Source organism: Pteropus medius, unplaced genomic scaffold (genome assembly GCF_902729225.1).
Source record: "Pteropus medius unplaced genomic scaffold, Ma_sr-lr_union100, whole genome shotgun sequence".
NCBI classification, from domain to species: Eukaryota; Metazoa; Chordata; class Mammalia; order Chiroptera; family Pteropodidae; genus Pteropus; species Pteropus medius.
Genome location: NW_024354499.1, coordinates 16103461 through 16175549, shown reverse-complemented (window position 1 = coordinate 16175549; position 72089 = coordinate 16103461). Strand labels below are relative to the sequence as shown.

General features: G+C 42.1%; 1 protein-coding gene and 1 pseudogene across 1 annotated transcript; both read left to right on the top strand.

Annotated features, from left to right (window-relative positions):
* The first annotated feature begins 3646 nt into the window (after positions 1 to 3646).
* Positions 3647 to 4796, top strand: LOC120594524 (ethanolaminephosphotransferase 1-like; annotated as a pseudogene).
* A 34414-nt stretch (positions 4797 to 39210) lies between these two features.
* On the top strand, positions 39211 to 71824 carry RPIA (ribose 5-phosphate isomerase A). Its single transcript, XM_039852774.1, has 9 exons — positions 39211 to 39533; positions 45325 to 45385; positions 46832 to 46887; positions 56546 to 56605; positions 58716 to 58780; positions 59950 to 60018; positions 60719 to 60860; positions 66799 to 66898; positions 70904 to 71824. Exons 1-9 carry the CDS (start codon positions 39249 to 39251, stop codon positions 70999 to 71001), a joined length of 936 nt encoding a protein of 311 aa, XP_039708708.1. The 5' UTR covers positions 39211 to 39248; the 3' UTR covers positions 71002 to 71824.
* The last annotated feature ends 265 nt before the right edge of the window (positions 71825 to 72089 follow it).

Genomic DNA, 72089 nt, shown 5'->3' with positions numbered 1-72089 from the left:
ACACATATTTAGTGCTTATGGGGTAGATGAAATGAAAAATAAAATAGGGCCCAAGGCACACCCTAAACAGAAGGACCCCTCAAGGTTTTCACTCCTTGGGTAACTTTTGTTACCAACAATCTGAAGATGAAGTGGGGCTCCTCTAAAGACCACAGCATGAGATCCAGGCCTTCCCCCTCTTGCCTTTCCAGGGACCCTGCCTCTTTGTGGGGCATTGATTTCAGAATAGCAGTAGGTCTACATTTTCAGGCACTTGTCACCAAGCATGGCATTCCAAGACAGCACAGTATACAAGGGATTGATCTCCCTCCAACCTGGCACAAGTTAGCACATTTTTAAAAAGGTGTTTATATTTATTTTCAGTGTCCTTTCTTCATTCACTCTAATTTTCTACAACGAATCTATGTTACCTGTATATTTTTTTACATTAAAAATGAAATACAGTCCTTATGGTGCCTCCTACAAGAAGTCTTCCTTGACTCCTTCCCCACCTCCTCTAGGTAGTTTTGGTTCCCTTCTTTTAGTTTCCATAAAACCCACACTCACCTCTAGCACAGTACTTACCATAAGGCATTTTAATCACTTTTTAAATTACCTGCCTCCCCCTTAGAATGTAATTTCCTTAGGGCAGGTGCTGTGCCTTTCATAACTGGGTCCCTAGGGTCTTGCATAGGGCTCAGTATGCAGAAGGAGCTTTCCTCTTTCCACCATCCCTAAGTGTCCTGCCTTTAACACCCAACTCATTCAACAACTAACTCCACACCTGTTCTCAGTACCCAAAGAAGACTTCTCTTCAATCAACCAACATGTCTTACTAAGCCCTGAGTACCAAACACTATGCAGTGAACATGAGAGAATGAGAATTCCAGAGGGACTTGATTTATACACCCATCTCAGGAATGCCGAAAGTCAAGGAAGTTTCTCAGGCATATGATTTAGATGACAACTATAGTACTCTGGAATAAAAGGTAAAGGGGAGGCAGGTAGAGAGTTAGGGACTGGATCTAGATCTTGAGACAAGATATAAATTGAGAGATGAAAAGGCAGTTAAAGCATGAGTCTCTGCTTTGGAAAACAAACCAATGGAGGAAGGACAGAGCATCATGCAAACACTGAATTACATATATTCGATTATATATATTTGGCAGAAAGGAAGGAAGAAGAGGGAAAGAAACAACAGTGGGACAAAGTGGAAAAAGATGAAGAGAAATAACCATTTAAATAATACAGGTTGTTATATTTTATTAATGTATAGGTGATGCTACCCAACATTCCATTCAGTATTGTTCCTGAAGAGCTTGAGGAGGGAGCAGTGGAATCTACTTTGCCTTTGGTGTGCTGGGATTCTGCTCTAACTGCACTTGGATTACCAGTGGAGCCAAAAAAAAAAAAAAGTACAGATGCCTGGATCCCCCGCCTCAGAGTCCGACGTAATTAATGAGTCAGAGGAGCAGCCTGGGCACCATACTGGTTAAAAACTCTCAGGTAATTAAAAAAAAAATTTTTTTTGTATTGTGGCAAAATACACATAACAGAACTCTTGTCATCTTATAAACATAAACTCTATATCCATTAAATAATAACTCCCAGTGCCCCATCCCCAGCCCCTGGAGACCATCATTCTACTTTCTGTCTATTTGATTTTGATTACTCTAAGTACCTTGTACAAGTGGAATCATACAGCACTTATCTTTTTGTTGTCTGGCTTATTTCAATTAGCATAATATCCTCAAGGCGCATCCAGGTTCTAGTATATGTCAGAATTCTCCTACTTTTTAAGACTGAATAATATTCTGTTGTATGTATATAACACAATTTGTTTATCCATTCATCTGTCCATGAATACTTGGGTTGCTTTCACATTTTAGCTATTGCGAATAATGCTACATGGCTGCACAAATATCTCTTGAGACCCTGCTTTCAGTTCTTTTGTATATATACCCAGAAGTGGAATTGCTGGATCACATGGTCATTCTATTTTTAATTTTTTGAGGAACCTCCACAGTGTTTTACATTCCACAGTGTTTTACATTCCCACCAACACTGCACATGAAGCTGAGGATGCCCACTACAGTCCAAAGGTTCTAATTTCTCCCCATTCCTCTCCTACACTTGTTATTTCCTTTTTTTTTTTATGGTAGTCATTCTAATGTGTGTGAAGTGGTATCTTATCATTGTTCTGCTTTGCATTTTCCTAATGTTTAGTGATGTTGAACATCTGCTCATGTGCTTATTGGTTATTCATTTATCTTCTTTGGAGAAATATCTATTCAAGTTCTTTGATCATTTTTGAATTGAGTCATTTGGTTTTTGGTTGTTGAGTTTTAGAAAATATATAGTCAGGATATTAATCTCTTATTAGATATATGATTTATGCATATTTTTTCCATTCTGTGGGTTGAATTCTTATTTTATTGATAATGTTTTCATAGGCACAAATTTAAATTTTTTTTGTGAAGTCCAATTTGTCTATTTATTTTTCCTTTTGTTGCCTATACCTTTGGTGTCATATCCAAGAAATCATTGCTAAATCTAATGCCATGAAGATTTTGCCCTATGTTTTCTTCTAAGAGTTAGATAGTTTAAGTCTTACATCCAGGTCTTTGATCCATTTTGAATTAATTTTTGTATATGGCATAAAGTAAAGATCCAATTTCATTCTTTTGCATGTGGATATCTAGTTTTCCAGCACCATTTGTTGAAAAGACTATCCTTTTCCCCATTGAATAGTCTTGGTACCCTTGTCAGAAATCACTCGACCATATAGTTGAGAATTTATTTGGGGGGCTCTCTATTCCACTGGTCTATATGTCTGTCTTTATTCTAATGCCACATTGTTTTAATTACTGTAGCTTTTAGTAAGTTTTGAAATCAAGAAGCGCGAGTCATCTAAATTTGTACTTTTTTTTAGGGTCATTGTTTTGGCTATTCAGGGTCATTTGAGATTCCATAGGAATTTTAGGATGGGTTTTTCTATTTCTGCAAAAAAAGTCACTAGAATTTTGATAGGGATTGCATTGAATCTGTAGATCACTTTGGATAGTATTAATATCTTACCATGTTAAGTCTTCCAACATGTGAACATGATTGTGTTTCCATTTATGTACATCTTCTTTACTTTCTTTCAGCAATGCTTTGTAATTTTCATTGTGCAAGTCTCTTACCTCCTTAATTAATTTCTCAATATTGTATTCCTTTTTTTTGCTGTTATAAATGGAATTGTTTTCTTCATGTCTTTTTCAGAGTATTCATTGTAAGTGTATAGAAATGCAACTGATTTTTGTGTGTTGACTTTATATCCTGTTACTGTGATGAATTCATTTATTCATTCTAACAGAATTTTTTTTGGTAGACTCGTTAGTGTTTTCTGCATATAAGATCATAACATCTGCAAACAGAGAATTTTACATCTTCCTCAAGTGATTTTATTGTGCAGCCAGGCTAGAGAGTCTCTGCAGTTGGTCTTAATTCCTAATCATTGCTCCTAGTATTACTTCATGCTATGCTGAGTGAGATTCTAGTGTTTAAAGATAAGTATTTGTTGCTTTGCCAGCCCAGATCTTTCCATCTTTGCTCAAGGGGCTTGTGTTTCTGCACCTTGTTGGGGAGAGTTGCTGCCAAGTGGCCCCTCAGTGTTTGGCTTGTCATGTCTAGTTACCAATACGTGAGCCAAGAGCAGCTGGCTGGCTTTGATCAGTAAAGTACAGTGCTGTGGATACTAATCTACTTTCTCTATGTATCATGCATCCATTTTGAACACTATACTAAAGGTGTTTCCTACTTGGCCGGCTCCAAACCTGATAACCTTATCTGGCTTTCTGTTCATTGTATTAAATTTCTACTTACAGCATGCTTTGATCCTGACATTTATGCTTCAGCACCAGGTCACAAGCATGTACCTGATTGGGTTTGTACTGTAGTGGGCATCTTCAGCTTCATAGATTACAATCTAGATGGTATGGAAGGAGAGCAAGCCTATCGAACCAATTCCAACACTCCCTGAGGGGAGCTATTGGACCACAGCCTGAAGAGTTGGTCATGTGTTTACTTTGTTGTAACTATGTATTTCCTCTTTGGATGAGGATTGTCTGTGTCGGTGTTTTGTTCTTTATCTCCTGCCATGGATAGTTTTGTTTTCTTTCTTTCTGTACCACTGGGGAACGTATCACAGGGATTCTTTTCTTGCCATGGGGGTACGACATTAGCCAGGTGATTATTGTTTTGTCTATATAATGACTGCGATTGTGGTAGTCAAGACCTGGTATGAACAGTTCTTGTTTAATTTCTTACATAGAGACCTATTCGCTACAATGATTATTGGTTGTGCATTATCTGTGACTCTTCCAATGAGTTTATTAAGTCTCTCAGAAGTTTTAAAAATAACACCTTCAAATACAATTCAGTCTATGAAGCTATGGTTCCCTTCATTTCTCCACGTCTGCCATTCATTTTGTCTATAGTATGGATCCTCTGGTCACCTTCAGATATTTTAGAGATATGTCCTTGAGTAGTATCTTACTTTCTGGTTGGCAAACAGCCTTTGCCAACATCACATGTCAGCTGATCTGTCAAATGAGCAGAACCCAGCGCCCAGCTTTGAATTGGTTGCTGGTTCCTCTCTTCTTGGTTGTTATGGTAGCAAACTTAGGAGTAGCCTCTTACATTGAGAGCATTCTCCTGTGTACATTCTCCTGCTTTCACTCTGGCCCACACATGCTGTGGAGCACAAATGATAAAGCAGCTGAACAGATTTTCAGATTTACCCCTTCTCATTGAGAAAACCAAACTCAGATTGACTAGGAATGGAAGAAAAGAATATTGGCTTGTAATCTACAGAAATAAGTACTATAAACAAGATGCTTATAAATATTTTATCCATCCAATAGTTTAACCTTGAACTAAACTGACCTGTTTAACAGACATAGGAACTCTGTGTGTGTGGTACTAGACAGCAGGAATGATACATATGATCTAAACTTATGGAATTTGGGGACTACTAACTCCCAGATTATTTTATTTTTTTAATAAAACTGTGTGACATTCTGGTTAAGCATAATGTACATTAGATCAGTAAAGTGTTCCTGGTGATTTTAGCTTCATGGATCCATAATGTTTTGATTCATACAGAATTAAAGATGCTTTGTTTTTATTTTTAAAACCCCAAAATTGGTTTAGGAACACAGATAACATTCAGAAAACCACAATAAGTTTTAATATTTAATATTTAGTAGTAGGTCTTTAGCCATGGAAGCTACCAATAGCCCAAACCTAATATAGGGAAAAGATAAAAGCGAGTTGGCAAGAGATGCCAAATGATTACAGAACAATATACAGTTGCCAGTTACTGGTTTCTTCTTCCCATGGAAGTGCCTATGTCCTCATGTGCTAAGAGAGATAACCTATATCTTTAGATTCTCTTAGTATTCTGTCTCTCTTTGATATGGAACAGATCTTGGTAAATGCTTTTTAATTTCCTTTTAAAGAAAAACATTCTATTGACACTTGGTAGAGAATGGATTGTAATTGTAGCTCGCCCATTTGCTTAGCTAATTGTTTAAATGTGGCATTTTCCCCCCTCTTTAGCTGCAAGTTGCTGGGATTTGGTGCCTGTAAACTATGATTATATGAATGCATGCGACAGTCCCAGTCTTATAATAACTACTTGTGAGGAATGCAGGTAAACCTCTTTATTAGAGAAATTCACTTTGGAGTTAGGAATCTCATGAACGTCCCTATATAATTACTACTCTGAACCTCGCTACAAAATTAGTTTTCTGATTCAATTGGTTCTTCCTTTTTTCCTTCTGCTCCCTCTCTTTCTATCACCTTTTGTTGAGGGGAAAGTACTGTGTTTTTTATTCCACACAGGACAGAGAAGTAGAGAGAAATTCTCTCTTTCCTACCTTGCTCACTTCCTCACTTGAGGAATATTTTTGACATATATGCCTTACTGAGTACATACTCCCTGTAATGTGACTCGGAGTAATTTCTGAGATTTACTAACAAACATAAAAATCACTTGGACTTTAATGTGGTTGTTTTATAGATCACTTTTCATGAATGTGGATATTTTCTTCTATTTCTTTTTTATTTTGTCCCCATTTAGTTTGGTAGTGGTGGTGAAATTTACTTGCTGTTTTTTAAAAAATTTTTATTGAATAAAGTTTGTGTTCAAGTAAAGAGTATATCTTAAACCCTTTTTGGGATGAATTGCACTTGGATAAAATAGGCACCACTGTATTGATATGTAGTTAAATTCATAACCATATTTATGAATGTGACTATTATAAAATTTAATTATAGTCTATTCCTTTGTTGAGTTCTAATCATTGTCATCCAGGTTATTATTAATTGTCAAGGAGCTACTTCATGGCTCTGTACTTATTTTTAAAAATTGTTTGTAAAGGTATATTTGATGACTTTCTCTGAGACAAAAAAGAACAATGAAAATAGGTGAGAAATTGATGCAGAAAATTTTGTGGGTAGTGATTCCGTGTTTGTTAATAAATTTCCATCATGGAGGTCATAGAAGCAACCAATTAAGTGAAGAGTACCAATTAAGTTATTTTTGTTTATAATATCATATGTAACATTGAACTGGATATTGAACTGGATAGAGTGTTGATTTGGGCTGGGAACAAAGTTTTGTTTTAAGGTTTCTAAGTTAATAATTTTACTGTTTCTTTGTCCTTGCAATGATCTGATATATAGGTTAACTGACTACCTTTTAGGAAGATAGATTTCGACTAAATAATCTGAACTTAAGTTTGAGATTTGCACTTAGATGATTAGGTAACACCTGTTCCATTGAAAGCCTGACTTGTTTGACTTGTTTATTGTTCAGAGATGTCTGATATTTGGTTTGTGAATCCACTTTATCTCTTGTTCTCTAACATACCTATTCTTTTATTGTTTTGTCGAGTTTGAGTGTAACTAGCGACTGCGATGAGTGTTTTTCTCCCCACTTTTGAACATAATTGTTTTTTTTCTTCTTTCCTCCTCCTCCTCCTCCTCCTCCCTCCTCCTCCTCCTCCTCCCTCCTCCTCCTCCTCCTCCTCCTCCTTCCCCTTCTTTTAAATTTAAGAATAATTTGGCTTCTTAGCACTCAAAAGTCTAAATACCAATTTTCACTTGAAGGAATTAGAAATTTTTGGAGAAACAGTTCATTTCAGATTTGGGCAAGAAATGTATAAGATGATTCTGGAATAACTTGTTTTACAAGAAAGTAAGAAAACTCTCAAAGACCAGTAATGGCTACATAGGCTCCCTCTGGGAAAAGATGGAACAAAATGAGCATCAACAGGATTGAAAATCATCACATATATTTAAATCCATAATTTCAAAAGATACTCCAAAAATATGTCACCTTTGGAGAATTTTAGAGATTCTCATTAATTTAAAACTTGGGGAAAAGGTGGGGATAGTGAATCAAGCACTTTTATACAAACTATATCATTGATATGATGAGGGAAGTTTCTCTTTATAGAAGCATTCTAGTTAATGAAGAAGGAATAATAGAATTAGATTTCTGCCATTCTTTACCTTGCATGAATTAATAGATATAGAGCTTAGAACCAAGGCAGTAGCATCCCAATATAGAGACAGCCAGATGTAATATACCATGTGGTAGAAATACACGATACTACTTACCTTGATACAAAAGAAATTTTAAAAGTTAAAACTAAATTGGCTCAAGCCTATAGATAGAATTACAATTTCATGGGAAAGACAAAAAACAGAGGACCATTTCGAATAATTCTGCAGAGATAGAATAAACGAAATCCAGACTATGGGAGACAACAAATAAATTACAAGGGGAAAAAAAAAGATGGAGGGGATGCTGTAGATTAAAGGAGATTTAAGAGATATCAACCACTTAAAATATATGCACCTGTGAAGAAAGAAGTTAACACAGCAGGCCTGAGGCTGCTATTCTTAGAAAGGTCAGCTTGCAAGGTTGGCCCTTGACGGGTATCTGGAAACTTGGATTTGGATGTTTCTCACCATTCCCTAACTGATAAGAATAGCTCGCTGTGCTATACACTATAACAACAATGTGGTGTATGCTGAATACCTGCTTTCCTTCTGGGAGTCTGGAATTTTGGTATATGCTAGATAGCAGATGCCTACATGACCAGCCCCAAGTAAAAACCTTGGGCACCAAGTCTCTAATGAGTTTCCCTGGTAAACAACATTTCGCACGTGTTACCACAATTTGATGTTGGAGGGATGAAGTGCATCCTGTGTGGCTCCGTTGGTAAAGGACTCTTGGAAGCTTGCTCCTGGTTTCCTCTGGATTTCACCACATGTGTCTTTTCCCTTGGCTGATTTTGCTTTGTAGCTCTTCCTCATAATAAGTTATAGCTATGAGCACAACTGTATGCTAAATTCCACGAGTCCTATAATGAAGGACCAAACTTAGGAGTGGTCTTGGGGACCCCAGATATAATACCTTATTTGGACCTTGATAAAACAAACAAACACAAACTGGAAAAAATCAGACAATTAGAGAAATCTGAACTCATCGTAATGATCTTATGAAATTATTAATTTTTTAGATGTGATAACAATATCATGGTTCCTTTTAAGAGCCACATATATTGAACTATTTATGGATGGAATAATATGATGTTTGAGACTTGCTTCAATGTATTCTGAAAAAAGGATTGGAAGTAGGTAAGTGTATAGGTGGAAAAAAATTGGCCATGAGCTCGTGGCTGCTGAAGCTGAAAGTGTGTCTATTGGACACACCTTCATTGTCTACCTTTTGTATATGTTTGAAATTTCCCACGATGAAAAGGATTTTTTGTTTTTGTTTTTGTTTTTAAAAAAGGAATATATTTTGGGGATCTTTTAATTTCAGCTCATAGAAACCTTTTTTTTTGTCTTGGTCTTTTGTGATTTGTCTTGCCACTCTCTGTAAAACCTGACCTTCGTGTTACATGCAAGTCCACTTAGAATCGCTTCTCACCTGAACTTCTAAAGGCCTGTCCCAAATTCCCCAAAGAAATAACTATTAACCTAAAAGAGCTGCAGTATCAGTCATTTGAAAACAGAGGACATCCTACTTGAGGCAAAATGAACTAGAACAAAAATCGTTACACAGGAGACCCAGGGGTTAGAGGTAATTAGAAGTATCAGAGACTGGAGTAGAACAAATGTGAGTCAACCACACTGCCTGCCAGGGTTTCTAGGTCTTTGAGAAACTAGAGGTGAATTGTATGGCCAGAGGACAACCTGTCTGTCTTTCTAGAGTTGCCAAATTTCATGGCTTATGGTACTTGTGCTACCTGAGGATAATTGATCCTAAGGCTGTGAGAGAATATATCAGGATTCTTCTGTGGCAAGCCACAGAAATCAACTATTTTACGAGAAAAACTTTAAAGAAACATTGTTGTTGGAAGGATATTGGACAGCTCACAGGATTAAAGGAAAAACTGAACAACCGTCTTTGAAAGTAAAGGAACCAAAACCGCTTTGGGGGAATCTAGGAAGCAAGACCCAATGGACTGTCTCTTTAGACATAAAACATCAGAAGAAAACCACCTTGATCATTTTTCTTTCTTGGAGCCACACTGTTAAACTTCACCTTCTCTGGAAAGAGAGATATTCGACCTAGCTTGGTTTGAGTTCATCCTCAGCTAGAGGAGAGCAGGGCCCCTTTGGTCAACAATCCCCTGAAGACAGCACACAGTGGGTGGGGGAGGGGAGCATCCCTACAGGGAAATTAGGATTCCTCTTCTGCTGATGGGGGAGATGGTAGTGGGAAGACAAAACAAAAAGTGTCTAATACTAAGGAAAGGAAGAAGTCTGGGGTGGGACCTTAGCATGGCCAACTAGGGAGCTGGAGCTCCAGGAAGATAGGGTGGGCCTTGAGGGTCAATCTCTTGGGCTGTGACTCTCTTCATTGGTGTAGCCTGAGAAATAAGGGCTATGCTAGAAAAATAGGAGACCTATGACTTTCCTGCCTTTTCTAGTTCAACAGAAGTTTTAAAAACCCCTGTACATTAAACAAATATATTTCAAATAAATGAAAAAAAAAAGAAACATGAAATTTGCCTTGACAGGAGGCCATGCAACGACTCAAGGCAAGAGCTCTGTTACATGTTCTTGACAAAAAAAGTTTCATCCACCGATCCAGTTAAACAGGGTTGTGTTTTATGTTCTTCCCAATTCACCTGCGCCAACTCACATGAAGCTCACTGTTTGAGAGGCTCACATTGTCCATTGACAGTTGTTGCACTGTAATGCTGAATTGTGAAAATGTAAAAGAGTAACACTCCCGATCATAAAACCAGAGCATCTTAAATAAACTCAGGAAAGTAGATTTAGAAAAAGTTAAGGAAGCTATTAAACACTGGAGTGATTTATCCAGGAAGCTATGGAATTGCCTTCCTTGGATATCTTTAAATACACAATAAAATAAATTTCTCCCTAAATACCAACTTTAAGATGGCTTTTCTGGGTGCCTCCAGTTCTAAGGCTTTTTATCCTCTCAATTGCCAAAATGTAAATAAAGAAAATGTAATGTATCTTTCAAGTATAATTTTGATGCCTCTTTAAGCATGTTGCACAATACCTGGCTTTCACATTCTCAAAGTTAGTTGCTGAGATCTGGAGAATGGGTGGCTGTTATCTTTACTCATCGATTTTCAGAAAGATCTCTAACCTCTGGCACAGAGGTTATGAGAGACCCAGGAGATAGCATTATTAAATTCCAACCTTGCTTTGCTCATAATCAGACAGAGTCACCGTGGCAAGCTCCTGACTTTTTTCTTTATTTCTATTTCTTTCTCCTTCTTTTCTTCCCTAACTCTTCTCTTCCTATCACTTGTACGTTGATTTTGATAAAGCCACGACATTAATGGTATCAGGGACATTAGTTATCTTTGAATGTGTATGGTATAAAAATTAAACACTTTCCTTTCCCCCTCTATTCTATGGTTACAGAATAATTATCATTACATTCCTTAAAAATCAGTGCAAGGGGTCATAGAGAAGGCTGGCGAAAAGAGTTTGAATCAGTGCTGATTCAGAACTAGAAAAAATAATTCCATGTTTAAGCTATTGCTCATGAGTCAGTAAGTGTCATCTTTCTGGGTATAACAGAAACGTCAGCTGTCAGAAAATAAGGAAGTAGAGACATAATCTTGACAGTCCCTTCCAACTCAAAGGTCATTTGGCTCTACATTTTCATCTATTTGAATTTCTAACTCCTGCACATCAGTTCCTCCTCAATTGGCAATACCGTCCATTCTCCCGAGGCACAGTGGGTCAGGGCTGCCCAGCCGGAGTCTGGCCCCTCGGGTTAACGGCTGCCTCCTCAGCACCACGTACCAGTGGGCACAGGGTAGACCCTTCATAAATAGTGGTTAAATGACAAATGAATACATGAATAATTTGAACAAGCAGTGTTTGCCCGGACGGTTCTGGGATTAAGACTACGGGGACCAAGACTACGGGGACCTTCGCCCTTCTCTTGGTTCTGAGGTTAGAGAGCCTCCAGGAAAGGAGTTCAGCGAAGGCCAGGACCGCCCCACGCTGTAATGCCTTCCTCCGATGGCCGCATTCTGAGGGATGGCAGCCGACCTACTCATTTTGGCCCCTGGTCTGTCTTTCTCTTGTGGCTGGCTGTGCTTTAAGGTAAGATGAGTCTGTAGTCCCCTTTTCCCAGCAGTCTGCAGCAGCTCCTGAATTCCAGAAGCAGGGAGTGCAGGCTTACAACACACTCCTCCTGTTGCCTTGGTAATTGTGTTTTCAGGAGGCTGACTCTCACCTGACTTTGGAGGTGAGCCCCACTTTCACTCAGAGAGGCCAATAATGACTGATTTCCATCTGTTTTCATGAAACCCAGAAGGCAGGTGTGGCTGTGGTGACCGCTTGTGGGTGGGGCCTGGAGGATCAGTATCTTTCTTTACCAGTTTATTCTGGGGAAGCTGACAGAAGCTGGAAAATCGAGGTCAGCATCATTCACCTTCACCCCTTGGCCACCTCGCAATGACCATCTCCTTTTTTGCTACATTGAGGGAAAAAAACCTGCCATTTAATAGGGAAAACTTGAGCTTAGCTCTGGGGGAAAAAAAAAAAAAGGCAGAAAGAAAGGCAGTTTCTATATACCACGCTGGCCTCCCATATTCCTCAGAATTGTTTTTTTAAGTTAAAAGGCCAACTACTTCATGAACTTGAATGTGCACCAAGTAGCCACAAGCAGCTCAGCAGGAGGAGCAGAGAAGAACCCCAACTAAAGGTTCTTTGATGGTGGGAGAGAATCTTCTCTCTGAAAGATACCTTTTGAAGTGCAGCACAGACAGGCTGTGAATGGAATAGTGTCCGGTGCTACAAGGACCTACTGACTTCCGGGCCAGCCCTGGCCACGCCACACCACTCAGCATGCAGGCATTTGGATTTACTAAGCTTGTGGAGATACTGGAGATTATTTGTTTGCTTGCTTGCTTTTCTATGGTGGCTAAAGGAGGAAGCTATAATCGGTCCTCTGTATAACCAAAGTATGTACATAACCAAAATCATCAAAAGGGAAGCTTTCAGAAATGTCCTTTGGTTATAAACTCTAGCTCTTAAGGCTGGTTCTTAGTTCATATCAAGTTTCTCAGAGTTGTAAGGGCCTCCCAGAACCTCGTAGATCTACATATTTCTTTTTTAAACACCTAGGACAGGACCTTAAGATTTAGGTCTTTATTATCATAACGAACCCAATAAAGCCTTCTTTAGTGAATAAAAGATAGGCATGGACTTGATGGGTTCCAGAAATGGTGAATTTGGCTGCCGAAGCACATCTTTGAACAGAATTCGTGGGAAATATGGCTACAGAGGAGGAGAGCAGATAGCAAAGGGCCTCTCATGTCAGACTGAGGATTTGTTCTGTAAAAAGAACAGAAAGCTGGGGGGCATGGGAAGGTGGGGGTAGGAAATATAATTATTTCTTATGTTCCGTAAAACACTAATCGCAAGAGGTGCTTCTTGAAAAAAGGGTCCCATAGAAAAATAATTTTCCGAAACCCAGCCCACTCTAGTCCTGCAATCTCCTGGTGATTTAGAAGTACATTTATTTTAAAGTCTTTGAGAAGTCTCAAGAAATGGACTTTACTCTGCTTAACCCAGGGGGAGAGAAAAAAGGAGAGTATATTGCTGAGAAACTGATTCCATTTTTTTAGTCAACCTCGCAACAAAAGAATTACCCCTCTTCAATGATGTAGGTTATTTTAAAGTGAATTTGTAAGTAGCTTCTTTATTTGTACCAGAATATTGTCCAATCAATTTAGTATCAGGCAAACATAACTCACATGTCTAAACCAAAAGTCTTGTGTTTCTAGAGATTCTCTACTGCAAATATTCCTGAGATGCTCACAGGTATAGTCTCAGCGCCCACCTGGCTTGGCCAATTTGTGGTTCCAGTTAAGTTCCTTTGCCTCTCTAGTTTGGAGAACAAAAGGTCTAAAGGGACAGTTCCCTGCTGTGTTCAGACCTGCACCCAGCTGACACGGTCCCGCTCCACAGGCTGCTGCTGCTTCTTGCTGTCCACTCGCTTACTGCCTTTCCTCATTCATGGAGGCCTTCTAGAAGCCTCTCTGCCACATTTGTCTCCTCTCTGGCCAGTAGGAAATTTCATTTCAGTTCTGGCCCACAGCTCACACTGAATTAACAAGGTCCCAGGGTGGGATAAGATTTCCAGTGGGAGTAAAGCCAGGGTGAAATGTGGCCACGGACAATGGATCCTGTAGATCGCACCCCTCCACATCAGCTCCAGCCTCTTCCACTGTGTCTTCTGTGTTGTACAGGCAAGAAACTACATTTCCCATTGTATCTAGGGCTCTGAATTTGATTCCTATCCACCAACCATAAGCACTCAGGTAACATTTGAATTCAGAACTGAGTTAGGTCAGGGAGGTGACAAGATAAGAGGCACCCATCTTGCTCTGACATTATAGCAAAAGTTCTAGAGTGGGGTGGGATGGGGTGGCAGCCTCCCAACAAAGCAGAGCCCCTGGTGGCTTATTTCCTCAGTGAGGATTTGGGAGTTGTTCCTGAACTCTCAATTTTCTAGATTCTATGTCTTTAAGCCTTCCAATAATGCTGTAAGCTTTAAGATATTCTGAATTAAATCTTTTCTGTGTAAGCTGGCTAGGGGGAGTTGTTCTTTGAAACTGAACCTTGGCCAATACATCAAATGTTATAATGAGAGATAGTAACATCGAATGGGCCAAGGGTAACATCTGGAACACAGGCAAAGCTGAGGTCAAAACAGATGCAGCTGACAAGGAGACATGTGGGAGGGCCAGAGGATTCTCATGGACATGCTTGATAACACCCAGGATTCTTTGAAGGACATGGAACTCTCCCATATGTGAAAGTCTCCCACCTCTTGTTTTATTTTTTATTAGACAAAGTCAAAGGCCTTTGAATTGGCATCTAGTCCCTAAGACCAACTGGAGTTATCAAAAGTTTCTCTGAGGGATCCTGAAGGAAAAGCATTCTAGAATGGGTGGGGAGCTCAGAGCTGGTATTGGAGAAGGAAGAGTTAAGAGATTAAGAAGGCAAAGCTCTCTTATTTTCCTGGGCTCTTAATAAATGAGGGGGTCTCCTGAGTTTGTAGTCAAGCTGTATCTTATAGCCAGGCTACCTTCTCTTTCTTAGAATGTTGCATCACAACCTCAGGGACCAAGGAATCATTGTCAGGCTTCTGAAAACCCACACAATCACCAAGCCTTTAGCTGTAGGCTGAATAAACAACAGATCACACACATGTATATGATAATCCAATAAACGTAGAAATGGCATGATTCATTTTAAATATATATATATTTAAAATCAGAGTTTATAGTAGATTTTTCATTATGAGTTTTGTTAAGTCAACAAATACTAGGGGGGAAAAAACTAACAAGTAAAGATCTGCTACTTTTTTCATAATTAAAAAAAAAAAAAGCCCTGATCCTTAAAGTATCATTGCCCAGTCCTTCTTGAAGCAGGAATTGTATGTTCCAGCTGTCTTACTGTGATACAAGGTATAAGAGGAAGAATTTCTTCACAGCTGGACAGGCAGAGGAAAAAGACTAAGGGCCTGAACAAAAGTGTAATGTCACGGCCCAGCTATCTAGATCTCACGAGGAGATTCTCAGTTTACTGTCCAGTTTGAAAGTTCTGGGTTTTGTTTTTATTAAGAAGTCTCCATCCTGTCTCTAATTTGGAGTCAAGGTAGGAGGAAAGCCCCACTTGGAAGCAGTCTGTGGTAGCAGCCTGAAGGTAGGACCACAGAGAAAATCCTGGATCAGACTATCATATCAATTATATACCAGGTAGAGTGCCAGGCTTTGGGGGTGTCCAATACCACCCTTGCCCTCAGGAAGCTCACAATTGAGTCAGGGAGACATATTGATATATCGATGACTGAATACAGTGGTAAAAGTATCAGGATGGGGTGTTTCAACGAGACCCATGTTTACAGTGACAGTGGCCTATAAATAAAAAGATTCAGTCACTTATCCTTCATTTCTTATACAAACCACCTCAGGCTGACCAAAGAGTAGACAAGGGAAGGCTTATCTTTATAGACATCGTTATCCTTTTCCTCAGGGCCAAAGTATTTCACATGAAATGACTGTACCCCACTGAGGTCGGAGGAGAATGCTGGCCAACAATGCCTTGTGATTAGCCAGACGAGATTTAGGTTCTCTCAGAGGTGGTTGGATGGCAGGTCGTCCACCCTCCCCAGCTGCTGCAATTCTCAGGTGCCACCACTCTCAGGCACTGTCAATAACACAGCTGTGAGTCATGATCATGGGATGCCTGTTGCTGCTACCGCCCTGGTCCTGCCAGAGCAAATGTTCTGGCCACAGAGGCAACTGGCCATGGAGCCATGTGCCTTGTTTACCTTGAGATTTGGCACAGTCGCTGCAGCATATTCATTATTGATTTATAGGCCGTGTGTGGACTCAACTTGCTGGTCTCCATACTGGGGTCTGGTTTCCTGTTCCTCTGTTTCATTGTCCCTCTGTTCCTAGCATTACTCATCCAGGTGACAGACAGCTTTCTTGGCCCCAGTGATCCACCTTTGCACAATCTTCCTAACTTATTTTAAGCATTTATTTGGTGGCTGTTCTTAAGCATGCTTAACCAAATGCTCTTTATAACAGAATTCAGAGCTGTGTAGTTCACATACTTCTTGGTCTTAGTGGGGTGGGGTTAGGGGTATTTCTGAGGACTAACAATGTGTGGTTGTTTTCATTAGCACTGCAAATTCATTGCTTCTGTTTTCCCCAAGTTTTATTCCTGAATCACTGTCTGTATGCTCATGCCGGGCCCAAAGGTGAAATGGAGTTCCCAGAAGAGCAGGCAGCATGACCATTTGGGGAACCTAAGAAAGCTCACTCTCTCTGTCAGAGCTCTTGCCTTTGCCACCAAGAATCTCACTAACGCCCTGCAGCTGGGGATGCAGCACAGGCTCCACCACCTGGAGAACCTGACCGCCCCAGTGACCTGGCACACGGGAGATGCACACATGCCATGCTGGGAGGCTGTTTGTCCCACATTCACACTCCCATTCACTTTGAGGAGTACAGCGGCTGTACCCAGAGATTCTGCAGGAAACCTGCAACAGTTTTCTACTTGGTTCCAGCACTGGGCTGGACAGAAGGGGAAAAGTGAGTGAGATTGGGCAGTGAGTGTGCTTTTCAGGGCTAAGAACCCTAAAATCATTCTTTGTTTTACTGTTTCTCTCATTTTTCTGGCACATCTCGTCATTTCTCTCTCCTTGTTCTGCCTGCTTTGAGGGTGAAACAGTGGACAGTAGTGTCCTAAATGCTGGGCGTCATTCTTTGCAGCAGTCATCCTGGTTCCATACCACGGACTCTTTGTGAGGTCTGAAGCTAAGTGAAAGAGCTGCTTCTTAGCTACAAAGTGGGACATGGGAAACGGGTGAGATCCTGGTTGCAGATGTGTCCTGTGGCAGCCTTCTTTCTTTGTGCAATGCTTCGTACCTTCAGATGGTAGCATCGGTGTCTTACACTTACATCAGTCTGACACTATGAGTTTGATTCAAACAGCGGGCACTTACTGAATGGTTTATCTGCTTCCATTCTAGCTCTCTTACAGTCCATCCCGCCCCCGTCCACCCTCCCCCCCGTCTTCTCTCTCTCCGCCTCCCCAAAGAGGCTAGGGTGGTCTTTTCAGCATACAGACTGGATCACATCCTTCCTCCTCTTAAGGTTCTTCGACGCCTTCTCTTTACTGAGAACAAATTGCAAACTCCTTACCAAAGCCCATAAGGCCAGACCCGATCTGGCCCCTGCCTACCCTAACGAACTCACCACCTACATTTCTTCCCCTTTTACTCTGCTCCAGCCACACTGAACATGTTTTGGTTTCACTAACATTTTAAATTTCTCCCTGTCTCAGGGCCTAGACACTTTCCATTCCCTCTGTCTGCAGTGCTTTCCTCCAGAACTTTGAATAGCTGTCTCCTTCTCTTCATTTGGGCTCAGCTCAAATTCCTCATCCTCAGAGTGGACGTCCTCTACTTTACTGCATTTTCCCAGGCTTTTTCTCTCTCAGACCTGCTTGTGGACACTGTCCCAGGTAGCTTTAGGTCTACCTGAGAGCTAGATATGGTGCCCTGGTTGGCAGGCCCCATGACAAGACAGGCTTAGTGACTACCCACAAGAAGGTCATTCTGAAATCCCCTCAGACCGGGAGGAAGAAAAAGACCATCCCCAGGTAGAGGGACCAACCATCCCAGTTTGCCTGAGGCTGAGGGGTTTCACTGAATGTGGGATTTTTAAATCTAAAACTGGTGAAGTCCCAGGAAAACTGGAACAAGTTGGTTACCCTGTGACCTCAGATTGTCTAGAGAAGGTGCAACAGTTGGCTTAAAATCCAACTTAATCACTTTTGTCTATCCAGTATTATTAGTATCGTTATCATTATTATTATTATTACTACTATTATTATTAGCTTTGCCCAAGTTAGGTAGCAAAGAAGGATATTTTTTGCGATACCTTGTATTGCAGTACCTTGTATGACTTTACATAGGAGGATGTGATAGGAAAACGCCTTGCAATAAACACACACATAACCTAAATGCCATACATCTTGAATACTTAGCAAGGCCTTCTCTGGTCGCCTACCCTTTTCACAGTATCTGTCAGATGAGCTTGATAAATATTTGATAAACTTTTGACCGAGTTTAACTGAGTAAATTATTGGCTCATATTCAAAACCTCAGGGCCAGAAAATCTGGAGAACTGTACTGTTCCAGAAATTCCTCACAGCAGAAAACAGAGAACGACTTCAAAATCAAAACAGCTGGTTATCATCGCCTTTGTGACCGAATCGGTCCTTCAATAGAGAGGATGGCCTGCCACCTGGTGGTAACTCTTAGCATTGCTCCCTGGTAAACCGCAATTCCTGTGTTGGGGGAATTTATGGGGCATAGAATCATCAAAGGTAAGGGCGGAGAGAGTCCCCACGCTATATTTCTAACCACTAAAATAAAGAAAACTGACAAAGAATATTTTTAAATGATCTGCGAATTCTTTTATATGACAAATCTCATAACAGGGTAAGGGAAAGGAAAAAGAGAAGTAATATCCGCGGAATACTTACGTGAACTAGACATTCTCTATAGATTTTCTCCTCACAACAACCTTGTAATACAGATAATATTATATCTATTTTACAGATCATGAAATGGCTACTCAGAGAGGTTAAAACATTTCTCTGCGATTAAACGAGAAAATAAAAGGGTATGGTATAATTCTTTCTGGCTCCGAAGCCTAAACTCAGGCTATTACACTGTTATTTTATCGAACATTTAATAAGTCACTTTAAAAAATTAACTTTATTGCAGTTGTTGACCAAAGAACGTTCAGCCTAAGAAAAAGTCTGATAAGAGTTTATTTGAATCAAACCGATGACAATTGCTGGGAAATAAAATCTCAACGGATTGAGAAAATGCTCCAGAGAATGGCAGTTTTACAGCTTATTTTATACACTAGAATCAAAGGAGGAGAAGTAAGGGGGTTACATGAAATTCATTGGTGGTAGATTAAGGGGGCAGGAGAAAGCAAAGTGGGGAAATCTCTGAGATTGTACAGAAAGTAAAACAGAAGGACACATACCTCTTTTACATTGTTGAGTACAGGATAGTAATAATTAACAGCACATAGAGATGGTATGCGGGGAACTGCATAACCATAATGGGTTCTGTGGTCTTGTGCTCTGGCGCAGGGGGTTGTGCCCTGAGGGGTCTGGAAGAAGGGATTACTCTGACATTCCAAGGGTATGTTATCTATCTTTTTATGCAAAAATTCAATAAACAGGCTTGCTTAATGTAAAGATTGATCTTTGTCAAGACAGCTACAGGCCCAGGATGTGACTACTCACCATGACCTGCTTTTAGTTAGGAATTTTTATGTTCAGACCATCCTACATAGTTACTTTCAGTCTCTGAGTTTGTAGGGACTGCCATGCGGGCCTCCCTGAGCTTGCCAGGTTTAGTATGTGGCCTTTTTTTTTTTGTCCACAAAATAAATTTCCTTATTCCGAACTCCATATTTGAAATTTGGCTTTTTGAAGTGTTGGGCTCATGAACTTTTGAGCCGGTAACAATAAGTTTCAATTTTTCTGGACTAAATTTCCAGTAGTACAATTGCTGGGTCATATTGAAGTTGCATGTTTAGTTTTTAACTAGATTACCAAAGTTCTTTCCAGAGTGGTGAATGATTTTACATTCCCACTAGCAATGTAAGAAAGATCCACTTTCTCCACATCCTTCCCAGTGTTGGTAATTTCACCCATTTTTATTTTAGTTGTTTTAATAGGTATGAAGTGATATCTCAATGTGGTCTCAATTTGCATTTCCTTAATGGCTTTCTGAAATAAAGTTAATGAATTTTTGTGTGTGTGTGCTTATTTGACTTCAGTATATCCTCTTTATTTAAATGACTTTTCATGTCTTTTGCCCATTTTCTAATTGGATAGTTTCAACTTTGTTTTTTTTACTGTTAAGTTTTGAGCATTCTGTTCTTCATTTTTAATTTTTTGAGCATTCGTTATATATCCTAGATATGTGTCCTTCTGTTACCAAACAAGAGTTTGCTGCCCAATGAACATAGAAGCCAAGACTGTGACATCAGTTTTTTAGAAAAGAGCGATTTATTTAATGCTGAGTTGGCTTGCAGAAGACAAGAGGCACCACAAATCTGTCTTTCTGACCCAGGGTTTGGGGTGGTGGTGGGGGGTTAAGGGGCGAGGAGGAACATGTATGCAGAAGCGCTGGTGGGGTGAATCTTAATTGGAGGAACTTCAAAGTTGGCCATTTATCGTAAGGGGGTGTCAGCACCAAGTCTTCCTGGACAATGGATCTTTAGCTTCTGAAAGGGTTCCAAAGTTCTGGTTACGTCTTGGTCCTTTGGTTCTGTGGCAAGGGGCAAGACTTTGGTTCTGGGTGCAGCTGGAGGTCAAAATTCTCTCTTCCACTCATGCCTAGGCTTGCAGTTTTGGTTTGTTGACTCTGAAAAGCAACTCAGTGTCTTGTAAGAAACTGGATAGGGCCAATTTGAGCAGTTCTGTAGTTATACTTCTTCAGATGTGTGGTTTGCAAATATTTTCTCCTATCTGTAGTTTGTCTTTTCATCCTTGTCATCATTAACAGGGTCTTCAACAGAGCAAAAGTTTTAAATTTTGATGAAATCCAATTTATCAAGTTTTCTTTTATGAATCATGTTTTAGGTGTCATAATTAAGAACTCTTCACCAAGGCCTAGATCCTGAAATTTTTTTCCTATGTAAATGTAGTATTGTGATATAATAAGAAACATATTTTGGTCTTCGTCATGATTCCTCCTGGCACACAGCTCCTAAAAAACCTTTGTATTTTCCTAAGTGATAAGAGCTAAGGAGTATTTTTTGCTATAATATTTAGTTTTTGTTCCCAACTCTTAAAATAGCTCCCTAGCACAAAGGTGAAAAGAGAGTCTTGTGTTATTCATTACAAGCTCCTTTCAACCACACTTGAATTTATGTTCATGAGGTGATGTTTGGAAAGCCCCTAAGGATGGAGTGGAGCTGGTTGCCAAGGGAATCAATCTCATCATTAGAGAGTTGGAACTTACAGCCCTACCCCCACCTCAGTGGAGGGGAGAGGGGCCAAAGATAAATTTAATCGCCAATGGCCAGTGATTCAATTGACCATGCCAATGTAATAAAAGCCTTCATAAAAATCCCTAAAATTAGGATTTGGAGAGCTTCCAGGTGGGTGAACACAAAGTGCTGAGAAAATGGTTCCCCCAGAGAGTGCATGGAAGCTCCAAGCCCCTTCCCACACGCCTGGCCCTGTTTAATCCCTTCTGAAGAAAGAGTGCCTAAACTCATCTGACTAAATCAGTAGCCAAGGAAGGACAAGGACTGTCTTTAACTAAAATTCTTTATTAAGGCACAACATGAAGGTAGCCACATAGACCTACAGTTACAACACCACAGATCAAGATTATAGAAAACAGTGTCCTGTTTTTTCTACATCCTGATAAAAATTCACCTTAAGTTTCAAAGCAGTTTAATTATTTCCAGACCCTAATTATTCCCAGACTCCCTGATGCCAGGGGGCATAAGACCCAACCTCATCTTTCCTACATTTCATTTGACGTAAAACTGTTGTTAATCATTGAAATGTGTGTACTCTAACAGAAGCACCAGATGTACTTTTTCCTCACACTTCAGCCTGTATAAGCACCTCTCACTTTTCTGAAGTCGGAGCACTGTTTCAAGGCATCTTAAAGCTTTGCTTTCAGGCTATAGTCCTCAGCAAGGCCTGAATAAAAATCTCCCTAAAATTTTCAGAGATCTACCTTATTTTTGTTGACACAGCTCTCCTATCTAGTTGTTCCTAAATTGTATTCTATTATAATCAACTGATAATCTTGTAAGTAAACTGTTTTTGTGAGTTCTGCGAACTGTTCTAGCAAATTATTGAACCCAAGGAGGGGGTCGTGGGAACCTCTAATTTATAGTCAGTCAGTAAGAAGCCCAGGTGACAAACTGGGACTTGTGATTGGCACACGAAGTGGAGGCAGTCTTGTGGAACTGAGCCCTTAACCTGTGGGGTCTGCACTAACTCCAGGTAGATAGTGTCAGAATCGAATTGAATTACAGGACACCTAGTTGGCGTCTGCATAGAAGCAGAAAATTGGTCAGTGTGGGGGGAAAAACCCACTCATCTGGTGTCAAAAGCAAACTATTGAGAGTACTAGAACAGAAAGAAAAAGGAGCGAACCATTTTGAATTAATTTTTATATGAAGTGTGAGGTTTAAATAGAGGTTCTTTTTTTCTTTTAATTTTTCTTTTTTGCTTGTGGTTATCTGTGGCCGAATAATGGCCCCTCAAAGATATTCATAGCCTAGTATCTGAAACTTGTGAATATTATCTTATATGGCAAGAGGAATTTTGCAGATGTGATTAAAGTTCTTGAGAGGGGCAATTATCCTGGATTGCCCACATGGGCCAAGCGTAATCACAAGGCTCTTCATAAATGGGAAGCAGGTCAGCGTGAGTAGCAGATGTGATCACAGAACCAAGATGCTGGAGTGATGAAGGAAGGAGCCATAAATCGAGAAATGCAGGCAGCCTCCATCAGTTAGTGAGAAAGACAGGACTAAAGATTGGTTCTTCTAACTCAACTCTTTATTTTTTCCATTACATCACATAATTTCTATATGATGTTATATGTTAAATCATATTTCGATAAACTGTAAGCAATTATACAACTTCTGGATTGTACTAAAATTTTAACATGCTGGTTTTGTCCATTCATCATCTATTCATCCATCCATCCATCCGCTCATTAATCCATCAAATAAACACATACTGAGTTTCTACCTTGTTCCAGTATAAAACTCTGAGGATACAAAAAGATGTAGGCTCTGAATCAAGGAGCTCGCCCTCTAGTGGGCAAAAATACATATGTGTATATAGGATGATGTACATGTGTGTGATACGTTTATTCAGTAAGTGAGGCCTGAGCTGGGTCTTAGAGGATGGGGAGGAGTTAGCCAGATGAAGGCAAAGGCTGAAGGGAGGCAGGGGTTATACAGAGGGTGTTCTAGGCTGAGGCTCCAGTTCTTGCAAAGGCGTGAAGACATGTCAGAACACAGTGCACTGGGAAAATTCGTTGATTGGCTATGATTGGTATGTAGGCAGAGAGGGAGCTAATGAGGGAGAAGGGTGCAGAAGGAATAGACAAGGATCAGCACTTGGAAACCCCCGCGTGGTTCTTTAAGAAGTTTGGAATTTATTCTGAAGACATCTGGGTATCACTGCAAGCTTTAAACAGGAATAACATGATGAGATTTGCATTTTTTAAAAAATGGTTGCTTAAATCTATCCTCTGCAAGGAAATATCAACATTTCCAATGATCTGGTGGTGTTGGTCTAGGACAGTGTTTAGCTAGAATAGCTTTGTAAATCAATTTTCCTGTGTTTTGTGTAAAACATTCAGAATAAAGTTTGGCTACAAAAATATGTTAATTCCAGCTACGTTTTTCCCCCGTTTGCCACATTTTTCACTCACAGGCTATGTCCTTGACAATAGCAGATGGTGGCTGTGTATACAGGGGATACTAATCCATTTCAATATTTTATTGATTATTTAAATATATTTACCATTCCACCTGTTTCCTAAAAGAATTTGGAACGGCCTACTATGAAAATACAAATACAATAAAGCTGAACACAATGGATACAAAACAAAAGATTGATACTCTTTGTAGACCCATGCATAAACAGCCATGTACCATTTTTCACTTCCAGCATCCATTTCTTTCTTCAACCCCGATATTTATTCTATCACTACTCACTACAGTACACAGGCTTCTGAGGAAGCTAACTCTTGCTCAAAGTAAGCAAATACAAAACCCTCCCCTAACAATAGGTTCTGAGTGGGCATTTCCCTAAATTGGTTTAATAAAAGTAAAGTGATGGGGGACACACACTTGCGGCTTCTGGAAGTCAGCTTGGGATGTAAGGGGAGCGTTCATCTGAGGCTGGGCTGACCTAGAGGAGGCTGAGCTGAGACATGGATTATAGTGACATCTTTTGAAATCAAATCAAGCCAAGCTGTACACTCTTTGGTTTTCAGAACCAATCAGTTTCTTGGTGGCTGGGGCCAGTTTGAGCTGGGTTTTCTGTCATCCAGCAGTGAAAGATTTCCTAACTTAAAGATTCCCTGGGTGGAGTTTCTTGCCCTGGGAAAGTCAAGGCCAGTACGAAGCAAAGCAGAGCCAAGTGGAAAAGAGGTTTGAAATTGACCACTGAAACCTACTTGTTTTGGGCAAAAGGTATTCTTTTCAGAGAGCACATGCACCTGTTACTCCATTAGGTTGGGGGTAGGTGGGAGGCAAGGTCCCTGGGAGTAATAAGGAAAGGCATGTTTACCTTAGGGAGAGAAAGACCCAGAGAATCAACTCTGGGTTCCTCAACAAAAAGATGTGGACATTCTTGCAGAGGCCTCTACCCTAAGTACAATTTGGTCTCAACAGTAGGTCTTGGAGAGCTGCCAAGCGTTTGGAACTTGCCAGGATGAGGCAGGCTCCTGGAGAAACCTCAATCAGACTTGCTTCCAACCAAGGCCTGCGAGGCTTTTCTTCTTCTCAACTCTGCTGTCTACTCTTACATATAATTAGCTTCACTAACTAAATCCTTCCTCTAGAGATCTCTGCCCTTCTCTGATCCTGAACTACAGAGGCCCCAAAGTTGTATGTTTTAAACTGCTTGTCTCCACCCACAAGGGGTTGTAAAATCAATTTAGCAGTTTTTTTTTTAATAGAAAATATCAGCACATTACATATAATAAAAATACTGTTTTCATGAATAATTTTTTCTGAGTTGCTATGTAGAATGTGATCCTTTCTGTGGAGTCTGGGTGAAAAGTTGAATGGGTTTGGCTGAGACTCTTCTCAGAGGACTTAGGGTAGGAGGCAGGGGTGGGATGGAAGGAAACAGAGGTGATGAAGGAGGGGAAAGAGTTTGGAGAAAACTGAGCAGCTAATTACAGCTGGTTTTGTATTCGTCTTTGTGCCCCAGGGGAGAAGACAAGTCTGTGGCTGTTTCAATGTTCATAAGATTTCTAACACTGATATTGGGTATGAGGACTGTACCCGCTGGTAGAGAGTTGCAACTGTGTAAATGAATTGGTGTTCAAATGAGAAACTTTTGCAGAAGGAGGACAGAAAACGATTGTTCTAAGATCGCTTGTGTTTTCTACAGTTTGAGGGGTTGGGCTTGCTGCTGAGGTATTCATGTGGGCCTGTGCTATTAGCTCAGCGGTTCTCAACCTGGGACAGTTTTGCTCCCTAGGGGACATTTGGCAATGTCTGGTGATACCACTGGTCATCACGACTGCAGGATGTGAAGGTGCTACTGGCATCTTGTGGGTGAAGGCCAGGGATGCTGCAGTCCTCTACGACAAAGAATTGTCTGGCTCCAAAAGTCCCTAGTGCCACATCTGAGAAATCCTGTGCCAGTTCTCTGTAGCTTTAGAGAGAGAGGGTGCATGGGAGCCTTCACGCTGGTATTTATAGGGAAAATTTTATGCTTCAGTGGAAAACTGTGACTTGTTTAGACTGTAGAGAAAACCCTTCCAGGTTTTCATTTTGATTTTATGAGAGCTATTTTTCAGGTCTGTAAGTTATAGATAACTCAAAGTAATACAAAATACTTCCTGCCTATAGACACGCAAAACCTGCTCTATCTAGTAGAGATTCAGTTGACCCCTCTGTTCCATTATGCAACAAGTTTTGTTTCGCCTCCATTGGCACATTCATTTCAACACTCCTTTCCTCCATATACATTTACAATTATTTTGACTTCTCTTTTAAACTGGTTGTAACACTTCACCAGTTTCCTTGTCAATGAGTTATATGAAATAATTAACATGTGTTCATTTTTAACCTGTATGAGAGTTGAACTTTATCTTTTTTGGAAGTTTCTCTGTTAACAGCATCATCCACCTTTCAGGTACTAAGAGAACAGAATCATTTCCATTGGAAGATGCTCTGACCTCAGCAACGGAGGCAGGAAACTGGACTTCCATGTGAGCTTCAAAAACGACAGGCGTTTGTCTCTGAGGCCCATTGCTGCATTCCTAGAGCAGCACCCAGCACATAGTAAATGCTCACTAAATATTTGTTGAGGCAGCTGAATGGAAATATTCTACTTAGGCTGAATAGATCGAGAAGAAAAAGAAAGAAAGAAGACATGTAACTCAATGGGAACAAAGAAGGGGAGATCTCTTTGAGGAGAGGGAAAAACTGACTTGATAAAGGGAAGAAATGTGTGTTAAATTTTGTAGGGCACTAGCAAATTTGGGGCTCCTTACATTGTTGGTGGCTGTATTATTTGCTGCATATTGCATAAGCCAGTCTAAGCAGTTCAGTACAATTTGAAAGAACAGATGATAACTTCTCTCCTTAGTGGACAGTGTGGCCTTGGGATAAGCTTATTTATTTCAAAGACTTCTCGGGTAAAATTAAAGGCATTCGAAATAAAATATGTATGGTTCAGTGCTCCCTATATTTTTGGTCCCAAGTGAATATATAAGGAGACAATACAAGGTAACCGCAAACATACTGCTATAATAGGAAATGTACAAAAAGTAGGAAACACCTAAGAAATCCACCACTGCATTCTACTACTGAAAGGTGGAAGTTTTGAGCTTCCAAAAAGCCTAAGTGTAGCTTTTGTTGTCTAATAGCAGGAAGTATACCTGTTAACCAGAAGGAGTAAACAGAGGTTTCTTGGGCTCTGAGCTCTTGGGGAATTTATTACCGATGGTCTGGGACAACTGGACATTCTAGACACAAATCTTACACCTGTCACAAAAATTAACTCAAAATGGACCATGGACTTAAATGTAAAATGCAAAACTATAAAACTCCAAGAAGATAACATAGGAGAAAATCTAGAGAACCTTGGGTTTGGCTATGGCTTTTTAGATGCAACACCAAAGGCACAATTCATAAAAAGAAAGAATTGATAAGCTGGGTATCATTAAAATTTTATTCTCTGTGAAAGACATTGTCAAGATAATTAGAAGAGAAGCCACAGACTGGAGAAAAATATTTGCAAAAGACATATCAGATAAAAGACTGTTATCTAAAGTATACGAAGAACTCTTAAAACTCAACAATAAGAACACAAATACTTCCCTTGAAGAAATGGGTCAAAGATCTTAACAGACACTTTGCCAAAGAAGATATTTACAGATGGAAAATAAGCACATGAAAAGACGCTTCACATCAAGTGTCAACAGAGAAATGCAAATTAAAGAGATAACACTCCACACTTATTAGAATGGCTTAAATCTAGAACGCTGACACCAAATGTTGACGAGGGAGTGCGGCAGCAAGAACTCTCACCTACTGCTGCTGGGAATGCAAAATGGTACAGCTTGGTGGTTTCTTTCAAAACTAAACCTCCTCTTACTGTATGATCCAGCTATCGTGCTCCTTATAATTTACCCAAAGGAGCTTAAAACTTATGTCCACACGAAAACCTGCACGTGGATGTTTATAGCAGCTTTATTCATAAATGCTGAGACCTGGAAGCAACTAAGATGTCCTTCAGTAGGTGAATGGATAAGTAAACCGTGGTCTATATCCATACAATAGAATACTACTCAGCACTAAAAAGAAATGGGCTATTAAACAGTGAAATACGTGGAGGAGACTTAAGTGCATATTACTAAGTGAAAGAAGCCAACCTAAAAAGGCTATATAGTATATGTTTCCAACTGTAGGACATTCGGAAAAAGGCAAAACTAGAGAGACATTAAAAAGATCATGGTTGCCATGGACTGGGGGAGGGAGGGATGAACAGACAAAGCACAGAAAATTTTTAGGGCAGTAAAACAATTCTGTATGATATTGTAATGGTGGATACATGTTATTATGCATTTGTCCAAATACATAGAATGTATGACACCAAGAGTGAACCATAATGCAAACTACAGACTCTGGGGTGATAATGATATGTCAATGTTCATATCATTTGTAGTAAACATATCACCCAGGTGGGGGTTGTCGACAGTGGGGGAAGCCATGCACGTGTGGGAGCAGGGAGTACATGGGAAATCTCTGTGCCTTCTGCTCAATTTTGTTATGAACATAAAATTACATTAAAAATAAAGTTTATTTTAAAAAAATTATAATCAAAACATCCTAGTCATAACCCAGTACATATTTAGATTATAATTCATCCCTTTTTAAGGCTGAGTACCTGGTAAATCAAGCTGAACAGAGATAGTCTCTTAGGGTTAATAGTGCAAGCATTAGGGTCAGAGCTGATCCCTCGGAAAGTGTGGAAAGGATGGACCTTCTTGTGGATATTCTCTCTCACCCCCACCTCCCCATGCCTGCCTGGCAAAGCTTGATTTCCTTCATCGTCCTCTTCCTGTGCCCACATGGATCTGAAGCCTCTTCTAAATCCATCCAGAGGAAAAAATGGATGGAAATGTGTGACAACCTTGACTAAAGAGAAGAGGTGAACTCCTGAGGTGCTGTGGGCAACAGGGAACAACCTACAGAGGTGATGGTGGTGGGAGGCAGCAAATTCTGTGGTGAGAGGATGGGAATGGAGAAGGCTGACCATCCAGGAGTTCTGGGTGTGGATGATATAGGTGAAGATGCACAGAATAGACAAGCCACCCATGAATCCCAACTCGAGGATTATTTAAGGCAGGTTTCTCAATCTCAGCACTGTTGCAGGATTCTTGAGTGGAGAGACGGGACACCAAGGCTATAAGCAGGAAGCAGCGTTTATTGATGCTGGCACCAGCTCAGCGGATTCTTATCCAAAGGCTAAGCCCCAATTGTAACATAACAGGCAGTTTTATACAGTCTTATTATCCCTACACAGCTACAGATATAAGGAAGAACATTAATTGATTGGCAAGCTATGAAAAAACTGATGTTAGCTGGAGAGTCCTTGAGGTGGGAGAAGGGCAGTCAGGAATGAACGCGTTCGTGCAGGAAATGGCCAGGCAGGGTCAGGCTACTACATTCTCCCCTGTGATGCTCAGACCCAGGACTTCTTCCAACTTTTGGGTTAGAGGCTGGTACCTCCATAGCATAAGGAGTTTTGCTGCAGTTTTTCTTTCTACTATAGCCTCTATAAGGGTGGTAGTTGACCGGATAACAAGAGGCAACAGGCATGGGAGGAGGAGGCAGGTCCCAAGGAGGAGGAGCAATATCCCAACTAAAGTCTTAAAGCCACCGAAAGTGGAGAACTAGTCACCAAAGAGTTACTAGGGTTCCATCTTTTCCAACTTTGGACAGGCACGTGAGCTATTTTCGTATTAGTAGCTGTGGCAGTCACAGCTTTGCCATTGTCATCTACTTTGAGGCAACAATTGGTTTGGTTAAACTTCCCGCACATTCCTCCTCCTCTGCTGATAGATAATCTAAGGCTAGGCGGTTTTGGTAGATAGCTGACCGCATCTGGGATTTTTGCCTGGCTAGAAGCTCTAAGGCAGTTGCAGTCTCATTGGTTATGATCTCAAGAACTGCTTGTAATCTAATGATCTAGTTAAGCATGTATATAGGGGTCCGGTAACCCCAGCTCCTATCTTGGTCCCAAGCTGTGGGCCATAGTATTGGATAATATGGTGGGGTGGCCACTTACCTCCCCTTCCATGTTTGTTGTCCCCTATTTCAAACGATCTCTTAGTTCTGGCCTTTAAATCTTGATATAGGGGAACAGCTAGCTCATTTCCTCCTTGGTCAGATAGAAGGAAGAAGCCAGGCTGAATGCTCCCAACGGTGCAACTTCCCTTCCATTTTGTCAGGGGTTGAGTATGAGACTACTTTCCACAAATCCAGAAGAGCCCATCGGGGGCTTTCCAGCTCTGGGGGCTGGTGGAATTGAGGTTTTCCCAGAATGTGCTGATAGCTGGAAGGGGTTAGGGACCATGCCATTCTTTACAGTACAGTTTGTGACAGTCGGGTTTTGGTTGAGAGAGTGACGCAAGGATGAGCTGCAGTATTATTGGCCCAATACCAGGAAGGAGTCTTGGGCCACCATTTTAGGTCTGTATGATTTAAAAATAGCATTCTTTTACATGGGGTTTCTCTAACCCGCTGGGCATATCCTGGACCTATCCGGCCAAGACATTTTTTCCCTACCACTTCCGAAGAGAGGACTCAGCTCTGGGGTCGACCCTCTTAGCGGCGAGCTATCATGTGATTCCACTGGAGAAGGTAAAAGGCATCTAGGCTAGTTCCCTTCCAAGGCCAATGTTCACTCATGAGTATTCCTCCACAAACCCAGCATTTAGTGACACCAAGTTCATGGGCTATCCTCTCAGCTAGGTCAACAAAGAGGTTCTTCCCTAGGTTTTGACCCAAGAAGGCCTTTAGCTAATGATACATTTGTGGGCTTTGGGGCCTAGGAGACAGTGTAGGCTTAGATGAGGTTGAATTACACAGCCATTGGACAGTTTCTCTGACTGCTGGGCCCTCTGCATGGTTATGGACCTTTTTCCTGCTTGAGGTCTATCGCCAACATGCCCAAGTTATTCTTAATTTTTCAGGCTCTTGGCAGGATTGGCCACTCTCAGATTTAAATTTTATGTACCCCATCCAAAATTAGAATCCTCAATGAGTGCAGAGCATGGCGTTTAGGGCACACCCTTTGGGTAGCCTGGTTACAGAAGAGAAGCCAGTGGCAATGTTGGACCCTATCCTGTACCTTTGAATATAATGGGTATAAGAGGAACAAGAAGTGGGGAGTCTGGTGCCACACATGTTGTGGAGTAGGAGGAGAAGGAAAGAGTCTTTAGGGGTGCCATCCTGACGAGATGTCGTCTTCAGGCTTCTGCTGCAAGTAGATTGGTCAGCTTCCAGTGTGACCAAAGCAGAGCTGACATCTTACCCTTGGCCTATCGGTGCAGCTGGTGTTTTCTTCCGGAGGGTTACTATGAGGGGCTCAGAAGAGTCTGGAACACATTCCCACTCTGTAGCTGCGGGTTTAAGTCTGCTGTGATGTTTCCAGGGAGATATTTCAGCATCCTTAACTGCAGTGGGGGTAGACAAAATGACAGCAAAGAGGCCCCTTCACAGGGCTTTTAGGGGCTGAATGTTCCAATCCTTTACCCAGATAGAGTCTCCTGGCTTAAAGGAATGAACTTCAGTGGTTAAACTGACAGAAAACTTTTCCCTAACCCATTGGTTGAGGGTCTGAAAGGTGGTCCCTGGGGCCTGAAGCTGTTGTCTCAGAGTCAATTCATCTGTTTCCTTGAGATCTCCTCGTAGTCCTTTGGTGAGTGGTGGTGGACACCCATGCAGGATCTCGTAGGGGGAGAACCTAGTCTCCTTGGTTGGGGTTGACCTGATTCTTAATAGTGCCATGGGGAGGACTTCGTCACAATGTAGAGGTGTCTCCTGACACAGTTTTTCCAACTGAGTCTTAAGGGTCCTGTTCATACGTTCCACTTGTCCCAAACTCTGTGGTCGATAGGGGTATGCAATTTCTATTTAATATTTAAATTCTTGGCTAGTCGCTGCAAAAACCAAGAGATACGTGAGGCCCCGTGATCGAGGCATTTCAGTGAAGTCTACTTTGAGTTCCTCAAAGGGGGTGCCACTGACACTTTGGATCCCCAGTGGGGCACACAGCCCTTGCCTGGGGCTGTTGCAGGCACAGACTTCGCACCATTCACACACTGCCCAGGAGACGCTAGTGAGCCGGCAGACGTAGAAGTACCAGCTCAGAGTGGTTTCTAGGGCAGTGAGACCAAGGTGAGTCCTTTGGTGAAACTGCTTGACAAAAGCGGGAACTAGGGTCCCAGGGACTGCAATTCATCTGTCCTTGAACTTCCACCACCCACCAGGGAGGAGCTCCCTCTTTCAGTCTTAAACCAGGCTTCTTCTTGAGGTGAGTACTTGGGGTTCCCATTTGGCTAAGGGAATGGGAAATAGGGAAGCAGTTAGAGATATAGGGCTGGCTATTTCCTCAGCCGCTGCTAGTTTGGCAACATGGTCTGCCCTGCAGTTGCTCTGGGCTGTTATGGCGTCTCCTTTTTGATGTCCTCTGAAGTGCATGACTGCTACTTTCTTGAGGCTTACGCAGCATTTAAAAGTTCTGGAATTTCCTTTCCATATTTTATGTCTTTTCCCTCAGAATTGATTAGACCCTTCTCTTTGTATAGAGCTCCATGTACATGGAGGGTGGTGAAGGCATACTTAGAGTCTGTGTATGTTAGCACACACTCCTGCTGCCAGCTGAAGGGTGCGAGTCAAGGTGATGAGTTCTGCCTTCTGTGCTGAGGTTCCCCTAGGTAGAGGTTTTGCCTCAACGGTGGAATGTAGGGTCACCACAGCATATCCTGCAAGGCATTCTCCTCCCCTCACAAAGCTGCTACCATCAGTGTAATATTCTACATCAGGGTCCTTGAGAAGCTGGTCTGTCAAGTCGGGTCAGCTGGAAAACACTTCATCCATGACTTCAATGCAGTCATGGTCTGGCTGGCAGGGCCACACCGGTAGCAAGGTGGCTGGGTTCAAGGTTCGTACTACCTCTAAGTGGATGCGTGGATTCTCAAACAGCATTCATTGGTATCTGACCATCTGGGCATTAGTTAGCCAATATTATCCCTTTTATTCTAGTAATGTTATTACTGAATGTGGTACTCAAACTGTCAATTCTTGCCATAGTCAGTTTGTCGGCCTCTGACACAAGGAGAGCCATGACTGGGAGTATTCGCAAGCAGGGTGGCCAGCCCTGAGTGACAAAGTCAAGCTGTTTGGAGAGATAAGTCACAGGATGGTGCCAAGATCCTAGCAATTGGGTTAAGACCCCTACTGCAACACCCGTGCTCTCGTGTACAGGAAGAAAGATTTGGTTAAGTCTGGGAGTCCTAGTCCGGGGGCATTAGTGAGTGCCCGTTTGATTTCTTCAAAGGCCTTCTGTTGTGTAGATTCCCAGAGTAGGGGCTCCCATTCTCCCTGCTTTGTGGTTTCATAGAGGGGTTTGGCCAGGATGGAGAAATTAGGAATCCAGATTCTGCAGAAGCCAGCTGCTCCGAGGAATTCTTGGACTTGTCATCAGGGACGGGAATTGAGCAGACTGTTTGTTTCCTTTCTGGGCCGAGTTGGCACTGTTCTTGAGACAGGTGGAAGCCGAGACCTTGTAACTCGCTTCTCAGAGGATATTGAGGAGTAAATGTGTTCCTTCCATGCATTCCTCATAGGTCTTTCCTGCTAAGAGGAGGTCATCCACATATGGAGTAATGTATAGCTGTGTTGGTTTGCCGGGAAGGCCTTTCAATCCGAGGCTAGAGCTGTCCCAAAGATAGTTGGGGAGTTCTTGAACCCCTGAGGCAGCTGCGTCTATGTCAACTGGCCCTTGTCTCCGCTCTTAGGGCTTTCCCATTGGAAGGCAAAGATCGATTAATTCTGAGGAGCCTGGCGAATGCAGAAGAAGGCAGTCTTGAGATCCAGACAGGTGAAATATGCTGCCTCAGTGCGGGTGAGGCCTAAGAGGGTATACAGGTTGGAGAGGACAAGGTGCAGGTTGGTTGCTTGTAAATCTTGGACCAGCTGGTATTCATTGGTCCCTGGCTTCTGAACCAGCAGTAGAGGTGTATTCCAGGATGACTGGCAGACCCGAAGAATTCCATTCTTCAGAAGTCTCTCTAAATGTTTTTGAATCCCTACTTGTGCTTTATGGGGGATGAAATATTGTTTTTGGTGTCTGCCTCAGCTCCTGGTTTTAACTCTTCCACCACCGGAGGAATGTGTCGGGCTAGTCCTGGAGGGTCGTCTTCAGCCCACACTCTGGGCTTCTTGAAGGGCAATCAGGTCTCTGTTGGGACCTTTCTATGAGACTATAGAGGCACTACTCTTCTCTTTGGGGAACCGTGAGTGACATGATCCTTGCTTTTGGCCTCTCCAAGGTTAGGGCTGCTTGGCCACATGTGTCAAAAGTAAGTTGAACCTGTAGTTTTCCTAAAAGATCTCATCTTTTTAGTGCCTTGGGGCAGTTGGGCAGGTATAGGAATTTGTGGACGACTTCTTGTCCTCCTAGGTTGCACCAGCAGGGCTGCAGGAAGGGGCGACGGACTTGTCTTCTGGTTGCTCCCATAATGGTAGCTTGTCTTTGAGAAAGGGGGTCCACAGGCCGAGTTACAGCTGAGTGTTCGGCTCCCAACTATCATTTGGACTATAGGCTCCCGGGGGCCTAGCAGAATGGAGCCTGGTCTATCCTAGTGCTGGCAACACAGGCCTCTTTTTTTTTCAATTGACCTTGGGAGGGTGCCAAGGCTTAGACTAAGAAGACCCTATAGTTCTCCTTTAGGCAGACTCTCCACCAAGGGATTCGGGTGCAAACTATTACCTCCTAAGAATCAATATAAGGGAATTGGTCTGGGTGGCCAGGTTGACTGGTAGTGACTTGAGATACCTTTGCAATGACTTCCTTATCAAGAGCGCCCTCTGCTGGCCACCCAATGCCAAAAGAAGGCCGGTCGATCTCACAAAGGATGTGGTTTCTGTGGGGTGAGTTTAACTCCATCATCTCCTGAATAACCCTTTTTGAAATTCTTAAGCATACAACTTAAAAGTGTCCGTTTACTCTGTTATTCACCCACCCTTCCATCCGTGGTTGGTGATGCATATGCACTCAGAGATTTGCTTCGCCCATCTCTGGCCGCTCTCCTCGCAGGGATCTTTTAGGTGCCTCTTAGCAATTGATGGGTCGGTATAAACCCCCAGCTCAGATCACTGGAGTAGACTCCTCACGGAGATCCAGTGACACCACCCTAAGCCGTATGAGGTTCGCCACAGAACCGCAGATAGGGGCTCAAATCTCGCTTTGTGGCAAGGCCATGTCTCAATCGCACGCAAACACACAGTAAACACACTCCACCCTCCGCCCTACGTACCCAAGAGGTCCTGGTTTCCTCTAACATATGTAGAGTACTTGGGTGACCTCGGGAATTGATCAGACTCCCTTTCTGTCCTCTAGCGAACAGGCTGTTTCTGGGACCCGGGTCCTTAACATTCAGTCAAGTGGTGCTCCTGGGCCGATTCCTGCACCTCTTCAGGTTCCATTGTGCTTCAGGGGTGGCCACCCAAGGTCACTGGAAGAGATGTTTCTTCTTTTACGGGCAAGGGGCCAAGCGGAGTCTGTGTCTCCCTGTGTCCTGGGGGCCAGACCCTGAAGACAAGGGAGGTGAAAAACTGCCATCTCCGGATCCCGGACGAGCCCCCAGAAATGTTGCAGGATTCTTCAATGGAGAGACGGAACTCCAAGGCTATAAGCAGGAAGTAGTGTTTATTGATGCCGGCACCAGCTCAGTGGATTCTTATCCAAAGGCTAAGCCCCGATGGTAACATAACAGGCAGTTTTATACAGTCTTGTTATCCCTACACAGCTACAGATATAGAGAAGAACATTAATTGGTTCGCAAGCTATGAAAAAACTGATATTAGCTGGAGAGTCTTTGAGGTGGGGAGGGCAGTCACAAACGAGCTTGTGTAAGCAGGAAATGGCCAGGCAGGGTTAGGCTGCTACAGCACTATTGATGCTTTGGGTGGGAAAATTCTGTGTGTGTGAAGCTGTGTGTGCACTGCAGGATGTTTAGAAGCAATCCCCGACCTCTACCCACTAGATGCCAGGAGCATCCTTGAGACGTGACAATCTTTCTAGACATTGCAAAATACCCCCTTGGCAAAACCACTCCAAGCTGACAACCACTGCTGGGAAGATTTTAAAAGGCAGCTTAATTCTTAAGCAAGAAATGGTTTCACACGGCAGTAAGGAATTGTTCACATTTTTTTTCAGGACCACGTGGTCAACTAGCAGGAAAACTTGGTTTTGGTAAATGATCCCTTTCGGTATTAAATGTATATCAGGGTAGTAACACTTACGTATTAAACATGGCTCATTTTAAGCAATAGGCTATCAGGAATAAGTTCTCATCCTCTTCCAAAGCCTTACCTGTCACTCAAAATTATTAGTAGACAATAAACCTGCTCTCATGGAAAGGGAATGAAGCAATGCAGGTCACTAGTTAAAGCTCTAAAAGACCAATCTAAGGATGTGAGAGCTAGATGCTCATTGATGTAAACTAAGGGAATGTTAGTTTAAGTACCCATTTCTAAATTAGCTTAAGTGCTAGATAAAATTAGAGTAATCCAAACTCTAGCCTGACGTGTATTTGAGCTAGCACCACTCATCTCTGGCAAGATCCTCAAATCCATTCCAGCATCTGCTTTGTAGTTCGGTACAGCCTTCCCTGGGAGTCCCGTTCCAAATGAAGACACTGAAGAAAAAGAGAGGGAGAAAGGAGAGAGAAGGGAGTACGGAAGCAGGGAGCTTTTCCTATTTCATTGAAGCCCAGGCAGGCACACAACAGTGGCTGTGCATGTCCCTGGGGAGCCTACATTCCAGGATTAAGGGAAGTGTCACAGTGCTCCATTGCCTTTGTTTTCTCTCAGACTGGACAATACTGGAGCCAACAAGGGGGTAAGCTGCCCAAGGCCCTCCCTCTCACCACCAGTAATGGTACAGGATGGTGGGCTCTGCCTCCGTGATCCCTCATTCTGGCCTTGAAATCTCTTTTCCAAGGGTATTAGGTTCCATGAAAGAGGGAAAATGAGCCACATGTATTTCTTCCCATTTTGAGTAATCTAGAAAAAAAATTAGAATTTGTCAGGTTATTAAGATTATAAAGTAGATTAATCTCACTGTGAGACCCTGAACGTCTAGTCCAGCACCCAAAAACTATACTTCCTTTTATTTAGTACTTCCTCATTTAAAGTTTTTTTCATTCTTTTCCCCTTACTAACCATGTCTCAAGGTTCATTGCCATTACTTGAGAAAAGGTAATACTTGTGTGGTTTATACCAAGTTTAGAACTATACCGGTGGTGGTGTTGGGGCAATTAATAAATTTTCAGCTAGGTGATTCTGTCAGATCAAAATTTCATCCTAGAGCCACTGAAAGTTTACATCCCAGTTTCATTTATGAGCAGTATGACCCTGGGTAAGTTGGACTTTTTTCATGCCTCATCTGTACAATGGGGATACTAGTACCCACTTCTTGGAGTTGTTAGGACTAAATGTGACGACATCTATAAAGCATTTAGTATAGTGCCTGGCACCATTGTCAATAAACATGCAAATAAAGTGTCATAGGAACACGATGCTTATGCCATTCAAAGATCAGTATAGTCTTCAGCCCCAAGAGTTGCCAGTGGGATTTTCGAATGTCCATGAGAGTTAGTTGGCATCATTGGCAGACCTAAGAAGAAGGGTTAAGGCGGGCAGGAATGAGAAATGATTGCAAAATGAAGAGAAGAAAACAGAGGCACAGGCAGGTAGAATTTTGTAGAACATTGTTCGCTCCCAGACAATGTGCATTCTAAATCTATTAAGAAAAGACTGTCTCTGACATCAAAGGACTTGTAGTCTTTTGAACGAGAGTCAAGTGAACAGAGCAAGATGGATTATGACAGAGAGGGTGCAAGTGATTGAAAGCACAGTAGAGCAGCCAACCTGCCTAGGGTTGGGGTTCAGGGTTGCAGAGTAAATAAAGTCAGAGTGGAGTCCTGAGAGTTAGAAGGGTACAGTGTGTGCAAAGACATGGAGGTAAAACATGCAAAGCAGAGAGTGAAATTCTGTATAGTTGAAGTAGAGTGTGGGGCTGAGGCACAAAATGTTATATGTGCTTTAGCTATTTGCTGTGGACCATCTATATGACAGACACAGGGAGGATGCTGTAGGGAAAAGGCAAAGTCTCTCTTCTCAGAAATATTATTTTCTAGAGGATAGATAATAAAAAAATCACAAAACTAAGTAAATGATCAAGGGATGTTCTGTGATGGAAATAAACAATGGGTAAAATGACCGAGGATGGGTGGGTGGGAACCCAATAAATTGGTGATAAGGAAGACTGAGGCGGTGGCATTTCAGCTGAGTGAAGGATAAGATGGAGCTGGCAGCGCAGAGAAGGGCAGAGGATCAGGCAGAGAGCACTTACTGTGGGAAGCCTCAGTACAAATGTCCTGAGGCTAGAGGGATAAAGCAGAGATTGTCTACTAACAGTTGCTCCTGAATGGGGAAAGACTGCCCCCAAGGGGATACAGAAAAGGTCACAAGTTTGACTTCAATGGTGCAGAGACCAACGGTAGTGGGGGTCCCAAATATTTTGTCCAGCATCTTAGCCAGAACTTTGTGCTAGTTTCCAAATTCTGTCTAAAATCTAAGATTCAAATATTACCTCAAATAACTTTCCCTCCTGAGACTAAGGTAGTGGTCCAGGGCTGACGGCCTCAGTGGGCACAGCAAAGGATGAGGGCGATAACGGCGGCCCATACTGGTGCTTTGCACACAGGAGGAAGAGGGCCCGCAGTTTGAAGATGAGTTCGTGCGCAGACAGAGGGGATTCCATAAACATGGGCAAGAAGCACAAAGGCTACATACATGCTCTTTAACGACCTCCAAGTAGTAGGGGTTAGCTGGGGTTAGCATTAGTTTCCTCACCTGTAAAACGGGGACAATAAAAATTCTCTGTTCCTTACTGTTCCTACAGCAATACACCTTACAGGTAAAGAAGACAAAGTTTTTAATTTCAGTCAAAGTCCTTGTTAGTCAACCAAGATTGTGGGGGTCTCTGCAGGTCACACTCGTATGTGCGGGATCAGGCTCGATCTGGACAAAGCACGCCATCCAATACCGCAAAGTGCCAGACAACGTCTAGGGCTGGGGGTTCTAAACTTGGAGTCCCGGACCCTCGGAAGTCTCTAGGATAGACTTCAGAGGGCGCTGAGGGCCCATGTGCGTTTCCCTTGGGAGTGAGTCTAGAGAAGTCATTTCCAAAAAGACGTCTCCAAAAGAGCCCTGAGGTCTCGTCTATTGCCACATTTCTTACTGTTGGGAGAAACAACAGGGTCAGGTATTGCCCGCCTCCGAAACACGGACAGACAGAAAGACCTCCAGAATTCAACCAGCGTCGGCTTCTCCCGTCACAGTGGCCAACGCACCAAAGCCCGTCGCGGGCGATTTGCGTACGGGTCGCGGAGCCTTGTAGGGCTGGTAGTCCACGCCGGGGCGCGGCTTCGGGCTCCCCAAGCCACAGAACTGCATTTCCCAGCGAGGCCCGCGCCGGCGCCGGCCGTGTGCGTGAACACCAGACTTCCGGAAGAACCAGGGGCGGGTCCGTGGCGGAGGCAGGAGGCAGGCGCCGGGATGCAGCGCCCTGGGCCCTTCAGCACCCTCTACGGGCGGGTCCTGGCCCCACTGCCCGGGCGGGCCGGGGGCGCGGCCTCGGGTGGAGGCGGGAACAGTTGGGGCGTCCCGGGCTCCCACGTGCAGTCTCCTGGTTGCGCTCAGTCCGGCACCCGCGGCGTCGCTGGCGGAACAAGCACCAGCGGCTGGGAAGCCAGAAGCGGCTTCCCAGCCCCCTCCGCGATGTCCAAGGCCGAGGAGGCCAAGAAGCTGGCGGGCCGCGCGGCGGTGGAGAACCACGTGAGGGTGAGCAGCTCCGGGCGTGGGGCGCCTGGACTCGGCGTGATGGGCTCGTGCCGCGCGCTCTGGACACTGCTGGGGCGCGCTTAGTTCCTGCGAGGAAGTAAGTGGCGTGAGAGAGGAGAGAGTGCGCACGTGACCCAGGTTAGAATCCCTTGTTCCTTGTCATTTAAAAGCTGTTTCGATGTTGAGATCAGTTGGGGACGAGTCCCCTAAGTTGAGCTTTCTAAATACTCCGTGTCTGGCCGGATAACAGTTTCTAAAGTGGAGCCTGGGTGGTGTCTGATGTTGAGTGGGAATGGAAGGGACTTGCCATGTGTTTTCCTTATCAACAAATGGAAACTGATGCGTTCTTGGGTTGCGGAGAGGTCTTCTCTTAACTTTCCTGGGAAACCGGTGAAGAGCTGGCTTGAAAATTGCTTTGAAATTTCACTCTAAGTAGGAATCTTGGCGCGCGCCTGCTCCTGAGTGTACTCGCCAAGGGGAAGTGGAGACAGTTGCAGGGGGAAGACTCGATCTTTCAACCTTTCTTTGACAGGGCTGGGTGGACACTTGAAGTCTGAAGGATGCTGTTCTTAAAGGTCGAGGTGCCGAGATGTTTAGCTGTTACTCGGTGAGGTTGTGGCCCCACTTGTTTGTTTAGTGGTGAGTGTGATGCTGGTAGTGTAGCCTTTTGACCTGAGTGGATTTACTGTTGCCAGTCAGGTTACTTATCTAAATGATAGTATTTTGGTAGCCAGGTGGAGTTTCTTTGGCTTTTTGTCTTTCTTTTCTGCTTCTTGGAAAATGAGATCAGAGTCCCTTTTCTCTAATGATAGTTCATTACATTTAATAATGCCTTACAAAGTTATTTTGCATAGATCGATGATGTTTGAGCTCCAAACATCCTGGTTATGTGGGAGGGGCCTGTTTGGTAAACGGTGGCTCAGCATGTTCTGGAGGACTAGCCAAGAATCCTCAGAACCCGAACCCAGTGACTCCTATCCCAGTGCCCTTCCACCAGTTTCACCGCTGCCCTGTTCTGGTGTAACTTGTTCCAGGTCTGGTTAACAGTAGGATTTTCTGTGGGAATTCACAGATAATGTAAAATGTGTAGTCTACTTCTACTTTTCGGGTTCAGTGCCTCAGCTGCAAAATTGGGACGATAAACTGAAATTTCAAAATGCTTGATTAGAGAATAGCTAATGAACAGGTTAAATGAAGTTATACAATAAGAAAAGCCCTATATTTTAGTTTTCCAATTTACCTATTTACATTAATATTTGGTGGTACATATTTCCCTGATCTTTGTTTTATAATTACGTATTTGGTTAAATAAAAATCTGAAAGCCCGCACCTCAGGCTAGAGCCCCAAAACCCTGGATTCCAGCCACAGTATTCCATGAAGTTACGAGGTGATCCCAGGGAGATCTCCACTGGTCTTTTGGAGGCACCTCACCCCAATCTGAGTTGCACCTACTTTCCCTACCCAACTTCTTTTCTAAGTTGCCAGCACTAGTTGAATTTTATATTCTTTTGCTGTTTAACATTGATTTGTTCATATCATTTGTTTGCCAGGTATTTACTGAGTGCCTGGTGGTGTCAGAGCAGTTGTTGTGATTGCCAGAAATGTGGCTAAAGAGAGGAAGAGGAGAGTTGGGTCCTGGATACTTTGCAAGCAGGATAACTCATTCACATCCACACATTTATTGCACACATTTATGTACATAATTATTAAGGCTTAGCTCGCCTTTCCAGGGGGTCTTCTTTGCCCCATCTAAGGCCACATGGTTTCCTCTAGCACATTGTGACTTAAAGTCATTTACTCACTTTTGTAAGTTTATTGAGGTAGGTTATATGCTAAGTCTTGTTGGTTCCATCTTTGGAATGTTTTTAGAGCTGACCCTTCCCTTTGACTTAACAACTTTCCCAGTTTAGGCTTTCCACAGGGCCAGAGGATAGCAGTTTCCCTTATCTTGTCCCCTCTGTTGACCCCCAAGTGATGCATTATCTTCCGAAGCTCTCATCTGCTCTTGTCACAGTGGCCCTCATGTGGCCTCATCCTAATCTCCATGTAACACATTTGAAGCATCTGTCACATCTAGGTACCAAGCTAGGTAGAGATGATACACAGAAAAGAGGCTCTAGTTCTTGTCCTGAAGCCCACAGTTTCATTTTCTTCTGTGCTTCATTCTCCCACAGGTACCAGAACATTGGAAAAGGCAGGCTACTGGCCAGTGATTTGTGTTTTAACATTACTATCTTCGACCTAGAATGCTCTTTCTTGTCTTCTGCCTTTACCTGTTAAAATCATATATGTTCTTCAGGGTTTGGTTCAAAGGCCATTTCTTTCTTTCAGTTTTTTTCCTTTGCCTCATGAAAGGAGGACAAATTTTCTTCAAGCTTGTAGTGCTTTATACCTCTTAGGCACCTTATGCAGGTGTCTTATGTTCTAGTCATCGCTGTTTTGTCTCTCCCAGCTCCCTAAAGGGTAAGCTCCAGGATAGTAGATAACTTTTATTTTCATCCAGTATTGGTCACAATAGGGCCTGCCTAGTAGATGTTCACTGAATTGTGTGGAGTGTGGATACAAGTATGGAGGTTCTGGGATTATTGGTAGGTTGAATCTCTGGGGTATATGTCCAGTTCCCTAGCGCATTGGTGCTCCAATGTGGTAACCATTTGAAGAAATATTTCCAAGGTTACCCAATGGACAAGGTAAGTTCTGATGCTGCACATGTGAAATGACCAGAAGCAGCGGCCTGCTCCTCCAGTGGAGCCTGCTTGGCAGCCTTCTGCTGTTGGGCCATCTTGTAGTCACCCGTTGGCCACCTCTCTTTGGCTTTGGCTGGGACAGTGATTCCTGGGCCAGTCATTTAATTCCAGGGCCACATGACATGGTTGAAGAACTTTGGGCCTAGCAGCTTCCTGCATTTCATGGCCTCCTCCAAAAGCCAGGGGAGTGTACTGTGCAAATAGTCACATCTATAAATTGACTTTTTCTTCTCTTTCTCCTTGATTCAAACTGGCTTGGGCTAACTTGTTTCTTTTCTTTCCTTATCTTTCTGTGTTCTGCACGACCACTCCCTTAATCGTTAAACTCTTAGGTCAGCATCAAACAAAGCCTCAGGTCTGTCGACCACAAAAACAGTTTCAGTTAAACTAAAGATAATATCTTATAGTTCTGTACCAAAGAAGGCAGAACGACCCTTGAAACCAGACACTTGAAACCAGACAGAACTACGCCATGACTGACATCAGGACCTGATGCAATGGTTAACTGCTTTCTACCCTAGTCCCGACCAATCAGTAGAGCCCACAAACCCAGCTCCCTTAGCTACCATGACTGATGAGTTTTGCCCTGTATAACTTATCCCTTAGAGGCCATCAGAGAGCCAGATCTTTGAGCTCTAGCTCACCTGTGTCTGCAAACTTGGTGCCATTTCCCTAAATAAACTTCTACTTTCTTTGCTGCAAACCCCTGTCCGTGTCTCTTTTGGCTTTGACGTGCAGGCAAAGCGAACTCCTCGACTCGAGTTCAGTAACAGGAGGAGCTTTGCACAGAGCTTGTCTGACTCATCTAGTTCATTTGTGTGACATGAATGTATAGCTGAACGTGATAATGAGGAAGCTGGCAGTTAAATTACTGTACAGCTAGAGCTCTCAGCTTCAGGTGAGATTGAGCCTACGTAGGCATAAATAAGTCAAGATATTTATTTTCTAATACTTGAAGATTTTTGCATTTTCTGATATTCAGTTATTTTGCATGTTTTGTGTTGTACCATTATGAAGACCTTGCTATTGAGGTTTGCCCAGGTAGCTAAATGACTATTGGATGCTTTGCCTTCTTGAGGGCATTGTCGCAGGTGGAATCCTGACCTAACACGAGCTCTATTTTGGAATGATGAGCTAGTAAGTTATTTATATCATGTCAGGAATACAGAGGTTGACGGTTTAAGCTTCTGTAGATAGGAGACACCCAGCTGGAAGTGGGGACATTAGCTTTTTATTTCTTTTTTGTAATTCTCTCCAACTGTTGGTCATTCTTTCCAGTCTTTTCTAGATTGATGTGTTGTCCATTTTGAGGAGGGTGGAACAGAGGCTGGATTTGGGTATTCCTCTGGCCTTTGTTTTGTGGAGAGTGAGTGGTGATGCCTCTTTGTCCTGAGGGGCTTCCAGACCTTTTTTTTCCCTCCTAGGAAGAAAGTTTCACTATGGCTTCTCTTGCCAAATGAGTTCATTGTTAATTAGTCGCTGAAACTCTTGAGACATTTGAATGAAATGATGTTTCAGCAAAATGAACTTGGGGAAGTTGCTTATTCAAAGTGAGATTCTGTAGGGAGGTGATTGATATTGTTAAAAGATGATTTTTTTGAAAGCTAAAATCATGATGCTTATACATATATAAACATGTATCAAAGATTTTATTTAATTCATTAAATTAATGAGAGAACTGGAAAAGATGTTATAACCTGTTCACAGGTAAAACCAAAGAACCATAAATTTATATGCAATCAAAAAGTGTTAAGTAAAATAAATTTACAAGATTTATAGGTTAATAATCAGATGGATCTCACAAAATATAATTAATTTGCAGTTCTGTGGACAAGAATTATTTGTATTATTAGTGGTTTTCTACAAGTTAAAGTCTGTCTTTACAGAGTTGCAAAATGGCCTAGTCAAGGCAAAGGCGCACACACCTGTAGGATCAGATAATACAGGACCTGCAGGCTCCTGCATTCCACTGAGGGAACATCCCGTAATATCTTTTGCTCATTTCTAAATTTTAAATTTTTCCGTGCAATGTTGAATTCATCTCTGAAATGGGGATAATGGGTCTTGATGTCACAAGGGCTTATTGTGAGTTTCGACTTGTATTAACATTTATAAATCTTCATGGAAGGTGCTTAATAAATGGTAGCTGCTGCTTGGGTTTTTAGCTATTTTGCCTTAGACTGACAGGAAATTGTTGCCAGGAAGTTGCTTAGACACTGAGCTCCACATTAGTTCCTGAGTATGTGTACCCTGACCTTGTTGTGCTGTTTGTGGTCTAACTGACCTTGGCTGGGCCCCTACTGTGCCCTGGTACACTCATAGGTACCTTCTCTTTTTCTTAAGAAGGCCAGCTCAGTAGTGTGATGCCTGTTTCTTGTTGTTTATACTCAGGAAGTGTTCTGCGTTTATTACAAATCCTTCCTATTGCATGCGAAAACTTTCTCATGTTCTTAACTTAGCCTTTGCTCTTTCCCCACATTCTCTGAGGCAGGCTTATGCACATGGAGACCAGTTGGCATCAGCTGGACAGATGCTGATGTAATTCCCTATTTCGTGGTTACTTCAGACTCTTATCTCTTCTTACTTTGGGGAAAGTCTAGATGGTGGGCTTCATATGTCCCTCAGGTTCCCTGCGATGCCTCCAGCATTAAGTGCATGTGGTCAGTCCCCTGCCTTCTAGATGTTAAGCTTTTATGAAAAGGCACCGAAGCCAGAAACCTCTGCTTTCTTCTCTGGGTACACCAAGGCTCTCTTTTTTTTTCCGGGGGCCTTTCCTTTCTGATCACCCTGCCCAAGAGACTTTCTGTGCTCATCTGTAGGCCATTTTTGGGAGGCCGACTTAAGTTGCTGAACGTTGTAAGTGAGCAAAGCCTTTTGTCTGATAGGATGTAGGGAGTGTAAACATTAGACAACAGGCCCAAAATGGAGTTGCTTATGCCTGATAGACCCCTGCCATCTCTTAAAGGAACGTAATCTGGTAATAACAGGCCCAAAATAGAGTTGCTTATGCTGAGTTTTGTTTCTTTCTCTCCTTTTTTGGCAGAATAACCAGGTGCTGGGAATTGGAAGCGGGTCTACAATTGTCCACGCTGTGCAGCGAATAGGTGTGTCCCTGGGCTGGCTGTCTACTGCATGTTCTGTGGGTGGTGGAGCGAGGGTGAAGAGAGGGAGGAGGTGGGGCACAGGTTGGGCAGCTATCCTGCTTGGCTCCAGCAGTGTGGAATGTGGGAGAGGGGCTGCTTGCCTGAAGTCAGTTGAATATACCTGCTCTTCTCTTAGAGGGATGCTTGGGCCTCTTCAACCACCTTTGGAGGTTGCCCTGGCTTTGTTTACTCTGCTCAGCTGTGGGGGATGGGAAGAGTAGACTTAGAGTGAGGTCTCAATAGAATTTTAATCATCATCAGTGATACTGTATATGTAGTTGCAAGGACGCTGAGGTAAGCCTTCTGAAGCTTGTGGGTTCCTTAGGCGATCACAGGCAAAGCAATCAAGGTCAGTACAGGCTTGACCCTGGAGTGAATGGGCAGTTGCCAGCTGGGCTGGTTCCTGTAGGGTTTCTCTGTGCTTAGGAAAGGCTCAGGAATCATCAGCCCCTATGGCTGCTCAACAGGTTTTATTGCCCTGCTCTTGCTTGTTAAGAACAAAGCCCAGAGAAAAGGCTTGCCTGAGTGCTAACCTCTTCTAGTTGCCAAGGGGTAGTGCTCAGCGCACAAAGCCCAGGAAAGCTTTGTCTTTAAGGGGTGGTTGTGGTGTGGTGTGTGGCGTGATGGCTTCTGAAAGCCTTCTCATTGGCCTAGCAGAGACTTTAGTGTGGCACACGTTTCTGCCTTAGCTCTGAGTGTGTGGAGGATTTTAAAGCACAGGAATTACTGCAGATTTCATAGTGACATCTAAACCTCACAATATGCATGCATACACAGTGATTAAAAAGACTTAAATTTTAGCAAGACTGTGTTTTTCTTAAGACTTTTTTTTTAAATCAAGTTTTCCTGAAAGGTAGAAGTCTAAAAGTGAATAAACTCCCTTTAACAACCCTCTGGGTTCTAAAAATGATTCTGTTTTTTTACTAAATGTAAAAGTTGAGTTCTAGCATTTCCCTGTAAACAGCAATATAGGGAAGGAGTTAAGACTGAAGATCATATTGCAGTTCTGCCACTTGTTAGCTGTGCAACTACCAGTTACTTTACCTCTCTGGGCCTCAGTTTCCTCATCTGTAAAATGGGGATAATAATTGTAACTTACCTTTGAGTTAGGATTAAAAGAGTTCATATGTACAAAGATCTTTGAATATCGCCAGGCACATAATAATAGCAAACACTGACATTGTTCTTTCTGTAGTTAGTACTTACCTCCTTGAGCTTTCTAGTGTCCCTGTATTGTGATGTGCGACGTATTTCTATCAACTTTTTCACCAAGAGTGGGGACACAGAATGAAAGCTGTCCAAGGGGGGTAGGCCTTTCCTTTGCTGTTGAGTTTGAACAAATGTGTACACGACAAGAAAAATAAAATGAGAGTGAAAATCCACCCATATGGCTTTTGTTCTCCACAGCTGAAAGAGTGAAACAAGAGAATCTGAACCTCGTCTGTATTCCAACTTCCTTCCAGGTATGTCCTGCTTTCCATTCTGTATCTTGGCAGTTGCTGCTGAATCTTCTGGGTCCCCAAGGACACAGAAGTGTGGCTCGGGGTTGTGCACCAGAGTTGTTCTAGATGAGAAGAGAGCCAGAGCAGGAGAATAATCTCTCTTTTGTTTTTAAAATTTTTTAAATAAATTTATTTATTTATTTTAATTAGTTTCAAGTATACAGTACATTGGTTAGACATTTATAAGTTCATGAAAGAAAGGATCCCCCCAATTTCTCCTTCTCTCCTCTGGTTTTCTACCTAGCCAATATATTAATGCTAACTATTTCCCTATGCCATGTTCCCCATCTCCATGACCATCCATCCATCAAGGACTAATTTGTATTCCTTTAACCCTTCACCCCATTCACCAAGCCTTCTAATCTCCCCTCTCCTCTGTCACCAAATTGTCCACTGTGTTTGTGAGTCTTTTTGATTAGTTTGTTCTTTTTGTTCCTCAGATTCCACATAGAAGTGAAATCATGTGGTATTTATCTTTGTCTGACTTATTTCACTCAGCATAATAACCTCTAGGTCTATCCATGTCGTTGCAAATGGTAGAATTTCATTTTTTAATGACTGAGTAATATTCCATTTTATATATGAACCATAATTTCTTTATCCAGTCGTCTGCTGATGGGCATTTGGGTTGCTTCCATATCTTGGCTATTGTAAATTGTGCTGCCATGAATATCGGGGTGCATAGATCTTTACGAATTATTGTTTTGGTTTACTTTGGATAAATACCTAGAAGTGCAATTGCTGGGTGAGAATATTCTCTTTACTGAGGACTACTCCTTAGACATGTGGTTTTAGATGCATTCATTTATTCACTCAGTGACTAGTTCCGTGTCTCTTGTGTTAGGCGCAATGGAATATATAGAAATGATCACATGGTCTCTAAAGAAACGTTATTTCCATTTTTAGATGAAAAAACTGAGGCAAAAGGCATTAAGTGATGTGTCAGTAATGCAGGTACAGTATTTTGAGTTCATGTGTAATGCCATTTCACCATAAAATATTAGGGGCTGTTGGAGGAAAACAGTGGAGCCAGTTAAATATAGGGAAAGCTAAGGGGAAGAGTAGACTTCAGGAAGCTAAAGGAAGAGTAGACTTCAGGAAGGGAAGGGAGAGAGGTGCTCAGATAGAGCCATCTCTGTCCCTCATCTGGCCATTGTGGGAAGGGGTATGTGTATAATCTCTCACTGAATTCATCATGGAGATATTGCAAACTGAGGTAAACGTTGGAATTGCAGGTAGTGGTGCTTCCAATCCTGGAAGCTCAGCCCTGGCAGCCTACAGATAGCTCTGGTGAGGGGAGGGAGCTGTTAAGGGGGCTGAGAGGTTTCTTTTGGGTCTGTCAGAGTAGGGAGTGGAGGAGGGATTTCAGGTAGACAAGATAGGAAATTAGGATGGTGAGAGCTTTCTTGAAGTGAAATCTCTTGTGGGTGGGCACACAGGAGACTGAAGAGAGCACCACAATTTCTGCTTCAGGTTAGAAAATGAGTGGTTTTACATTGCCTCTTTGCTTTTGAAATCCTGCTGTCCTGAGAAGATGCTTTTAAAATTGGTTTCCTTGGTCTTTCGAAAAGCTAAGTGTCTAGTTTTTCCAAGCGACTTGATCATCTAATATTTTTCTTATTTAATAAATTATTTTATATAGGTGTTTATTTTTAATTAAAGCTGTACAGTCATATGCTACATAATGTTTTGGTCAGTGATGGGCCACACACATGATGGTGGTCCCGTAAGATTATAATGGACCCAAAAACTTTCTGTCACCTAGTGATGTTGTAGCCATCATAACTTCGTAGCGCAGCACATTACTCACATGTTTGTGGTGTTGCTAGTAGTATAATAGTATAGTACACACAATCACAGTACAGGCATATCATCTAGGTTTGTGTAAATACATTCTATGTGTTCCCCAACGACGAAGTCACCTAACAGCACATTTCTCAGAATGGATCCTGTTGTTAAGTGACACATGACTATACACACACATGAATTGAAGAATCAAATAATTCAAGTCTTTTTAGGCTAAAAACTCTGCTTGGCCTTGCTTTATCATGGCACCTACACACACACACACACACACATTCCCCTTATTCCCCACCCCTGACTACCACCATTTCTTACTCTTTAGATGGACATACTTTTAAAACTGCATTAGCTGATTCGATATTTGCTCCACTATCTTAAAATGACATGCTTTTATTGTTATTTAATTTTTTTCAATTTTATGTAATAAATCTGCACTGAATGGATGAATGGAAGATAGCATTTGGTCATCTTTTACCACTTTGATCTCATGGTTCACACACACCGTTCTCTCCCAATCTTCCAGTAGTTACATTTTGGTGAGGCTTTACTCAATGTTTACAGAATTATGACCATCCAATTACAACTGAATGGCATAGTGTGCTATGATTACTCCTCTTTACCTGCCCATTATTTTGTTCTCTCAAAAGTTAAGTAAATGTTACCTTTGTTTTTTTCATTTTGCTTGGTTGGCTATATACTCCTTTTTAATTTACCCCTAAGCTCTTCTTACCTGGATTGGAAAATCTCACCTCTTTTTGACACAGTGGATATTCCACTCCGTTAATTTCATCTTCTTGGCCAAGTCTTTTCGGGTGGTTGGAGCTGGTAATGCTTTGGGAGCTGCCCTTGGCTGCTATCTTGGGGCCTCCCTTCACAGCCAGGAAGTTGCCTCTACTTCCTCCTGTTTTGGATCATCCTGTTTCTTGGCCCTGTTCCTCCTCACTCTTCCTCCACACCCTTATGTTTTCTTCAGTTTAGGTGAAGCACATCCTTTAGGTAACTACTCAAGTGCATGGAATGCAAATTTGTTGACACTTTGGATGTTTGAAAATTTCTTTAGCCTCTTTCGAAGTTGGTTATTCGATTCAATAGAGAATTCTGTGTTAAGTAATTTAGAATTTTGAACACATTTCTCTATTGTCTTCTGGTTTTCAATTTGCTGTCGAGCTTGAAGCTATTCTGATTCTTGATCCTCTGTATGAAAACTTTTTTATTTTCTCCGAACTTATTCCCTTTTGTTATCTTTTCTTTGTCTCCAGTGTTCTCAGATTTCACTGTGTTGTGTCTTGGTGTGCATTTATTTTTGTCCACTATGCTGGGTACTTGCTGGGACATTTCATTCTGCAAATTTCACTCTTCAGTTTGGGGAATTTTTTTCTATTAATTTCTTAGATTTTCTGTCTTCTGGTTTCTCTGGTCTTTCTAGGACCCTTGTTGTGTTCTTGGTACCTGTGGACTGTTCTGTCTCTTTGTCTTTTCAGCTTTTTCTTTTTCTAACCTTTCTGTTGAGTATCCTTTGCTCTCATATGTATAAATTTCAAACAAGAACTACATTTTTTCTCTGAAAGTTGTTTTTGTTGTTGTTCTCGTGGGTTCAATTTTTCGATTTCTTCTCTTATCTCTCTGAGGATGTCTTAAGATTTCTTCTTATATGTTTCCTGAAAGTTATTTTTTTATACTTTGTCAGAGGTATAATTTACATACAGTAAAATTATCCTTTTTAGCATATAATTCTGAGTTTTGACAAACAGTCATATAACAACTAGCACAGTCAAAATATTATTAGATTGCTTTGGTCTTTTAAAAATTATATTCCTACTTTTCTTATTCTGATGTTCCTTAGCTGTCTGCTCATTTTGAAGACCGATAGGCCAAGAAACTGAGTGGAAACTAGCTCTCAGGATGGGGGTGGTCTTTGCTCTAGGCCTCCCTGTGAAGCCCCTACGTTGGGAGAACTCCTGGTGTCAGATCATTTGTCTTTCCTCTGGCTGGTCAGATTTTCCAGAGAAGACTGCCCAGTTTCCTCTTGGGAGGGTATGCATGGCTGCCCATGTCCTGGGAGCCAAGCATGTAAGAAGGCTGGAAGATATCTGTCATTATTCTGGATATAAACTTGCTCTTAATTCCCCTGTTTTCAGTGTAGTAGTTGTGGTAGATGAAAAAGGAGTGTGTACAGCATTTTGCAGAATCTTTTTGACTATGATCATGTGGCTTGTTTGCCAGTGGAATGTGACCAAATGGTAGATGTGACAGCAGAGGCTTGGCTCCTCTTGCTGCTGAAACCATTCTGCCATCATGTGAACAAGCCCTGGCTATTCTCATGGCAGATGAGTGGCTGAGGCATGTGAGTGAGGCCATCTGATACCACTCAGCCCAGAAACTTCCCAGTCAGTCCAGGGAATCATGAGAATTAATAAGTGTTTGCTCTTTTAAGCCATTGAGTTTTGGGATGGCTGCTATGCAACAAAATCTTACTTATGGAGTACCACCATCTTCAGCTGTGCCTGGCAGCCTGGTCCTGAGACCTACTGTCTGTCCTTCTCCAGAGAATAAACATACTGCTCTGGGACTAGTAGAGAAGGATATGGAGATGTAACAGGTTCCCAAGTAGCCTTTCAACCAGTCTTTCTTTTTTTACTCCCACCATCATGTCCGTTTCCTGAAGTTCACGGTGCCTGAGTCTGAACCTTTTGGAAGGGTCTGTGCTGTTTATTTGGTTGCTTCTTAGCTTTCCCCAATACTGGCTTAGGATTTATCTTCCTCATTTCTGCTATTTACCATTGTGCACCAGTTTTTGCTGTTTTCTCTTTTTTTTTGGTTTATGCCTTTAAGAAAAATTCCTTTATTATAGTTTTACAGAGGTTTTGGGAAAGCTGAGTCAAATACAGGTGTTCATATTGCTCTCTTTAATTGGAAATTTGATCTTTTGTTCTTAAGATAGCGTCATCCTCTTAATCCACCTATGTTTTAAGTTGATAATTAACAAGTGTCCCCAAACTGGAAAATGCTAGTTGATTCTAATTAATTAGATGGAAGAGTCGTTCACAGTTCACAGGGCTTTTAAAAATTCACTTGTTCATTTACTTTCTTGTTTCTGTTTTTTTCCTCCTCAAACCCAAACTTTTGTGTTAAGTTGAGCCAGATGTAGTCTCCTGAAATGATTGAAAAGAAATTGAAATATTTTGTGCCCTACCTTTTACACAAGTAAACTTATAGGAATTTAAAGGATTTGTAAAAATTTTCCCTTTAAAGTTAAGCTTTTGGAAGAGGAGAATTTAAAAAACGCATTTGAAAGTAAGTCAGATCTGGTCTAAGCCAAAAATAGCTATTTTTTTGTTCACGCTGGCCTTCAGCCCCCTTGGGTTAGGTGGTAGGAAGGAAGATGTTTTCATATTTTTTTGTGGAATTGATGAAAAGCAGAAGGACCGCTAGCCTGACTGTGCCGCTGTCTTTAAGCACAGGAGGCATTTGGAGGCACCAGCTGTGGGATTGCGGGTCAGAAGACATTGCCTCCTGTCCTTTTTTATAAGCACAAGCTAATCATTAGCTTTTCTGCTCCCTGCACTTTCTAGAGCTGGAAGGGGCTGACAGGTGTTTGCTCTACTTCCTCAGGAGATGAGAACCCCCTAGCTTGTGAGCTCAGCGTGTCTGGTGCCCAGTAGATGCTGATCTCAGTCATGCATAGAGGCTACATTCGTGCTGACAGAGCCAGTGGTGGGTCGGTACTCCCATGACAGGGCCGTTGTGCTGAATTCAGTGTCATAATTTCCTAGGGCTGCTATAACAAGGCACTGCAAACTGAGTGGCTAAAAAACCAGAAATTTATCGTCTCAGTTCTGGAGGCTGGCAATCCGAGATCAAGGATTTGGCAAGGTTGATTCCTTCGAAGGCTGTGAGGGAGAATGTGTTCTGTTTCTTTGTCCTACCTTCTGGTGGTTTGCTGGCAATCTTTGGCATTGCTTGGCTTGTAGGTGCAGCGCCCTGGTTTCTGCCTTCATGTCCACATGGTCTCTTGTCCAAATTTCCCCTTATAAGTACACCAGTCCTATTGGATTAGGGCCCACCCTAACGATGTCACTTTAACTTGGTTACCTCTGTAAAGACCTTGTCTCCAAATAAGGTCACACTCTGGGGTCCTGGGAGTTAGAACTTGAACATATCTTTTTTTTAGGGAAACACAGTTTAACCCCTAACACTCAGGAAGGATGACTCCCATGCTATTTGTGAGCATGACTTCTCTGTGTGGGCAGGGCCACTCGCAGGGGGCTCTGGGGGAGTCCAATCAAAGGTGGGGAGAAGGGAGTGTTGGAGGACTTGCTGATGGAAGCACGCTTTAAGGGAAAGGGTCTCAACCCAGTGGGATCTTGCAGTCATTGTACAGGGTCGTCCTCTGTGTTGTGAATGGGATACATACCGTTTAAGGCTTATACAGATCCTGTGCTCATATTACTACTGGTTATTGTCTGGGGAGGTGAGACTTGGGTGGGAAAGGGGATTACAGTAGGTCTAGCTGCGTGACGTAGACAACACTTACCTATAGGCCCCTCTCATGTTCCAGACTCTGGACAGGTGCTAGGCGGGTTAGTGGTGGTGGTGATGAAGCAGAGTTCACTTGGACATACCAATTGTTGAGAGTATATGTATTTTTTAAGGGAGATGAGGCTCCTCGTACATGGGAGGTGTTATTCATTATCTCCAGTGTCCAGTGTGGTGCCTGACCCTTAGGCACTCTGTGTTTGCTGGATGAATTAATGCTGCATTTATGTGTGTCATTTTTACAAATAATATAGTAGAGAAGAATTAACGATAATGTGCTTTTTAGAGGAAGGAGAGCCCCTCTTTGCCCATGGGATTGAGAAGACTTCCTGGAAAGGACATCCTTTGAGTTAGGTATGAGGTGCTGGAGTTGGGAGAAGGCAGAGCACTTCAGTTAGAGGAGGAATGCCAAGACCTCAAAGAATTCCTCTTAAAATTATCGTTAATAGTATTATTAATAGCATATTATTATGTAAGATGACTTCATTTCCGTTTATAAGCAGGGCTGTCCTCTCTTTTTCTTCTATCATTCTCTCCATATTCCTTTTTTCTTAATTGCATTCCTAGTCCCTAGACAAGACAGGAAAGCAGGAGACAGTATTTCTGGTCCTCGATCTGTTCCTAACTTATCACTGTGTGACCTCCCTCAGCATCTATTCCTTAACACGGGTTTACACTAAGTGGCTCCTTTTTGATTGATCTCACAGTGATCAGTTATTTACTCACCTGTTGGTTTAATATGATGCTAACTGCTGTAGGGTAACAAGAGTATGTAAAATGTGGTGTCTTGTGCGCTGATTATAGCTTAGGTGGACAATAGGGCATCCTCATGAAACAGTAACAGTGTCAGGTGGTGCTTTGAACTTAAGAAATGTTCAGTTAAAATGATATGTTTACACAGGACTTTTCTCGTAGGAATCATCATAGAGGAGTCTGCTGACATCCAGTTTTCATTAATATATTTCAACTCAATTCAGTACTGTTTCTAAAGTAGATAAAATTAGTAAGATCATGGTATATCACACCGTTTTATTTGCATGATAGAATATCACACTGAACTATATGCAGTTCTTATCATTTTTCTAACACCTTCTGTGTTAGATATTTATCACTGTGGAACAAATTACCCTTAAACTTAGACGTTTGAAACAATAACTGTCTTATTTCATGGTTTCCAAGAGTCAGGAATCTGGAGTGGTTTAGTTGAGTGGTTCTGGCTTTGGGTCTCTTGTGAGGTTGCCCGGGCCTCAGTTGAAGGATCTGCTTCCAAGCTCAGCCACCTGGGTGTTTGCAGGCCTCAGTTTGTCACAGGCAATTGAGTAGAAGGCCTGTGCCCAGGGCTGCCTCAGTGTCTTCAGGACATAGCAGCTGGTTTCCCCTGGAGTGTGTGATATGAGAGGCTGAGGGAGAGGAGAAAAGGAAGAAGGGAAAGATTACTTGAGCATGCTTCACCCTTAGTCCTCTACCCTAAGTGACATTCTGTATGAACTGATCTCTGAAGTATCATGCCATCTCCCCTGCTGTGTGCCATTGGTCACAGACCAACCCTGGGACATTGTGGGCAGGAATACCCAAAGGCACGATTACCAGGAGGAGGGGCTCATTGGGGATCACCTTGGAGGCTGCCTTCCAGATAGCTCTTCTAAGTGTTTTATAGTCTTCAAGGTCTGGAATTATGGTGGTTTCTCTAGTACCACTTTTGGAGAAATCTAGAACTTCAAAATAATCCAGCACTACCATTTTAATGATTGTTTTCTCTTCATTATATATATTATATATATTTTGTTTTCTTTTCATTATATATATTTTGTTCTTCAATAAGAAAAAAATCATGTTTTTTTTTTTTTTAACTTGATTTTTTCTGTCAGCGTTTTATTTTAGCCTTTTATCATGGAAAATTTCAAACTTCAAAAAGGATAATGAACAATATAATGAACTTCCATCACCCAATTTGAACAATGATTACTTAATGACCAATTAATTTTGTTTTATCTGTATACCATTCTTTTCCACCTTGTTTATTTTGAAACAAATCCCAGTCATAGTATAACTCATTGATATATTTCATTATGTCTCTGAAAAATAGGGAGACTTAAACATCTCAGCAATACTAAAAAACATAACGATAATCTTTAATAGTGTCAAATAAAAATCCAGAGTTTAAATTTCCCCTCTTATCCTTAAAAGTATTTTTTACAGTTTGTTTGAATCAGAGTTCAAAATAAAGGCTGTATATATTGCAAATCCCAGGTCTTTGTATTTTATTCTTAGCGTTGAGGATTTTGGATTTGAGGAATTACATTGGTCATTTTGTCCATCTCCATCTTTTGGTAGATGGAAAACTTGCCAGGGGTCATGTGGCTGGTTCATTTAAGGTAGAACCCAGACCTTCTGATTCTTAATCTCAGGTGCTTTTCACTGTGAGCAGAAATATTTTTAAGACATGCCTTTGAAAAAAACTTCTTTCATCCTTTGGTTCCTCTGCATATTGTAAACAATGACATATATCCTCATCTCTTGGACTTGGGTGGTCCAAGGTTCATGGTGCATTTATTCCAGCTATGGATCCTGCTTGGGGCCATGTGGCGGTAACCACTGCTCTCCCCTTTGGTCAGCCTGTTTGAAAGGTTAACTATGACACATGTCTATAAAGTCAGTGGTACTGACTTTTTCCAAACATCCTAAATTTTGCCCAGTCTGGTGCTCTCAATTTGACATGCTCCTCACTTAGCCATTCCAGAAGTCCTGCCTTTCTTTATATACTCTTCCAAGTGTATATATTCTTGCGCTTATTTTTACTCAATAGAATAGCCTGAAAATCACTCCACATCAATTCATAGTGATCTTCCTCGGTCTTTTTTCACACTGTTGGATTGTTTTTAGGAACTTTTCTAATATTTTGTAGATCATCCTCGTCTTTTTTCACACTGTTGGATTGTTTTTAGGAACTTTTCTAATATTTTGCAGATTTAGGAAATTTTTAAAACACTGTGTTACCGGAAGCTGTAGGAGGCCACGGCAGCTATTTATCGTCTTAAATAGCAGGTCACTAAGGAGGAGCTCTTTTGTGTACTGTTTGGCTTCTTCTGGCTCCCAGGATGAATTAACCTTGTTTTGCCTTTCGTGGGTCTAGATCTTTTACCTTAGTGAGCCAGGTTGGGATTTGGGAGGGAGCCTTGGTCAGGACTCAGTGTTTGACACTTAAATCCAACAGAATTTTGAAAATCCTTGTCAGTGCTCAGGATAAATGATCATGGATGCTTTTTCCTGTCCTCCATAGGCCCGTCAGCTCATCCTGCAGCACGGCTTAACTCTCAGTGACCTGGACCGACACCCAGAGGTAAGAGAGAGGCCATTCTGTCTCTGCCCCTTTTTTATGGCTTTCACTTGTTCATGAGCTCTGTATATCTTGTCGAGTCTAGGAGTAAGGTCGGTTCATCATATTAGCATTCCTCTTGAGACCTTGAGTGTTAATCCTGGCCTAGGTCACAAGCGGAGAGGTAGTTGGTTCCCAGTATATTCCCTGTGGCCTAACCATGAGGGTTCAGTTTGAGTGTGGTAGAGGGGCATTGGACGAGCCCAAGACTGCACCCAAAGGGCTTCCTTTGGTCCTTGGACAGAGATATGAGTGTGAGCCAGCCCCGAGAGCTTACCAGCAAGTGGAGAAAAGAAGTAATCATCTGAGGCAGCCATAGACATTTGAAAACAGATTAAAATTAAGTTTTATGAAAAAGACAGTTAAACACATGGGCAATCCAGAGGAGACCGAAGTTGATGAGGGTGAGTAGCATGCTCATAGCTAGCATTTACTGAGCCCTTACTGTATACTAAGTATTGTGCTCAGTACAGTACCTGTGGTAAACTGTTTAATCTCTAGTAGCATTAGGGTGGGGACCATTATTATCCCATTTTACAGATGTGGAAAAGGCACAGAGAGGGCAAGGCACTTGCCTAAGTCCATGCTTTTTGTAATTGGCAGAGCCTCAGTATGAATTTGAGTGCTCCTAGCTCTAGAGCGGCACTACTTAGAAGGGTTTTGTGGGAAGAGGTAAAGTTTGAGTGGGACTGTGAAGGCTGGGTGGTTGGGGCAGGAGAGGACTTCCAGTGAGCAGTTCCAGGTAGGCACACGGATATATGTGGACAATACTCAGGCTAGTTGGGGTGATTTGGACCAAGTAGTGGCATGCTTGGATGTAGTGGGGTAAAGGGGAGAGGGCAAGGCTGGATCGGAAGAGTGAGGTGGGGTTTTAGCTCCAAAACCAGGCTAGTGGTTGGGTCTTGATGGTGGTCTAGTAACCCAGTTGTCATGGTATACATGGGCCTCCGAGGGGATAGTAGGAACCACGGGACAGTCTTGTTGAGAGAGTTCTGTGGGCAGAGCCAGGGCACAGGCTGAATCAGCTGTTCAGCGCTCTCAGGTGAATGGTTTGGGCTGAAGGTGAGCCTGCTACCCTGACAAAGGGTTGCGATTTTCCAGGCCCTGGAGAGTTGCCAAGGCAAAGCCTGGCCCTGGAGTTAATGCAAGGTCAAGGAGAAGCGAGCCAGGCTATAACTTCAGATAAAAGGCTGATTTGTAAAAGGATGGAAACAAAGGAGCCTGGCTAAAGCTTTGTAGGCTTCTCACCTGTGCCACAGCAGCCACGCCAAGCAACTTCTAACTGGAGCTTGAACTGAATTTGTATCCTGAGGTTTTCTTTACTGCTATTTAAAAAAAAAACAACCACCATATTTGAAGCTCTTACGTTGTCCATGCAGGGTACCAGGAGTGATGAGAAATACATAACGTCCTTGATTTCGAATTTTGAAAGATGAATGAACCAATTTGCCCTTCGACCACTTTGGGGGCTGGTGGTGGAGCTCCCTAATAGAGTGGGCAAGCCCAAACAGGTGCTTTGATGGGATCATGGTAGGGGTACTTCAGATAATTTCCAATTCTGGATCACATCAAATGCGTGTCAACTTTATAACTCTTCTTTGGGTGTTATCAGTCTGCTCAAAATTGTCTGTTTTTGTCACACTAGTATGGAGACTTCTAAATTAGTGTTTCTCAGTCTTTTTTCTATTAATCTGCCGTTCCTCCCCCTATGGAATTTTAAGACCACAGATACACCATATGTCTGTTTCTGTACTTGGGCGTCATGTCATCCACATTGAGACTACAAGATCTCAGTAATTCCAGCTTCTTCCCTGAGAAGCCTGTCAGTGAGAATAGGGAGTGTAAGAGCTGGAACCAGTTGTGGTTCCCAGGTCCCATATTTGTCTCCTGGCGACTCTAATGGAACAGTTTAACCTCTCAAAGCCTCAGTTTCTTGGTAGATTAAATGCGACTGTGCATAGCTAACAGGGCTGCTAAGGACCTGATGAGCTATATTGCATGTTCAAGCTTTGTACAGATCCTTCTCTCAAAAGGCTCTTAGTGGTTTTTGTATCTTTCCTCTCCCCCAACACAGATTGACATTGCCATTGACGGTGCTGATGAAGTAGATGCTGATCTCAATCTCATCAAGGGCGGTGGGTGAGTGTTGGGGGAACTTCGCTGAAGAGTATCTGCCAGTTAATTCTTAGCAACGCAGAATGGATTATAGAATAAACAAATTGCCACTGTGATGACATAAGTTTGTCTTTCTGCTGTAGAGCCAAATTGGCATCTCTGGTCATTAGTTGCAATTTGGTCACTAGGAACCTGGACTTCTTCAGTGAGATTATTCATTTTAATGGGTTTTCTGTGTCTGCATTCTTCTGCTGATTCAAGCTTTAACACTATGCCAGCTAAACCAAATATTGTTGGGGCTAGATTATTAGGTCTGTGGGTACCAGCGTGTGACTTTGTTTGAAAGCTACTCTTACCTCTGTGAGGAGGTAAGGATGTATGCATTCATTCATTTAGAAAACATTTATTGGACGTTTCTTAAGTGCTTATTTGGGGAGTAGGGAAAGGTGAGGTGAAGAAGGTGAAATCCTGTTCTGCTGGTTCTTAAAATCAAGCAGACGATGAAATGACACAGAATTTGTTTAAAAGCTCAATGTGCTCTTTCTGCTTCATCACTCTGACTGTCAAATAGCCAGTAGGCCATGTTGTTTGAAGCTTATCCTTCTCCAGTTGTAGGCCCCCGCGTTACGCCATGTGTAGGTGACTTCTTCAGCACAGAGCTTCTCCATAGATGTATCTTAGATGGCATTCCGCCTGGCCTAACTGGAGTCATTGTCTGGTTTCTAGGTTTATCCCAGACACAGGCTAATGTTTCCACAATCCATTTACTAGAAGCAACATGGATTGGGCTGCCATAGCAAAACACCGGAGACTGGGTGGTTTCAACAGCAGAAGTTTCTCACAGTTCCAGAGGCTCTTGGCTTGCAGACAGCTGCCTTTTCACTTTGTCCTCTTGATGGAGAGAGAGTAAGCAGGCTCTCCCATGGCTCTTATCCAAGATTTTAATCCTATCAGATCAGGCCTCACCCTTATGACCTCATTTAACCATAATTCCTTCCTTAGGGGCCCCATCTCCAAATACAGTCATATCAGGGGTTAGAGCTTCAACCTTAGAGTTTTGGTGGGACATAATTCACTTCATTGCACAGCATGATGGGGTTGGGTAAGCGCCAGAGTTAAGTGGATTTGGGCTTCCTATGTCTGGCCTTGGTTCCCAAATCGAGTTTTTGTCTTACCTCTGTGTTCATTTTCAGAGGCTGCCTAACGCAGGAGAAGATTGTGGCTGGCTATGCAAGTCACTTCATTGTAATCGCTGATTTCAGGTATAATTTTCAGTGTTCTGAACTGCCCACCAAAGTAGTAGATCAGACCCCAGGCTTCGTCCCCATTTTACAGAGGAGGAAATAGAGAAATGGAGGGACTGACTTTCTGAGACTCATGGCTAGGACTTAGAGCAGTGTCTAGGAGGATTTGTTCTGCTTTCGTGCTGAAGGTAGATATCACTGTTTTATGTGTTCATTGGAATGAGAAGGAAACAGCTTATCTTCCTTGTTTACAGAGCACATCCTCATGTATCAGTCATTTGATCCTCACAGGGAGCCTCACAGGTGGCTGGGCAAGACCTGCCCATGGGCAGTGAGTGACTCAGCATGTACTGCTTCCCCTGGGTCACATGTGACTTTTGAACAGTCTTTGACCGGGCTTTCAGATTCTCCTTCAAGGAATCTGGTAGAAGGCTCTTGTGCTGAGCACGTTAATTAAAAAAGAAAAAAAAAAAAAGGTATTTGCTTGTGAAATATAGCTATAGGAGGAACATTAGTAATAAACACTTGTATAGCCACAAACCTAATCAATTTACTTTGAATACCCTTTTCTTAAATAGTAGAACATAGTCACTACATTTAAAGCCTCTATATACTTATCCCTGCTCACTTCCCTTGCCCTTTCACCATATAATTTGTTGTTTATCTGTACTGCTGAGTTTATATACATTTATCGTATTTTTTGACTCATTCTTTTCAGGAAAGATTCAAAGAACCTTGGGGATCAATGGCACAAGGGAATCCCCATCGAGGTCATCCCGATGGCTTACGTCCCAGTGAGCAGAGCTGTGACTCGGAAGTTTGGAGGCATGATCGAACTTCGAATGGCTGTCAACAAGGCGGTAAGTGGCCAGGGACGTTTCTGGAAGGCATTCCAGGCTCTCAGTATTGTGTTAATATTTGTGGTCCTAAACGTTCTCTGGTGCCCACAGTTTCTCATTGTGGTGTTCTTTCTGCTTCAGTCAGGTCCTTTGTGCCTAGACTAGGCAGTCGACTTGTGTTTATTTATTTTAAATCATTTTATTTATTTTTAGAGTGCTGGCTTTTTTGACTATTTCTGTATTCAAACTCACATAGATAAGACTATACTGAATGCTGTGCACATCCTCTGTACAAGTGGGGGAATGATGCTTTTGTCCCTTGGGAGTCTGACACTCCTCAGGAGATCTGACATTTGTACCTGAAACCTGGATCACCCTGGTTAACATCTGCTAAACTTGGGCTTTGGGAAGTTCCCTGGGCCAGAAAGTTTTCAGATTTCATGGTATAATTTTCTTTTTTCCTCCTCTTCTCTAATTCTGTGGTTAAATGTGACAAGAAGTAGAATTTCTTGGGGGAGGTGAATACCTCCTCAGGAATGTACTCCAGATACTTAATCCAAATATTCCTCTTTAGCTTCTAAAGTGGGTTACAGAGAACTTTTCTTACCTATAAATAAAGCAAAATTAATAATCTAAAAACTATGTAAAATAATATTGAATGTCAGCTCTAATTGAAAAAAAAAGTTATCCAGCCTTAAATGTGAGCAGGCTTACTCATTTGCAGGCTTGCTCACATACCAGTATATGTGAAAGGATAACATAAGAATATATGAGGTAATTAGGAACATAAGAGACCAAAAAGAGAAATGTGTTAGTTATTATAGAGCATAGATCAAGAAACTTGCTCCTGCCTAAAAATGGTTTCTTAATGCGTTCAAATTAAATACTTTCCAAAGAATTTATTCTTTGTTTACTATTATCCCTAAAAATGTAAAAGCTAAAAAGCTATTCATCCTAAAAGGCATCAATTATCTGAAAAGACCTTATTAAGTAGCATCTATATATGGACATTATAAAAGATGCTGTGAACGATTAAGAAAAATAAAAAGTAGGACATATTCTCTGGCCTCACTAAAATTACAGAGCAACTCAAAAGACAAACGCTAAAGATAACAAACATCAAAAGTTATATTTCTATACACAAGCACGTCTTTTAGATGAGAATTAAGGCTGGTTTAAATGTAGGCTTCAGAATATTGGAGGAGACACTCCACTATGGGCCCTGAGGGTTCTTGCTGAGCAGGCAGAGAATGCAAGGCCCTGATCACTCTACCTGGTCCATTTTCCAGTTTTTTCTTTCCTTCAGTGAGTAACATTGAGAGATGAAGTAACGCCTCTTCATCTCTTCCCACAGAACAGTCTTACTTCCTCTCAGTGTAGAAAAGCAGTGAGTCTAACTAAAATTAAAATTAAACTGACCATCCTGTATTTTTTATTTACTAAATTTGGCAAGCCTATTTCTATGGTATGTGGGGAACATGGGAACCAACAAAAACAAACATGAAGCTCTGACTATTGCTTTTGCTGTGAGTAATAAAGTCCTTTGTCACTGACCCAGACGTCTCACGTCTTTCCCTGGCATCCATGGTACAGTAACAAGCTAACATGTTACCCTGCAAGTATGGAAAATCTGAGATTCTATATAGTTCCTGACACACAGAAGGGGAGCTCTGTTTGGACTTGTCCATTTTAGTAGTTTACCGATAAGCAGAGGAAAGGCAGGGTGTTTTCTAGAGAGGGAAACTGAGCCAAAAGGGACACTTTTTGGAAAATAAAAAGAAAATGCATATTTAGAAAAAATAAAGTTACAGAGCAATGGTCCCCAACCTTTTTGGCACCAGGGACCGACCGGTTTAATGGAGGATAATCTTTCCACAGATGCGGGCAAGGAGTAGGGTTTTGGGATGATTCAAGTGCATTATATTGTACACTTTATTATTATTACACTGTAATATATAATGAAATAATTATACAGCTCACCATAATGCAGAATCAGTGGGAGCCCTGAGTTTGTTTTTCTGCAACTAGACGGTCCCACATGGGGGTGATGGGAGACAGGGGCACCCAAAGTGCATTGCTTATGCTCAGTCTACTCCGTAATCTCGTTTTGGTTGCTGTCACTGCAGAATACCCTGCTTCGTAAAGATAGGATGTTGGAAATGGAAGCAGGCTTTCTAGTGCTTCTGTGGCAGTCTCAGGATATTCCGCCTTGATTTTAATCCAGAATGCATGGAGATTTGAAGTTGTCATACTTTTAATTCCACCGTCATTCGCAGTCTCGAGCAGCTGATTCTCTTATAGAACGGATTCACCTGGCTTATTCACAAATGGGTCGCACGGATCCATTCCTTCCCAGTTTGGGGTCTTCTGTGGTTGGAAAGTAATGCTCAAACTCTTTCAAAAGCTGAGATAGGTGATTGTGTACTAGCTGGGAGAAAGAAGGTCCTGGCTCAGTCTCTTTCAAAATCTCTGCTAATATTTGAAACATGTCAAAAATCCCAGTGTTCACTTGTCACCCTCATAATTCCAGTTTGGCTTTTAATGAAGCCACTTTATCTGCCGACTTGAACACAGTTGTCGTTCTCTCTGAAGTGATAGATTGAGTTGGTTGAGCAGGTTGAGTATATCATACAAGTAAGCAAGTTATCCCATTTGATGTCACTGAAATGTGCTGCCAGTGGTGACTGTTTTTGGAAAAAAAAATCTCTGGAGCGACTCTTGTAACTCAAAAACTCTGGCCAGTGATCTACCTTTAGAAACCATCTCACTTCAATGTCTAAGAGAAGACGTGTGTGCTCTGCATGCATCTTACAGAGTTGAGTGAACAGACATGAGTTAAGGGCATGTACTTTAATGTTGATAATTTTAATCACATCCTGCAAAATGTTAAGTTCAGGTGACATTTTCAGCTAGCCAGCATTTCTCTATGGATGACACAGTGCATAGACTCATGTCAGAAGCAACCTCTTTGACCCGAGTAGTGAAACTGGAAAGCTGTCCAGTCATGGCAGCCGCTCCGTCTGTGCATATACTGACACAAAATGACCAATTCAGTTTTCATGATATGTAATCATTCAAAGACTTGGATAGTTCTGTAGCAGTGGTGTTGGTTGGCAACAAAAGTGCATATAACATGTCCTCTTGCACATCCTCCTGAAAAATAGGTCGCACACAGACAAGCATTGTTGCCTTGTTGTCAACATCTGTAGACTTGTCAACCTGGATTGCATACCACGGTGACTCATGAATCCTCTCTAACAGTTGTGCCTCAATATCTTGTGCTATTTCATCCGTGCGTCTAGTTATGGTGCTAGTCAAAAAAGGAACACATGCCAATTTTTGAACTGCATCCTCCCCTAAAAGTTCACAGCAAATGTCTTTAGCAGCAGGCAGGATCAACTCTTCACCAATAGTAAAGGGCTTCTTAGCTTTAGTAATGCGGTTAGCTACTAACCGCATCTAATGCAGTTAGACACATTTGATGAAGTGATTGCCTTCAGTAATGACTCCTGTTCTTTGTGTTCATGATTTTTTTCTTTTGAAAAATTACCAAAGCCTTGTCTTTTAATGCCGAATGCTTGGTCTCCATGTGGTGAAGCAATTTTGAAGGTTTCATGGCTTTGTTGCATAGCCAGTCACCACATATTATACAAAGTGGGCTTGGAGAATGTGAATCACCTGTTGCAATGAATCTGTAATTTAAGTTGGACTCTTGATATTTTCTTTAAATACAGCTTTTTTTGTTGTTGGCAGTCTTAGTCTTCCACTGTCTTTCCCCCTTTCCAAAGAAGTTCTCCAGTGATATTTGTTTTTCACAGTTTGGCTACTGTTAGCTTGTGGGCTTGCCAAAACTGTGACTGAGACAAGTGTGCAGTGCGAGGAAGAGGTAAGAATGGAAGTGCTAAATAAAATAATGGGTGGGCCATGCGCAGACTAAATTAAGTATCAGATTCTGACGTAAAGCCTGCCACCAGATGCAGCTTAATTGTCACTTGCCACTCACTGATAGGGTTTTGATATGAGTCTGCAAGCAACTGATTTTTTATGGTCTCTGTGCAGTCAGACCTCTCTGCTAATGTTAATCTGTATTTGCAGCCACTCTCAATGCTAGCATCCACCTCAGATCCACCTCAGATCATCAAGCATTAGATTCTCATAAGGAACGCTCAACCTAGATCCCTCATGAGCTCAGTTCACAGTAGGGTTCGCGCTCCTATGGGAATTTAATGCCTAACAATCTGAGGTGGAGCTGAGGCAGTGATGCTAGCGTTGGGAGCAGCTGGAAATACAGATGAAGCTTTGCTTGCTAGACCGCCGCTCACTTCCTGCTGTGTGGCTCTGTTTCTAACTGGCCACGGACCCTTACTGGTCCATGGCTCAGGGATTGGGGACCCCTGTTATAGAGGGTCTTAAAATTGTTGAGAAATAATTATCTATGAATCCCTTACATTTCTTACAAGCAGAGACACTGTTTTTGTTTTAACTATTCAAGGAGGTTTATAAAGTGAACAACCTTGAAAGGTGTAGTACATCCTCCCAGAGCAAAGGGAAAGTTTACTTCTACGTGTAATAAAGATGTCTACTTCTTATGCAAAGTTCAGACAGGCTTACTAGTCCTTATATTCAAATTCCATAAGTTGGACATTCCTCTCATGTAATGCAATACACGGCGTGCAGGTATCACCGGGCCAACACCATGCCAGCTACAGGACCTGGGTCTTGGGGAAGTGATGCAAATGCTGATACTCTTGCTACTGATGCTGCTCTAAGGGCTGTGTCTCAGATCCAGGTGTCTTATATCTTCTGCCAGCACCCATGAACTGTGGCAGGTTAAGTTGTTAGCTTGCAAGTAGAATAAAATACCAAGTTTTTCACAGTTCTTAGGATTAATGAGGGTTTTAAAATGTCAAAGAATTCATACATGATGTGATAGTCACTAGAGAACTATTACGTGTTATGTCTTGAGCAGGAAGATGGTATTTTGATATGATTCCCATCCTATTTGTCAAAAATAACAAATAATAAGTAACCATAGTTACAGGCATAACTATATAAAAAGCTTGAGAGATATAGAAAATAAAAATTATTTTTAACTCTTCCTTGGTACATTTTTATATTGATGTGTTTTCTTCTTGGTGTTTTGTGACTTTTTAAATTGCTGTCCTCATCACGGTGGCTGTGCAGAGCTCTGACGCTGGGAGGTTGTTGGAGGTTCTCTGTCATGGCTGGGATTACTCCAGACAAGAGCCTCAGCATCTTCAGCATGGAGCTCTTAACCGAGCTCCCGCCCCTTCCCCAGGCTGCGGGCATTCCTAGTTTCTTTGCCTTTGACTGTAGCGTTCTGTCAGCATTTGTGGTCCTCAGTACTTCCTAGTGCCCAAAGCTGTTGAGGAATTCTTGATTAATTAAAACTACCCCCTGCCTTCTTGTCCTCAGAACCCGTTTCAGCTTCCTGTCTTTTTGATGGGACTGCTTGACCGATGGGTAAAATAGCATTGTCTTACATTATTGATGATACTTAACGTGAAGCTGTGAGAATATTGTGCCACGTTGGTAGCCTGTTCTGTTGCCGTAGTTTTTCAGTCTAAAAATAGCTAAAAATTGTTAAGCTCTCACTGTGAACACTCGCTGTGGTAAATGCTTACTCATATAGTTTATACGTAAGCTGCCTTATGCAGTATGCATGAGTATCCATTTTTGCAGTTGAGGAATCTGAGGCTCACAGAAGTTAATGGCTTCTCTGAGAATTTATACTTGTGTAGCATCAAGACTCAAATTCTGACTCTGAAGCTCTTGCTTATTACTGCTTATAGCACTGCCTTCTAGAAAGCATGGGACGGGAGTATTGGTTGGAACAAGTTGATTAGGATACCTGTCTTTGGTTATCACCTCCCCTACCTTGCCCCTCTCTACCTACCTGTATCTACATCCTCAGTAAATATCGAAAATTATCTTCTAGGGTCCCGTGGTAACAGATAATGGAAATTTTATCCTGGACTGGAAGTTTGACCGGGTGCACAAGTGGAGTGAAGTGAACACAACCATCAAGATGATCCCAGGTAACATGAGTGGCGTTCACCCTCTCTGCATAAGGCCGTCCCTTCCAGGACCCTTCTTAAGCAGTAGGATAGAATGACTCAGTTCACCTGCATTCTTAAGATACAGACCACAAGCAAGATATTGTGCTACGCGTTACAGGAGCGCTCCCATCTGGAGAATGTGGACTCTGTCCTTAGGGAGAGTTGTGGCAAATCGGGGCTGTTGTGCCTGGCTGTGTGGAAGCCATGCCTACAAGTAAGATGGAATGTGCCAGATTCTGCTAGAATAATACCAAGAGTCTAGAGTGCACAAAAGTTGCTGCTTTGTGGGGATTCCATGGAGGAGAGGTGGCTTGTGATCTGGTCCTCGGCATAGTGTAATCTAGACATTGCACTAAGTGTTTACACATGTTTCATTTGAGTCCCCAGTTTGAGTGTACATAGTTATCGAGAGGACACAGATTGAGAAAGGTTAAAGGATTTGCCCGGGGATTTGTGGCAGCACTGAGGTGGGAGCCTTAGGTCACCTCCCGACCCTGAACTCTTAGTCCTTCCTCCTTCGAGAGCCAGGTCTAAGAGGGGTTGTGTGACATGAACATGTGGTGCAGCAGAGAGTCTCTAATGCTGCTTTCGTACCAGGGACCTCGGCGGGCAGTGTAGAGGTCAGTTAAGATTCCATGCTGGAGAAGATATTGGGCTCAAACAAGGGGATTAAAAGAAGGAGAGAGAGGCGAGAAATATCAGTCTTATGATATCGAGAGACTAAGATTCTAACTGGGACTATTTCATGACATGGAATATTCTTGGGCCAGAGCTGGCTAATGAGGCAGATATGGTCAGCGTAGCAGATTGTAGTGGCTAAGAGTGGATCCTGGAGCAGACTGCCTGAGTACAGGTCCTAACCCAGCTATGCTCTATCAGTGTGACTTTCGTGCAGTTCATATCTCCGTGCCTCAGTGTCTTCTTCTGTAAAAGAGACTAATTCTAGTACCTACCTCATAGGATTGTTGGGAGGATTAAGTTAAAGTGGAACCCAGCACACAAGGGAGTGTTTGTTGGATTTATTCAACGAAAGAAAGGATACTATCTTCACCATTAATTAAATACGTTAGATTCTAAGTTAATAAAGAGCTAATTCTTCCAACCTTACTTTAGTTTGCTATTTTAGTCTTCCACTGACAATCTTTTACCAGATTTCTTAAATCGAAGATGAGTTGAATTATGCTTATTCTCTCACTTCGTGTTATCTTTTTAGTAGAAGAACTAAAGAGCGAAGAAGGCAGGAGGAAGAGAAGACAAAGAGGTCACTGTTAATATAATAGGAGGATTTGCCCTAACGATAATGCACACAAACGCAGTGGTGGCACTGTTCGTCCGTAGGTGGATTTCTTGCAGTGCCCACTAGGTAGCTCTGTTGCTGCTGCTCAGACCTTTCTTGGTTTATTGAGACCCTGAGATGTCCTTCATGAGAAAATTTCTTTCATACTTTGCTCTCCATTTCAGTAAGTACAAATTACATCCTAGAGAAGTTCAGAGGTTTATTAAGAACTTAAAATGAAGAAAATGAAAAAAAAGAGTCTAGATTTTCAGTCATTAGTACAGTGCCACCAGGAGCATCAGTGAGATTTGTTTTCTTGTTTCTCTTCCTGGTTCGGCCCATTGTAATACTTGCTGCTGGACCAAGATCAAGGGAGGAGAAGCAGGGCAAGTTTCCCTATCTGCCCCTGTTGCCCTGCCTGTCCCATATCACTTAGGGGACAGCTGAACAGGTGCACTCCCTTGGATGTTCCATTGGGTTGCACCCAGAGCAGACAGGCTCTGTGGAAGGCCCAGAGCTACTGGGATTCTTTCCCCCATGTTCACATTAAGCCACCCCTTCCCTTCCCACTATTTTGGGGATGAGGGCAGGGGTCAGGAGGATCAGTCACTCCCTCCATCTCAGTAACCTGAGGAGAGGTTGCTCTCAGATCAGACCCTAGACTGCTGCCATTCATCTCTGCTCTTTCCGTGCAACCTTCTTTGAACCTGGTTTGACTTTCTATCTGACCAGGTAGAAGCTGTTGCTGTGTGTTGCAGACTTTTTGAAGCGGATGGGTCCTGAGTGGCTGCTAGGCTTATCTCTGGGGGGGCTCTAGTCATATCGGCTCTTTGGTGCCAGGGACCTTTGTGCTTCAGCAGATTTTTCCCTACCTGATGGCTTTTCATTGCTAATAGATGATTTTATTTATGTATTGGGGGCTGTCTTTGGAAGTTTTAATTTTATTTCTCCTTTTGAATTTACATAGTTTAATATTACAAGAGTAAACAGTGACAAGTCTCTTCCTTCCACCCCTCCAAATTTGTCTGGAGGCAGCAAATGTTACCAAAATTATGTGTGCTTTTTGAGTTGGTCTTTCATAAACAAATCAACCCTCTCCTCCCCACCCCTTTAACAAGTGACAACATACTAGATATACATTTTGCTTCCTCGTTTTTCCTGTCGTGGAGATTATCCCATAATGGTTCATGAAAGAGCTTCCTCGTTCTTTTAAAAATAACAGCATGGCATTCCATTTTATGGCCATCGCATACTTTATTTAACCAGCTCCCCACTAGTGGATATTTGTTTCCTGTCCTTTGCTAGAAGGCAGTTCCTAGGTCAGAAGAGATAAGTGTGTCCAATGTTGCTAGATGGTGTTAAATCGCTCGCTGTGGATTGTACCACTTTGCCTGTCTGCCAGCAGCAGGTGCAGGTGCCACTTTCCCTACACACTGAGTCCATCGGACTTGTACTCTAATAGTTCAGCAGTTACACTCTCATTGTAGTATGTGTATACGTGGTTGACTCTTGAACAACTTGGAGTTTGAACTGCGCCAGTCCATCTTATGTGCAGATTTTTCAGTTGGCCTGTGCGATCCAAGCCTGTTTTGCTCTGCAGCTGGGAATCTGCGTTTGCAGAGGGCCGGCTGTTATTTGCTGGTTTTCGACTGCGAGGGAGGTCTGTACCCATAACCCCTGAGTTGGTAAAGGGTTAACTGGATATGTAAATATTTTCAGAAAAGGTTGTTTGCAGTTGTAGTTAATTCTCATTGCTGAATAATATTCCATCTTATTTATGTGTGTGGAAAAAAGTTTGTATGTGAATTCTACTGTTGATGGGTGTTTGAGTGTTTCCAGTTTTTAGCTATTAGGAAAAGTACTGCTGTGCACATTCTTGTACATGACTCTTGATGACCATACATCTACCTGACTTGTTTGTATGCCTGGAGCAGCATTGTTGGATCATTAGGTGTGAGTGTGTTTGGTGTCAGAGAGGTATTAACAAACATTTCCAAAGCGGCTTTGCCAGTTTACTCCCACTGTCTACATGTGGGAGTGTCTTTTCATCCTCGTCAGATTTCATTATATTCTTTCTAGTGAGCATATAGTGGTGTCTTGTAGTTTTAATTGGCATTCCCTTTTGACTAGTTTAAACACCGTTTTTTATGTTTATTGGTAATTTTGGATAGCCTCTTTTGCGAAGTACCTCTAAGTCTTTTGTCCATTTTTCTACTAGGTCGTCTGTCTTGTTGATTTAGAGAGTAGTTTATATATTTTGATGTGAGCCCTTTGTTGGGTATACACATTGCAAATATTTTTTTGGGCTCTTTGGGGAAAACTTCTAAAGCTGACAGTATGATTGAGAATAACTGGGATTAGGGGTTACTTAGAGTAATGACCTTTCCGAAAAGATGACTTGTCATCTAATATCTGAAGGACAGAGAAGAACCCCCTTGAAGCTCTCAAATGAGTAATCCAGACAAAAGGAATAGCATGAGCAAAGGCCTTGAGAAAGGAAAAAGTTTGGCACATGATGGGCCTTTAAAAAGAAAGCCAAGATGGCAAGGGACAGATGGCTTGTAAGAAGAAATAAAAATAATCAGAATCTCTGTTCATTTGTCCAGTGTTGCTAATGGTAGTTGCTTCTACTGACCCTGTGATCCTTGATTCTTTTCTTGCTAGAGGAAGCTGAAACTTAATGCTTCCTTCCGTCCTTTGTCCTGCAGGTGTGGTGGACACAGGCCTATTCATCAATATGGCTGAGAGAGTCTACTTTGGGATGCAGGACGGCTCAGTGAATGTGAGGGAGAAGCCTTTCTGCTGACCGCAGGAGTGAAGTGTTCGCCTTGAGTCCCCAGCCTCAGCCGAGATGGACATGCCTCTCCAGGAGCCTTTGCCTTAATGTGACTGTGCCAGGTGGACAGCTGGCCGGGTGGGGGGTTGGGGAGTTAAATTCAGTCTTCTGAAATATGTTATTAAATGTCTTTTTTTAAAGAGAAATATAAACATATATTTTTACTATTAAAAATACTCAGTTTTTTAATAAAGTAGAAATTGATTTCATGTTTTATATGAAACATTTACCAAAAAAAAAAAAGAGAAGGGAACTGTCTTTTAAACTTTTAACTTGAGCCTGCTGGTTAAGCTTCTGAATATTGAGTTTGCTGAATAATATAAATGAAAACTTTAAACTAGTAAAATGAAGAGCCCAGCTGGCAGCGATTCCCTGATGCCTTACCGGAAACATCAGAGTTTACTTTTCTGCCACTGTCTGTCTATTTTTAGTTTTCATTGTAATCACACATAGTACCTGGTTACATATTTTAAGATGAGGTTTACAAGTCTGGTGAATGTACCAGTGTGGTGTATAGCGACTCGGAGTGCAAACTATTAGGGAGATTGTGGTGGTTCTTTTGCTAAGATCAGGGAGTTCCTTCAGACCCCTGGGGCTGGAACCAGTTGATCAGAAGGACTTGCCCACACTGCGAGAGCACTGCTGTGAAATGCGAAACACTTTTAAATGATTGTCTTTTTGTTGTTAATATTTTATCTGTTCTTTTATTATTACTTGCATGGTTCAACATCAGAAGTTGTTACCTCTTTATATTGTTTGAGGGTTGAAATAAAACAGTATGGTGCCATTTTTACTCTTGTCTTTCCTTTAGAATTCATAGCAATTTTGTGGTACAACAAAAATCAATTTTGTTCACTCAGTTTACGTTGGATCTCTGATAAGGGGTGGAATATACTCAAGAAATCTTGAGCCAAGGAATAGATAAATATTTCCTTTATTTCTGAGAGAGCTTGACATTAGTTTCATTCCATAGAATTTGTCAAACAAAACATTAGTTTTCTTTGTTAATGGAGAATAACACAGCTGAACAAAAGTCACAAACTGCTCCCAAGTTTTTT

Excerpts from the sequence above, each read along its gene's own strand:
- RPIA (XM_039852774.1), top strand. The coding sequence starts at position 39,249 with ATGCAGCGCCCTGGGCCCTTCAGCACCCTCTACGGGCGGGTCCTGGCC. Across the intron at positions 46,888-56,545 it reads GTATTCCAACTTCCTTCCAG|GCCCGTCAGCTCATCCTGCA; the intron begins GTATGTCCTGCT and ends TGTCCTCCATAG. Across the intron at positions 60,019-60,718 it reads ATTGTAATCGCTGATTTCAG|GAAAGATTCAAAGAACCTTG; the intron begins GTATAATTTTCA and ends CATTCTTTTCAG.